This window comes from Artibeus jamaicensis, unplaced genomic scaffold (genome assembly GCF_021234435.1).
Source record: "Artibeus jamaicensis isolate MK-2021 breed Jamaican fruit bat unplaced genomic scaffold, CSHL_Jam_final contig_1085, whole genome shotgun sequence".
In the NCBI taxonomy this organism is placed as follows: Eukaryota; Metazoa; Chordata; class Mammalia; order Chiroptera; family Phyllostomidae; genus Artibeus; species Artibeus jamaicensis.
This window is the reverse complement of record NW_026521214.1, coordinates 1,012,757-1,081,216: the sequence shown is the minus strand read 5'-3', so window position 1 is coordinate 1,081,216 and position 68,460 is coordinate 1,012,757. Positions and strand designations below refer to the sequence as shown.

Below are 68,460 nucleotides of genomic sequence, written 5' to 3'. Positions count from 1 at the left end.
GCCCACAAAGGTTTGGGGGGTAGAGATCGGTGCACAGGCAGATGCCCCCCCCCCGCCCTGGGTCTCCCTGGCCTTAGATGTGAGAATCATGTCTCCCCACACCGGGCCCCTCCTCCAACCCTTCCCAGGAGGGTCCCCCGCCCACATACCCACTTCTGGGTTGACCAGCTGTTGTCTGACTTGCCAAATCCTTGGGAAGGGGACTCTCCTCGCCCCTGAGGGCTGCCCTCCCCTCAGATCAGCCCCTTGTCTTTCCCAACAGCCCCCCACTGTGCTAGGGCCAAGTTGATCCAGGCCAGGGACAGCCCAGCCAATGCTGTGGGTGTCAGCTCCAGGCACATTCCCCACAGACCCTCCAGGCCCGTAACACACTCTCCACTCCGGCAGCAGGAGAACTTGATACCCTCGTTAGGAGAAGAGACTGGAGCGGGGGCTTGGTGGTCAGGTGGCGGTGCCCACAGGTGGGATGTGGGCAGTCACGCACCAGGGGCACCTTTCCAAATACAGGGCCTGTTTGCCGCCCCCCAGTCCCACTCCCACCTGCTCCCACCTTAGTAGGGAACTAAGTGAACTGGTGTTGTGCAGCGCTGGCGTTCCCGTGACAGCCCCACGGGGTGCAGGTGTCACGGCAGTTGGGGTGGTGAGGGACAGGCAGGGGGGGGGGGGCGAGCTGGAAGTCCTCAGGAAGTAAGTGTGGGAGGCTCAGTGTGGGTGGGGGATTGGTGGGATTTTGAGGCCCAAGGAGGAAGTGATGGGGCTGGGGTACCTGCTACCCACAGGGTCCCTTCGCCCGTTGTGTAACCCCTGTGCTTGCCAGACCTCTGGTCCCTCCGCTGTGAACCTTTATCCGTGCTCATCTCCCCACAGGAAGCAAAACCCGAGAGGGGGTGGTGCAAGGCGTGGCCTCAGGTACCAGCCCCACCCCGCCCTGGCACGGCCCCGCCCCCGCACGGCCCCGCCCCCGCACAGCCCCTTTCCCTCCCCCAGGCTGAGACCCGGCTGGTTCTGGGGGGCAGGGGTGAGGTGGTGGAAGACTTGGGGAAGACCCCCAAGGCCTAGGGGGTGCCCCACCGGGAAGGCAGGCCCTGGTCACTGCAGGGGAGGGGGCGCCTATGCCTCCTTCACCCTGGCTCCCGTCCCCCTTCCCCGACCCTCTCTCTGCTCCAGTGGCTGAGAAAACCAAGGAGCAGGCATCGCACCTGGGAGGAGCCGTGTTCTCCGGGGCTGGGAACATCGCAGCGGCCACGGGCCTGGTGAAGAGGGACGAGTTCCCCACGGACCTGAAGGTGAGCGGTCCTCCCACTACACACAGGCTTGCACGCAGATGCACGCACGTGCCAAGCACGCTCACAAACCTGCCACCAGGCTCCCCGCTCCCCCAGCTGACCTGGGGCAGGAGCCACCTCCCCTCCCCTTCTGCAGGAGCCTGAGTGGCGGTGTGTGTAGACATGCTGCCGCTTGTGACCGTGACCCAGGTCTGCTGTGTACACGCATCCTGCTTGCACGGGCAACCTGGCCCACTTCTGGCCACGTCTGCCTGTTCATTCAGCTCTTTTCATTCAGCCAGTTCTCGGGCCAGAGAGGAACTCCTCTGGAGGTCACCACAAGGAATAGTTACCTGTATTCCTGAAGCTGAAGGTGAAAAGCCTGCCGGTCAGCAAGGTCATTTCAGGCAGGGCCAAGTGCTGTGAGAAAAAGACAACAGGGTATTGCGGTACATAGTCCAGGAGGAGGGGGCCACTTTAGCTAAGAGGGCTCTTCTGAGGGGGTGACATGTGAGCTGACACCCAAGGGTGGAGGAAAGCCAAGTGGGGGGACGTGTTTCAGGCCGTAGGGGTGGCTCATGCAAAGGCCCTGAGACCAGCTTGAGCCGGGTGGGCCCCAAGGCAGGGTGGGGTGTGTGTTGCTCTCTAGACAGGCCTGCTCCCTGTGGGGTGTGGCGGCGGCTCTCCCCTCGTGCACTGAGACAGATGGCCCCTCGAGGACAGACTGCAGAGCCAGGTCTGAACCCCGGCTCCTCCGCTCCCAGCCTGCGTGGCCCTGGGCCGGTCCCATCCCGTCCCTGAGCCTGAGTCTTGGCCTGTAAGGTGGAAGATGAACACGATGGGGCTCTTAGGCAAATGAAAGGTAGTACAGGTCAGAGGTTCTCAACACCTAAAATCAGAACCCGCAGGAGGCCCAGGTAAAGTGCTGCTGACTGTGGGCCCCGCCCCTGGAGTTTCGGATTCAGGAGGTCCGAGGTGGGGCCTGGGATCTGCACTTCTCCAAAGTACCCAGGCGATGCGGACCCTGCAGGCCCAGGGACCCCACCGGGGAGTAACCATGACAGAGAGCAGGGCTTGCGTGCCACAAGTACTCAGGAAGGGACAGTGGCCTCGTGACCATGTGAGGGGCCTGTGTCTGGGCTTGTGACCACAGGTGTGACCACACGTGTGCCAGCCTGACAGTGCACTCTGCGGGCCCATCTGTCCGCACAGACATCCACCCGCCTGTGGGGTGCTGCGCCTGTGCACACACAAGCACAGATTCCACCTCGACGGTGGCCGGCGCTCCTCCTTCCACAGCCGATTCAGGAGATCGGTGTGCATCCCGTGTGAGTGCGTTTGTCAGGCTGCGGGAGGAGGCGCCGGCCCACCCTTTGCCCCAGACGCTTTGCACAGTCCCTTCCTTCCCCATCAGAAGTCTGGAAGTTGGCTCAGAAGCTCTAGTTCAAGCCCTGCCTATGGTTGTACCATCTGTGTGACTTCCCAGTTCTTATCTCGGTATTTCCGGCGATTGCTCCCATTCCTTGACCTCTTGCAGGCGCAGGTGCTCTAGACATGTGACCTGGAGTACCTCACTGAGTCGTCACAACGTCCCCATGTCGGAGGCACCCCTGTCCCAGATGCAGGAACTGAGGCTCAGAGAGAAGTGCCTTGCCCAAGATCCCATCCCTGCCTGCCTGCCTGCCTGCCTGCAGAGGTGGCTGGGGAGATAAGCCCGGGTCTGGTCCCTAGTGTTCGAGTCACTTGGTGCCGACAGGGTGCCAGGCCGGGTGCTGGGGGCTGGGCCGTTGGGGAGGAGCGTTTGCACAGAACCCCCTTTTTCCAGCCGCCTTTCTCCTACCAGCCCTTCTTGACACTTCCAGCCTCCTTTCTCAAGGAAGCCCAAGGTCATAGGTTTATAACCCAAACCTTGGCCCTTTGGGGCCACCTGTCATGGGGGGACCGTGCTAGCCCATCTCCAGCATTCCTGAGTGTCCCTCCCTCCCAGCCTGCTCACACAGGTCATCAGGAAGCCTCCCTCCCTCCTACTAAGCAAAGACACCCTCTCGTTTCCCTCCCAAGGCCGCTGAGGGCAGCGGGGAAGTCACTTCCCTGATGCCAGACAGCTAGAGAATGGCCAGGCTGGCAAATGCTCTCGTGTCCCCGGCACCCGGGTCAAGACACTGAACACCAGCCCGTCGGAGGCTCCCCTTTCCACCTGCTTCCCATCCTTACCCCCAGAGCCAAGACCAGGGTGAGACAAGGGAGGTGTCGGGGGCACAGAACTCAGGGACGCACGCATTCTGGGCCTCATTCACAGGGTCCTGAGAGTGGGCGCTTTCCCCACATTTGCAGCCTCAGCCCTCCCCCCGCCACCTTCGGCCTGGCCCTGTCCCCCCTCCGTGGATAACTGCTTCCTGGCTCCATCACCGCACACACGTCGGGTGTTTTTTAGCGTCACATAAATGCTGCCCTAAAGTGCGTGCTCCTCTGTGCCCGGCCTCTCCCACTGGGCAGGAGACCCTGCCGCGCACGGCTGGTCTGCACAGTCACAGTGCAGCACCCGCAGGTGATGAAACCGCAGGGCACACGTCCTCCTGCTGTCCTCCGGCTTCCGCCTCGTCTCCCGACGAGGTGCCCCGGCTGGGGTTTTCACACTGCCTTTCTTTCCCGGGCTCTGGTCATCGCGGGGTGACTTCGAGCAAACAAACGCTTCCCCGCCTCTTGGGCCTTAGTGTACCCATCTGGCCTCTGGGGAGACTGGGCCAGGTCAGGAGCCGTAGATTCCTGTGCCCAGGGGGCCACCTAGACAGGTAATTCAAAGGAGCTGAAGCCGGTTGGATGGAGCTGGGGCAACTGGAGCGCACGGTGGTCTGGGGAAGCCGCCCCAGTGCCAGCCCTCCAGGGTCCCTCGAGTCTCATCCCCTCCCAGCAGGGTGGGACCGTGGTACTTGTTTGTGGAAGTGGGGAAGATGGTGTGCCCTCCTGCCTCCAGGTTCCCCCAGGGGTCTGGGCCCGAGCCAGCCCACCTGGCCTCGTGCCGCCCTGCCTGGGAGCCAGGTTCTTGTATGTGTCTATGTGTGCGGCCACCCCGTCCCATGTTTGTACACATACATATGCTCACCTGCAGCTGGCTGGCCGTAAGCCTGGCAGCCCCCCGCTTGTGTGCCTGCTGGTCGGCCCCAGGCTGGGCAGCAGCTGCGGGGGGGAAGGGAGAGTCTTAGCTCACACATCCAAGCAACACCACTGAGCTGTTGCTTCCAGCTTATCTTAAAATAGCAACCGCTGAAGAAACCAGGCCACACAGGACCCTGGGGGAGGGATGGGTGGCAGGCGGCGGGGGAGAGGCTCAGAGCCCCTGCCCAGCCCAGCGCTGAGTCTCCGTCTCCCTCCAGAGTAATCTCTGATGTTCCAGGGCCCCACACACAGAGCCTGATGCAAGGGGGCGGGGATAAACAGGTGACTGAATATGCTGTCTGTCTCCCCACCCCAGGCCCCATGACGGAGGGCAGGAGGCGACCAGGTGCTGGGGAGAGTGGTGTGGAGAGCCCTGCTCCGCTCCCCACCCCGCAGCTTCAATCAGGATCTGGCGGGATGTCACGCCTCGTGCATTCATCCCACTTCCAAAGTACTCCACACCGGCAATTTAATTAGAAATTCTGGCGGCACTGCCAACAAAGCCCAGCCTTCCCCTAATCAGCCAGGAGCTTCCCAGGGGAGGAATCTGGGGGATGTCCCTGGCTGCCTTCACAGTCCCTGTCCCTTCTCTGCCCACAGCCCGAGGAAGTGGCCCAGGAAGCTGCGGAGGAGCCGCTGATCGAGCCCCTGATGGAGCCAGAAGGAGAGGGCTATGAGGAGCCGCCCCAGGTGAGACGTGACAGGCTGGGCGGGGCTCCAGGCACCCCAGAGGGTTGCTGCCACCCCCAGCTGGGGTGGGGGGTCCCTGGCAGTGGAGGGTTGGGCCAGGGAGCTTCAGGTCCCCATTTTCTAGAACCCAGACCCCAGGAGGTGTCAGCATGGAGGGAGGACAGTTGGGGGGAGGCACTGGGCCCTGGGCACTCCTGCCCGGGACTGGCCAGGCCGTCCCCAGTTTCCAGGTTCCCTGCCTGCCCAGGGGGAGGGGTCTCCGGCCAGAGCCTGGCCACTTGGTTTCCAACCCCTTCCTCTTTTGCTCTTCTCCACTCCACCCCCTCTGATGCAGGAGGAGTATCAGGAGTATGAGCCAGAGGCGTAAGGGCCCAAGAGGGCCCCCCACCAGCAGCACAATCCCTTCCTGGTCCCTGCCCTGCCCCCCTCCCCCAGCCAGGGCTGTCCTTCTACCCCTTCCCCCAAACACGAGATCTTCCTTCACTCCGAGGCACCCCCTTGGAGTCCTTGTCAGTGTCTGGCCATCCATCTGTTCTGCCCACTGGAGTCCAACCCTGGGGCGTGGACGAGGCCGCTAGGAGCCTCGCCCCACCTGTGTCGTGTTGCCCCCGCCCCACCCCCTCCCTTCCAGTGTCTGCGCAGATGTAGCATGTTCTATGTGTTTTTAAACGAAGAACTGAAAGCGACGGCTCCCTACCCCACCCTGACAGCAACCCCCGGCCTCCCCAGAGCCCCCCACCCCACTCCCACAGTGACCCCAAGAACCTTTTTTTAACCAGAACCAGGAGCCAGGCTGTGTCGTGCCCCCTCCCCCAGCCGGCCCGGTCCAAGCGCGGGCGTTGTGTGTCGTGACTGTGGCGTGGAGAGTCCCCTAGCCCCGTGTGAGAGTGTTGGGGCGGGCGGACAGCCGCCCCTGCGTGTCCGTGAATAAAGTCAATCTGTCTGGAGCCCTCGCTGCTAGGGCAGGGCTGGGCGCCGGATGGGGGTGGCCGATGGGGTTCCGAGTCCCAAACTGCACCCCTCCCCTCTTTGGGGCCCAGCCCTCTGGGCCCAAGTACGAAACGGACAACCCTCCCCGTGGGATGACCTGGGACGTCAGAGGTCCCCACAGGCTGGGACAGGCAGTTGGCTGGGAGGTGGGCCGCGGCCTCCGGAGCCCCCTGCTGGGCGGTAAAGCCCCTGCTGCAGGTTCTCTGAGGAGAGCCGGGCGCGCCGCCGCTCGGGGTGGACCGGCTCTCCCTTCACCGCACACGCAGCGCGGGCGCGCGGACGGCCATGCGCGCGCGGAGAGGCGCGCACATATCGGGGTCCCTGCGCACCAGCCGAAGTGTGCGCACCCTGGCAGGAGCTCACCCGTGCACGCAAGCTGGATGATTCGTGCAGACATGTGCACACTCACTCCTCGGAAACCAGCAACGCGGGCACTGTAAGGCGCCGTTACGCGCAGACCTCTCTCCTCCCCCAGAACGTTTACACGCATACACACCTGCTCACACCTGCCTAACGCAGACGAGCCCATCCAAGGGGAGGGGAGATGGGCAGCTGCCTCAGAAGGAGCCACACGCAGCTCCGACAATCGGGGCTTTGCCCCTCCCGGAAAGGAGCCCAAAGGTTTGTGGCCCGGGCTGAGGGGGGCGAGGATCTGCAGAAACCCGGATGCCCGGGCCAGGCGCCTAGAGCAGACCGGGATCGACACTAGAGGGACCCCAGCGCCGCCTTGGTGTGGGAAACAGGCGGGGACACCACGGCGCAGCGCAGAGGCCCGCCTCCCACTGGGCGAAGGTGCTGCTCCCACTGGCCTCGCCGGCAGCGCGGCGACACTGCAGCCCCCTGTGCCGCTGAAGCTCTGTAACTTCCCAGGCTCGGAGGCCGGCCCCGCCCGGGCGGAACCCCAGCTTTGCTTTGACGCCTGACGCCCCCAACCTCGCCAACTTAAGACCGCAACCTCTTCTCTGCCTCCCCAGGGCTAGAAGGAAGCTGCACTACTCAGTCAGCCCCACGTGTTAGTGCTGCCTCTTCCCCCGAAGGGTCGGGGCAGGAAGGCGCCGCAGACCAGTCCACTCGGGGCACCCCGACCTGCAGCACCCCCAGCCCTTACCTCCGGGAGTCGGAGGCAGCTGGCGGACGTGCGGGTAGGGAGATCCCACCGGTGGGCCAGGAGCCTCTGACCCCAAGCGAGGGTGCCAGAATCTCCAGATCCCTTTCGACTGAATTAGGACGCTATTTACAAATCGTTTGTGGGGACTGCAAATTCCTGGCCCTCGGATTGCATTTGACCTATAGAGATGTTTAATTTGCTAGCACAAGGTTTAATTTTTTCCCCTTTATTCCAGTTGGCAAGAGTCCCCTTCTCTCCCTATTCACTTATTTTCATGAACTGCCTGGTCGCTAAAGAATTGGAGTTTGCCACCACCTCCTCACCAGCTACCAGCACCTGACTCCCAACTTTAGATGCTAAAGGGAGGTTCACCGTCTGCCTTGGGGTGGTGGGTATGCTCCGGGTGCCAAGCCACACACCTGCTTTTCTGAGCCTGGTTTCTGCTCAGAGGCCAGTGTTATCTTCTGCCAGGGTCACTTTAAATGTATTCTAGGCACAGGGCCAGAAAGCGTCAGCGGAAGATACCAGGCCCGTGTCAGATGGCAGACCTGACGGGGTGCGTTTGTCAGAGCAGGCACTCACGCCCCTCCCTTGTGACAGGGAGGGAGCTGTTTCCCAAGTGCCTGGCATGTCCCAGGCACCTGACACTGGTCTCCGTGAATTTCACTCAGAACTGCCCTCAAGGATTCCCTGTTATTAGCCCCAATTTACAGATGAGAGAATGGAGGCCAGAGTGGCAGTCACCTTCCCTGAGGGATGTTGCTGGGAAGTGACAAAGGCCTGGAGCCCGACCATGAAGTGCCATTTTCCAAAAGGGACTTGCTCGACAGACACAAACCACCAACGAAGGAAAAACTGGGTAGCTCAGTGGACATAACAGATGCCTTTGCTGTCTCGTGCAGACTGCCAGTGAGATCCTGCGTGTGTGTGTGCGTGTGTGGGGGTGTTGAGCTGTGAGTGCGCACTCACATACGTGATGCGGCGTGTGTGGTGGCTGGTCAACTCAGGCCTCTGAGGAGCCCAGGTTGCAGCTGACACCTGTGTGAAGAGCAGGTGGCCCGCAAGTGCTGCAGGGGCAGCCTGGCAGCAGAGGAGGCTCCCACCTCAGTGTGTGCGCAGACCCAGGGTCTGGTCAGCGCCGCTGAGCCCGGCTGGGCCTCTGGAGGTCTGTGGGCCCAGCCCCACCTCGCCTGGCCCACGCCTCCCCTGCTTTGCCTGCCCACTGTCCTCCGCCACTGCCCTCAACTTCGCCTGCCGAAATCTTCCCCCGTCTGGGCTTTCCCTTGTCCCCCAGCCAGCAGTTATTTCTCCTCGTCACCCTGGCTCAGCTGTGCACACACAGGGCCCTCCCATCCGTGTCCGCTGTCTGTGGACCTTCGGGCTGGCTAACCCGAAACCCGCCCTTTCCCCATCAAGGGCTGGGGCTGTCCCTGTCTCCGCACCATTCCCTGTCACCCTCCTGTTCCCTATGTTCCCCACCCCCCGTAACATGGCTCCCCAGCTTTCTCTGGAACTTGATTTTTGTTTTCTCCCTTCCCTATTTATAGCTCTCTCCCCTCCAGAACCATCCCTGCATCCATCCTGTTGCCTAGAAACCGGCTCTGGGCTGAGGGTGGGGGAAGGCCAGGCCAGCTGAGGTAGAGGGAAGGAGCGCTGTCACCCACTCCCCTCTCGGTGCTGCTCTCAGGCTCCCAGGAGCCCACCCCACCCTCTGCCCAGCACCCACAGATGTTTTTTGAAAGATAAAATGTGGCAAACAGCAGCCTTTTTTATTTGTGCAGCCCTTCACGGCTTCTAAAGGGCAATATGCACGCAACTCACTCATGCCTCTACCCTGCAGGAGGCCTGGACCCATTTTTCAGACGAGGAAACTGAGGTTTCAGGAAGCAAAGATCTTATACCTCAAGTTTCTCAGTAGAAATGTCATGGCTTTGGACTACTTAACCTTGGGATATTAGCCTGAAACACTGAACGGTTTTAAAAGCATCAATAAGCCCTGGATCCGTTAACTGCAGAAGGGTAAAGAGAAAAATTTTGTCACGATCTTGCCACACACCAAGCCACCAATTCTGCCTGTCACACACCCACCGTACCCTATGCCGGGCCCCTCCCGCAGCCCGAACACAGCCCTGCAATGCCCCACCGTGCCAGTGCAGTTCCCCTCACTGCGCCCGGCTGCGGCCCGAGTCCTGGCTCCCACTTGGCCTTTCTCGGATGGGATCAGGGAGCCTGAGCTTCCTGGCTCTGCTACTTCAACTGTGTGACCTTGGGCCATTCACACAACCTCTCTGAGCCTTTGTTCCCTTAGCTAATTTCCACCCCATAGGACTAGTATCTCTTACTAGATACTGATGCGAAAGTGCTTTGAAAACTGTAGGGGCCCTGGGCTCTCCAGGCGGAAGGGCCCCTTCCCCAGGAGCAGGTAGGGCCATGGCTGCAGAGCACCCACAGACCACTGGGTCGGGGGGCAGGGAGGGCACAGAGATGACTCCTGTCTCAACACCCCACCCCCTCCGGCCCCACTCCCTGTCTCCCACCCCGAAGGCCCACCTCTGCCTTCGAGACAGGCTTTCTGGGCGGAGTGGGGAGGGGGCCGCCACGGAGCCCTTGTGCCCAGATTCAGCCTGAGTCACCCATCTAAACCCCGGGGCCGCCCCCAGCCAGGCCGGGGCTGCAGCTGCTGGGGGTGCGGATGTGGGGAGGGAGGGAGGGGGGCTGTGTGAGCAGCAGGCGGCGCCCACATGTGCCCAGGCCTGGGCTCTCATGGACATCGGAGCAGTGGGGAGGGGCTGGGAGTGGTGTGCAGGAGGAGTTCAGGGCCAGGCAAGCGAGCCCACGGACATCGGCTGTCCGGGCCGACTGAGGGGGCAGGTTTTCGTGTGCGTGCGGCGCACCCATGCAGTGCTGCAGGTGCATCTGAGTAAGCGAAGAAGAGCCAACAGCGTGGGCTGGAGCTTGGCTCCCAGCGTCGCCACTCTCCGGCTGTGTGACCTTGGCAAGTTTCTCCAGCTTTCTGAGCTTCTGCTTCCTCACTCTCGGATGACTTTCCCGAAGGGGTAAATGCATTGAGATGACGGCTGACTGTAACACAGTTAGGCAGGCAGCAGTGGTCCCTCGCCATCATTGTCCCTGGGTCATGCGCTGCCTGCGTGCAGACGGGTACATGTTGGAGTGTCTGTGTGCAGGGGTGTGACCGAGCAAGCCTCAGGGGACCTGGGGTCTGGGTGAGCGTTTCTTGAAGGAGCTGGTGTGTGTGTGTGCATTTCCGAAGCAAACACAAGCACTTTCCAGAAAGTGGGGTTTATATGGCATTGCCTGCCATGTGATCCCAGCCCCCCCACACACACACCACCACCTCTGCCGCCACCCCTTCCCTAGAGGCTGTGATTTGCTGAAATTGGGTCTAGACCAGGGCTGCTGTCCAAGCAGGTCAGGAACTGTGGATGCTGATTTATTGGGACCCAGACCTTCTCAAAAGCCTTTAGCCTCAAGCGAAGCTGGAATGGGAGTAACTGGCTAGACCCCCAGGGAGGGCATGCAGGGTGTGAGAGGGGGGTCATGTGGGACAGAGTGGACAAGAACATGCTATGAACATGAGAGTGCACTGGTGCGTGTGTGTGTGCCGGGGTGGCGTGGGGGGCGGCTGCTGGCTCTGCTTCAGTGTAGCCTGCTTGTCTCCACGGTGCCTGTTGCCACACATGCCTGCTTTTCAGAAAGTCACTGGGACTGTTCATTCCGCCCCCGGCCTGGGTGCCAGCCAAGGAGCTGCAGGCACTTGTTTATCTTCTGGTGTGTGTGCGTGTGTATGGCTTCCCAGTGGCAGACCAACCGAAACGCCCGCATGTGTGCACACACACGGGTGTGGGGCACCATGTTGGTGTCGCAGAACTAGCCTGAACCCCAGGATGAGCCACAACCCAGGCCCAGGCAGATGCACTCCACATGGGGACAAAGACAACCCCTCAACAGCCCAGGGGACACACCATGGATTAAGTAACCCCCAGGCTCCAGGAAAGTGTGAGAGCCAGTTGCTCCGACCTGGGTCCTGCGCTCCACCCCAGGCCCCCAGAACTAGCCCCTGCACAGCGATTGGCCAGGCCTGAGCAACTGCCCACCCCCAAGGCTGGCAGCGGGGCAAGTCCTACCTGCCACTTGGACTGGAGCGGGGGGTGGTTCCCCAAGGGAGACAGGGGTGCTGTGGTCAGGTATGGGTGCACAGTGTCGGGCTCACCATTACCCTGGTGTCCACCGTGAGAGCTACATTGTGCATGGTGATCGGCGTGGGGGTGCTTCATTTGTTGTTTTGAGGGTATTTTCCCCTAACTCTCCTTGGAGTTCTGCGAGCTGTTACACATGATGAAGGTGAGGCTCAGAAAGACCCCAATCAAAGCCACACAGCTAGGAACTGGAAAGGCCGGGACCCAGGACCCTGCTGCTGCCTCCTAGGGCAGATTGGTGCTCTATTTGAGCTACCACTCTGCCCTAGCACTTAACTTCATTGTCTGAAAATCTTCATCTTTAAACCCGTTTTTATCCCCAAGTTCGAGTGGAACAAGAGTGGCTGGAGTGTGGCAAAGGGGAGGTTGGAAAGAGGCCCCGACAGCAGCGCAGTGAGCCAGAGCGCCTGGGAGCTAACCAGCATCTGCCAGGCTCTCAGACGTGAACACGCCAGCTCTCTCACCCTCGGCCGGGAAGTCCGAGGTGTGCCTTTATCCCACTTCCCGAGACTTCCTACAGGATTGAGCTTCACTCCCCCGCTGTGGCAGCTGGCTTAATAACCACCTTTTATTGGATGCCTCCCTAGCTCTCCTGGGTCACCGTCCCCCTCCGCTGCTGGTGTCCTTGCACCTCCCAAATAGACCACATTCCCTCCTCAATCCTCATTTAGGGGTCTGTGAGCTGCCCCAGGGCGCTGGGTCCCTTCTTGCCCTTCTACCCTACGCCTCTGGGCCCAGCCACCAGGGTCTCCCTTGCTGGCATCTCTGCTGTCCTCTCTCCTGTCCCCCTCCCATCAGGATTTAAATGCCTCCAGTCTCCTTCTAGCCCCATGTAGAGACCATCTTACCCTTTTTCTCCTTCCAAGCCCAAATTCGAGAGAGCGAGCTCTCTCCTGTAGTTCTCACTCTTGTTTACTCATCCGCTGCCCTCCGCCCCACCCCTGCCCTGGCTTCCACCCCCATCCCTCCGTGGACTGTGCTCTGATCAAATCTCCATCACTTTCTTTTCAAGTCCAGAGGACATCTTTCGGGCCATATCCTGTCTTCCTGACCTGATTGGCTCTGCCCTCCTTCTGGAACATTCTCTCCCCTTGGCTCGTGAGACACCACACTCTCCAGGGTTTCCTCTGGCTTCTCAGACACCGGTTCCCCATTTTCCAGGGCAGCCTCTTTGCCCAGCTGGCCCCTGATGTGGGTGCTGTCAGGGTGGGCCCCGGTCTTTGTCTCACCCTGTTTGCTCCACGTGCTGGCCTGAGGTGCCAATTGGCCCTCCTGACGCCCAGCACCAGTCCCCTGGTCCCTCTGCCTCATCCTCTCCAGAGCTCAGGTTTGCACTCGTGGGTGACAGCACAGCTGTCCCACAAGCCCCTGCTTTCCCCAGAGCTCGTGGGGTATCTGTCCTCCACCCACTGGGCCCCCCCGTATCCAGAACCTCAGAGAAGCAGCAGAATCCTCTCTCCCCTCACACTCACATCCGGCCCATGAGCCAGGCCTAAAGGGGCTCCAAGCCCGACCCCTCTGCCCCATCCCAGCAAATGCTGCCTCCACTCAGGCACCCTCATTGTCCCTCACCTGGACGGCTGCCACACCCTCCTTGCTCCTGTCCTGGTCAGGTTCACCCGCCCTCGCCCTTGCCCTGCCCCCCTGGGGCTCTTACCCTTTCAATTTTTTAAAAAATTTTCACCTGAGGATATATTCATTGAATTGAGAGAGAGAGAGAGAGAAACACTGACCCGAGAAACATCCTTGGCCGCCTCCTGTACGCACCCTGAGCGGGGATGGAACCCACATTTTGGTTTGGGGGACAACGCTCCAACCTATTGAACCACCCGGCCAAGGCCCAGTGGGGCCAATAATGGTTGCTGGGAAGGACTGTAGGGGAATAACACGAAAGGACGAAGGTAGAACAGGGCGTGTAAACCATGAAGCAAGCAATTTTCAGGGCCCTAAATGGCACAGTGAGCGGCTGGCGCGGACGTTGTCCATGGTGCTGAAAACGCGTCCGCCTCTTTGCGGTTTTCTCCTCTTAGGCTTGCCCGCCCGCCCGATGGCTTCTCTTCATTTGTCATCTAGATTTTTTTAACAGTTTTTTTTTTTCCAAGATCACGGTGACAGGGTTCACCAGGTAAGGAAGAAGAGGAGAAACTTCAGGAGTCAGCGCCAACAGTAGCTAGCTGTGTGAGCAGGGACGAGCATATCTCAATGTTGTTATCTGGAAAATGGGGGTGTAATCCATTAATATCACCTTCTCCTAAGCGATTGGAAATTAAGACACAGACGAAACCAGTAAACAACTGAGCACGGCGCCTGCCCCTCAGTGAGCATTCCACTAACGTTCACTGTTCCATTTTTAGTTCAGGCGGGAGGGTTTTATTGCCTCTGGGCAATTACAGAATTATTTTTTCTGCTCTGGAAAGTCAAAGGGGAGGGGACTATTTCCCTGCAGAGGAACGTCGAGGCGGAGTGGGCCGCATGTGCTGATGTCCTTGGCGATTCATACTCAACTGGAAGCCCCTGAACATCTCCTTCAGTCTCGTTCATCCTTCCAAGGCCACTGTGAGGTGATTGATGTCAGTCCCATTTCACAGGTCGGGGAACTGAGGCTCAGGGAGGCTAAGTAATTGGCTCGAGGCTACGCGGGGGAAGGAGAAGCGGACTTGCACAGACTAGATGGTGGGCGGCCACCTGGCGAAGGAGGCGGGCAGCGAGGGAATCCAAGGCGCTCCCCCCACTCCCTCCCCCCCACCGCCGGTCTCCACCACCCACCGTGTCTGCGCGGCTCGCGGGGCGTGGGCAGCGGCGAGACAAAGGGCGGGGGCGGGGCAGGGAAAGGCCGGAAGTGCGCGCGGCCGAGGGGGAGGCGGGAAATGCCCGCGCAGTGAAAACTCGAAGGTCTCCCGAGCCTGGGTCCCCGTCCAGTCGCTGAGCGTCCGCAGACAAGTGGTTTCCCCTCTCTGAGCCCCACCTTACTTCTCGGCGAGACGTGGAAAGGGCGCTCGCCGGGCTGGATTGAGTGAGATCCGAGACCGCGCGCCCCGCCCTCGGCAGGCGCGCAGCAAAAGGGCGGCCTCTCCTCCCCCGTGTGAAATGGGAACCGGGCCCAGCGGAGCGGGGACCCCGGCAGCCCAGAGTCCGAGGTGAGGGGCGTCCCTCCCTCCTTCCGCCCCGCCGCCCCGCCGGCACCGCCCCTCGCGGATCCGAGGCCCGCTTCGGCCAGCGCGCATGCCCGGGGCGGGGCGCGGGGCAGGAGCGCCGAGCCGGCGCGGGGGACCGCGGTGCAGAGTCCGCGGGTCTGCCCGCCAGCCCGGCTGGAGGCAGCCGAGGCCGCTCGGGCGGCGGCCCCGGGACCCGGAGCGCAGCGTGCGAAGGAGACAGATCAACGGCACGGCCGGGTAAGCGCCGCGCCCGCGCCGAGCCCGCACCTGCTGCCCCTCCGGGCGGGCGGCTTAGAACCCTTTCTCTTGCGCGGGCCCTTGAGCCGCTGTCCAGGGTCCTCGAAACCCCTGGGTGGCGGGGCTTAGTCCCCGCGCGCAGCCTGGGTCTGATGCGAGCCCGGGTCCGTGTGCGCGCGCGGCCGGGGGCGGTGGGTGTCCCTGTCCAGGCTCCTGGCCGAGGCGGGGCGGGGCGGGGGCGGGTCCCGCGGTGCCTGCCGAGCCCCCATGGGGGCCCCCCCACCGGCCAGCCCGCGTGAATGTAGAATCCAGGCCTGCGCCTGGCCTCCCCGCCCGCAGCCCCTTTGTTCCGCATGGTCGTTCGGGAGGGGGCGCTTCCCGCCATGGTGGGGAGGGGGTCGGATCGAGTTGATTCATTTTTTTCCCCTAGAGCAAGCAAAGGGCCCGTGTGGCTCTGTTGTCTACGAGACATTGAGCACACTCGCTGTCCCGCACTGGGGTCCACACACACTGGGGTCCCATCCCACACTGTCACTCAGCACACGAGGCCACGGGTCCACACCCATACACTGCGCCCCTCTGTCATTCCATCACACTCGTGCACCCGACTGCCTGTGCACCCTCCCAGTGCACCTAATGGGAGCCTTGCGTACACACCCAGGCAGAGCTACGCACTCACACCAGCCATCACCAGTCACAGCACACTCAACTCGACAACACTCCCTGCCCATGCCACACTGGTCGTCGCCCTGGCCTGGCCTGCCTAGCCTCCACACCTGCTTATCATGGTGCCACTCATGTATCCCGCTCTGGAGGGGGAGTACCCTGGATTAGGCTGTCCCACTGTGTCCATTCTCTCTGTCACACACTCTCTGTCTCTTAGCTTGCTGTCCACCCTTCCCCACACTCAGTCCAAGTGTGCACACACTTGTGCCCTCTTGGAAATGGATGAATGGATGGGCCAATGGTTGGGTGGGTGGGTGAGTCGGGGGGCATTTCTGGAAGAGTTTGGCTGCCACCCCTTGCTAGGTTCTCTCTCACCTCCAGCCCCAGGCAGGAAGCTCTGCGCTCTGAGGGTGCTAGGAGACAAGAAGATGAGGGGGTACGGGCAGCAGACCAGGACTGTCAGGCACAAACAGGGACACATTCACACCTGTCAAAGCCCCACGAGACTTTGTAAGTCTCGTCACTATGGAGGTGTTCTCAGGTGCCTGGCTCCATGATGGGGAGAAATCCCAGAGGGACAGGAGCTGGCCGGCCAGGTCTGCGAGCCAGGGTGAGCATCCACAGGGCTGCTCTGTGCCTGCGCCCACCTCCGGGCCTGTGCTCACACACACCTGTGCCCACCTCCAGGCCAGCACTCCCGTGAGTGAGACTCGGAGGTCAGGTGGCCACAGGTGTGCGCACCCACAGGGTCCCAGTGGCCCCCAGGGACACAAACAGACAGGCCATCCCACACACGCAGGTGGCCCACGTGCATACCAGGCTCCTTCTGAGCACAATGCAGGAGCCACATCCTGACTCCCCAGCTGGCCTGTGCTGGCACAGACATCCGAAAGCAGTCTGCACACGGCCCTGCACACCAGGTGAGCTGGCCCCCACACCTAGGGGGTCATCTGCTCCTGTGGAATGTGTATTCACACATGTGGGTGTGTGCACGGGGAACACTCTTGCTTCGTCTCCAGAATGTTCCTGGGCACTGTTGCCTGTTGGGCCCAGGACACAGGGAGAACCCTTACCCCAAAGAGCAGAAAGGGGTTTTAAAAGTCAAGCATTAGTGTCCAGGATCTCTGCTGATCTGAGCGGGAAGAACCCAGGCTTTGGGTTCAGACACAACATGCTCTGAACCACAGTCCCCGACCTCAGCTGTGTGCCCTTGGTGTCAAGTCTTTCCTCCCTCTGACCTGTGCCCTCACCTGTGCAATGAGATGGTAATGCCCCTCATGAGAATGTTGTGGAGTCCAGATGCTAAAGGAGCCAGAGAGTGCTGGGCCCAGGGCTGAGCATGCGGTGGGTGAGGGGTGGAGCCAGGCTCTAGAGGGAGGGTGCAGGTGACTGAGGGGGCACCCAGGGCCTCTTGAAGAAGTGGCTGGATGATACTGAGGCTTCCACAAGAGCCAGGCAGGGCCCAGCAGACCCGAGGGCAGTAGACCTTCAACCCTGGGCGGGGGGGGGGGGGGGGGTTCTGCTCTTCTAAGTATAACCACAGCCCCTCCCCCAGTTCACAGACTGGGAAAGACTTACCCAAAGTCACAGAGCAGGACCATGACTAAGCTCAGCCTTGTCCCCACATCTTTCTAGCCTCTGGCCAGGCTCTCGGACCTACCCCAAACCTGATCCCAAGTGGGAGAACCTTGAGCTGGGAGTCGAGAAGCGAGCCTCTTCAGGGGGGCCTTGTGGAAGAGGCGTGTGAGTGGCTGGGCTGTGCCTGCCTCTCAGGACCTCAGCCTCCTCCTCTGAAAAGTGAGAACACGCCTGTGTGGCAGGTGCACGGGGTCTGCACAGAAATACAGTAAGGGCTTGTGTGTGAGGTCACTTCCCACCTTTCTCGGTATCTAGGTCAAGGGTCAGAACTCAGGCGGCTACAGGCCAGGCGGATAACAAGCATGAGGGGCTGGCTATGAGAAAAATAGTGGTACAAACTTAGTGGCCAATGACAACTGATAGTTGGCCTCCGCATTCAAGCACTGTAGGGAGGGGTGGAGACTGTGGCTAATTGGAGAACACACCCCCAGCTAGTGCTCGGCTCCAGCGGATGGTCATCACGCAGGAAGCACACAGAGAATGCCAAATTTTAGTTTTCCAAGAGGAGCTGCAAATTGTATTTTTGCTGAAATCTTCTAATTTTTAAAAGTTAATTCCTTTGAAAAAAATGTGTTAACATTCTGGGTCAAACACATGTATTTGAGGCCCGGGTTTGCTGATTCTTGCCTCTGCTGCAGGCCTGTCCCCCCACTCCCGCCCCCTCCTTGTCCCCGCCCCTGCCCCCTCTGGGGAGCACAGCTGGGCTCTGACAGGGTGAGTGGATAAACACAGGCCTTCCACACACACAGCCCGCCCTGCAGTGCAGGGCTAGGCACACCCCTCAGCTTCAACTCTCACAGCGACCTGCGGGTGCAGGGTGTGTGAGTCCGCCAGGGCCCCCAGCCGGAAGAAAGCACTCACCTGAGGTCACACAGCTGGCGTGTGGAGAGCTGCCCTGACCTCCTGCAAGGCCACACCCAGGAGGAGGGAGCTGCTGGAGGGGCCGGTGTGGGGGCCCCCCGGGGCTGGGTCACACTCTGAGCACCCGTCCGACAGCCCCCGGCTGACTCCTTCCAGGCTGACCCCTCCCAGCTCCGTTCCTAGCTCCCCCTGCTCTACCTCCCAGGCAGCTGTTAAATTCCTTTTTCCCAGAAGAGGAAACTGAGGTTGGGAGAGGCCGGCTTGGCTGGCAGACCCAGTCCTCACCAGGACCTGGTCCCTCTCTCTCTGCCACCCACCCAGTCTCTCTGGCTTGTACAAGTGCCCTTTCCTGTAGCCCAAAGGACCAGATAGACCAGGGTCTCCAGCGAGGGGCTTGGGGCGTCCGAGCTGGCCCATGGAAGTGAGTTTTTTGACCTGCGAGGTGTGTTTTAAATTAACCAACATTTAAAGCACAGAAGAATCCAGGTTAAACAACGGCAACTGGCCCTGCAGGAGCCACGCGCACTTTCCTGCTGAGACGCCCCAGGGGGCCCCGGCCCATGCGGTGCAACAGGTTGGAACATCGTCCCATAAACCAAACGGCTGTGGGTTTGATTCTTGGTCGGGGCCCACGTCTGGGTTCGGACTTCAAGCCCTGGTCCTGCACTTACAATCCCAGGTCCGGGCGCAAACAGAAGATAGTGTGTCAGTGTTTCTCTCTCTCCCTACCCATCTCTCTAAAAGCAATGAAAAAAAGTCCTTGGGTGGGAACCAAAAAAGACACCCAGGGGTTTCCCAGCACCCTTAGGATATACTCCTGCTCCTCCCCCAAGACCTGAGTGATGGGCTCCCCCTGACTCCTCCCCTCCTAAGGCCACGCAGGCCTTTCCATGGCTCCCTCAGCCGTTACCTCCTCAGAGGGGCCTTCCTGAACCATAAGCCAGCTGCCCACTCCTTATCTTCACGACATCTATTATTATTTGAAGTTACATAATTTATTTGCTTGCTTGGGAATTGGTCTCCCCCAATCTTTCCACAACTGGAAGTCAGGGACCGTGAATTTCTTACTCACTGCTGTGTCCCCAGTACCAAGAGCATGTTTACAACATTGCATATGTGCTAGACAAGTGTTGAATTACTCAATGAATTCCTAATTAGCTAGTAGAACTCAGTGCTGAAAGGGGCCAGTGCTCTCTAGTTTGCCGCAGTCCCCACCATTCCCTCTCGCTCTTTAGTCTTTAATCACCTCACTCTGCTGTTTTTCTTATGGGAGTAAAATACTTATCAGTGCTCACATCACCACGTAGTGGCAGAAAAATGAAGACGGCCGCAGTCCATACCACTCAGATCAGATGCCTGTCCAACCCCCATGGGTCGGGGACCTTCCAGCTCATTTTCATGCTGCTGACAACCAGCTCCAACAACAGAACTCACAGCTGCTCCTGGCCATTCCCCCATAAGTGCCACAAGCACCCAGTTCACCTCCCCAAACCCAGTGCCCACTGTCCTCTGCAAAACTGCCCCTTCCCCTGTGTCCCCAATTCGGTGATGACCCCCTCCCACCCCCAGGTCCCATAAGCCCAAAGCCTGCAGACCCAGCAGTGAACAGGAGGAGCTGAGTCCCCCATCCAGGGATCTGAGGTCTAAAGGGCTAAGTGCTGGCGTGGCTCAGTGGGTTGAGCACCAGCCTGCAAACCGAAAGGTCGCTGGTTTGATTCCCAGTCAGGGCAATTGGCTGCGTTGCAGGCCAGGTCCCTGGCTCAGGGGCGTGCAAAAAGCAACCAGTAGATGTTTCTCTCCCTCTCTTTTTCCCTCTCTTCCTCTCTCTCTAAAATAAAAACAAAATTTTTTAAATAAATAAAATAGAATAAAGGGATAGGTACACAGCGACATGAGCCTGGTTCAGGGAAAACAAAGGCTGTGGGAACCCGAGGAGCCGGTGGGCAGAGAAGGCTCACAGAGGAGGAGGCAGCTACCCTGAGCCCTGACAGCGGGGTGAGAGTCGGGCAGGAGGGTGTGGGGAGGCTGCCGTGGGAAAGGTGTGAGGCCACAGGGGAGCCCAAAGGTGGTGTGTGTGTGCACGTGTGATGAATATGGGTGTGTGCATGCATGTATGTGTGCGTGAATATGGGTATGTGTGCGTGGATATGGGTGTGTGGGGGCATGAATATAGTTATGTGTGTGTGGATATGTGAGTGGATATGGGTGTGTGTGCATGAATATAGGTGTGTTTGTGTGGCTATGGGTGTGTGCATGTGTGGGTATGGGTGTGTTTGTGTGTATGTGTGCATGAATATGGGTGTGTGTTCATGGCTATGGGTGCATGTGCATGGCTATGGGTGTGTGTGGGTATGTGCGTGAATAAGTGTGCAAGCATGTGTGAGTGAATATGGGTGTGTGTGCATGTGTGCATGTGCAAGCACATGCTTTGGAGTAGAGAGCACACACTAAATGGCACAGCCAGCAGGTCAGTACGGTTTCAGGGGCTTGGAAGCACATTATGGAGTTGGACTTGACCCTAAGGGTACTAGGGAATCATTGAAGGTTTCTTTCTTGTTTTGTTTTGTAAATACGTCATAACCCAAACTGCGACTTCACAGTGGGTCATACACGACAGTCTCTTCCTCTGCCAAACCGCCGGCCTCCCCTCCCAGAGGCAATGTGGAAAGGCCGTCTCCGTAACTAGGCCACAGACATGTGCCTGTCCATCCCCAGCTCTTTCCACCTGTTCCATGGAGGGCATCTTTCCCCATCACTCTGCACATCCTGACAGCTCTGTGGGGTCCCAGTGCTTATCCCGCACCTCCCAAGCCCACTTCCCAGTTTTCTCCTCACTGCCGGCCCTGTCCTCGTGCTCCCTCCACGTACGACTGTCCCTGGAGGTGGACCTGCTGGACCAAACACTGTGTGCCCTGGAAACCCTGATAGAAATTGATAAATGTCCTTCCAAAAAGGTTACAGCCACTGTACTTCCCCAGCGAGAGCCCAGGGAAGCAGACTGCACAGAATGGCACGGCTGCACCAACATCCGAAAAGAGCTTTCAGTCACTCGTTCATGCCACACGTTTATTGGGAGCTACTAGCTTACTACCTGCCCGCCGCTGTCCCCAACCCTGAGGAGACATCGGCAAACACCACAAAGCCCCCTCCTGGAGCTGACATCCTTCGGGCACATCGTAGGCAACAAACCGACATGACATGTCATGTGGTGACAGGTTCTCGGAAGCAGATCTGAGCAGGGCGAGGGGACATGAGGCGCCAGGCGGTGCTGGGGCCAAGACCATTGTACCGGACGGGCAGAGGCGGGCCGTGCAGGGGGCGGGCGGGAGGGCACTCCAGGCAGAGGACGAGGCCGGTGTTCAAGGCTCAGCCAGGCGGCCAGTGTGGCCGAAGCAGCATAATCAAGGGATAGGTACCGGCACCAGAACATGCAGTCTCATGGGCCACTCTAAGGAGGTTACTTTTACTCTGCATGAGATGGGGAGACACCTGTGTGGTTCTGAGCACAGGAGGCACCTGGTCTACCTTGGGTCTGGTATGGTCCCTCTGGCTGCTGTGTGGAGAATGAGCTGTTTGGGGTGAACGGAAAAGCAGGGATGAATGGCCCAGATGGCAGACGGTGTGAGTTAAGCTCAGGGTGGTGGCCAGGTTCTAGACACACTGTGAAAGTAGATCCATTCTGTTTTGCTGATGGATGGGGGGTGGACCATGAGAGAAAGTCAAGGGTGACACTAGGGACTTTGGCCTGAGCACTGCGAGGTGGATTTGGGGACAAGGGCAGGAAGAGTGGGTTTGGGCTGTGGCAGCTGGCTGTGTAATGGAACAGGGGTGCTCACAGACCCAGCAGCCTGCCCGGCCCCTCTCCCTGGCTGTCCCCCAGACACCACACACTTGGATTGTCCAAAACACAACTCCCCCTTTCCCCATATCTCCCGCCCAGCACCATTGCCTGGCAACACACCCACCCCAGCCAGACTCCTGTGGTCCACCCCCACCGTCACCCCCTCCAGCCAGCTGGCTCCTGTCAGCTTCCCCTCAGAGCTCTCAGCTGCCGACCCCATTCTCTGGGACCCGTCCTGGACCCTCTCTCACCTGGGCTGCTGCAGCTGCTCCGGCCTGCGGCTGAGTGGAGAACGGGATGAGTGAAAGGCTGACTGAATGGCTGACCAGCCTCCCCGCAGGTCCGGGCCAGCCCCTCTCCTCCAGCACAGCCTCCACACCATTCCAGAGCGATCTCTGAAAAGAGATCATCGACTGTGTCCCTCCTGTGAACATGAACTATTCAAAGCTCCCCAGGGCCTGCACAGGCATATCTTGTTTGGCTGCCAGTGTTGTGGTTTTTTCTTTTTAATCTTGCATTAATTAGGATATTTTACATTAAAGAGCCGGGTTCCCCACTTCTCACCGGCACTGCCAGGATGCCTTTCTCCAGAGCAGTCTGGGCGGCAGGGCAGAGGCCCCCTGGGCAGCGCGCACGCTCCCCTTTGCTGTAGTCCTCGCCACTCCCCACCGTTTTATACCCAGCCTGCTTCCCTCGCTTCAGTTCCCCGCCTGGCCCCAACGGCATCAGACATTGTCACCCGTGGGCTAGAGGACAGAAGCATAATTTCTAGTAGCGTGTTCCATGGGCTGGGCAGCCCAGGGAGGGGGCGGGGTGACAGCAGATGAAGTCAGAAAGTCAGGCCGCGGCCAGGTGTGGTGGGCCCTGAGGACCACCTTAGGAAATTCAGGGTTCCTGGGAGCAGTGAAGCAGCGCATGGATGGGCTCATGTTTTCAGGCCAGGCTCTCTGGACAGCAGGGGACCGGATGGGGGTGGAGAATCTGGTGGGGAGGCCTGGCCCCAGGAGGAGAGTGAGAGAGAGACAGGCAGCCGGAGGAGGCCCCGCCCTCTGGGTCTGCCCGAGTCTGAGCCTGTTCTCTCTGTGTTTCAGAGCCAGACCGAAGCTTGGGGCTGCAGCTCCGTCACGCGGGCCGTTGGGCGGTGCTGAAGAGCCAGCCTGGTTCCAGGGGCTTCGAAAGGGCTCGTCCCCGAGGACCTCAGCCCTCAGCCCTCAGCCCTCAGCTGCCCGCAGGATGGGCACCAAGGGACTGGGTGCCCGGCCATGAGGGATTACCGCCCCTCTCCGCTGAAGGCCAGCGTGGTTGCACCTGGGCACAGCCCTGCTCACAGCCTTGGCATGGACTCCAGACACAGCAGCCCCAGTGGGGCCGGGGGAGGGGCCTCCTGCTCTGATGGTCCTGGCGGGAGCTTGGCCTGCCCACCCCTGACCTGCGTTCCTCCCCAGGAGGCAGCCACCGAGGAGACAGTGGGGACACATGGAGCCTCGATCTCTGGGACACCAGAAGTCACCTTCTCTGGAAAGCCAGAGCCTGTGTCCTCAGTGAAAACTGACCCCTCACCCTTGGAGGACAGAAATCCTATGTTTTCGGAGAAGATGGACTCCAAGTCTTCAGAGCAGGCAGATTCTACTTCCACAGGACAGGAAGATGCCGGGCCCTTGAGAAAGGCAGGCCCCATGTGCATGGGAAAGGCGGAGCCTGCAGTCCTGGGGAAGGGGGATCCTGTGGCTTCTGGAAGAATGGATCCTGGGGCCCCAAGACAGGAGGGTCCTGGATCCTGGGGAGGGGCAGACCCTGCGTGCTTGAGCAAGGTGGACCAAGCATCGCCGAGGAGCGGGGATCCCACACCCTCAGCCACAGTGGACTCTGCGTGCCCGAGACAGGAGGAACCCAGGGATTCGGGACAAAAGCTTCCTGGGTCCTCAGAAGAAGCGGGTGCTGCACCTGCAGGCAAGGTGGATCTTGGGTCCTTGGGAAAGAGAGACCCCGGACCCTCAGGAAAGGTGCATCCCAGGTCCTCGGAAAACACCGAGTCTGCACCTGCAGACAAGGCAGGTCCTGGGTCTGCTGGAAAGCTAACTCCAGGGTCATCAGGCAAAATCGAGCCTGCATCCCCCGGAACAGTGGCTCTGGAGCCGGCAGCGGGGGGCCGACTCCTGGAGAAGACAGGCCCTGTGCCTGCGGGAAATGTGAAAACTGCATCCCCTGCCAAAGAGGACCCTCCGCCCCTGGGAGTGATGGACGCTGCTGCCTCAGGAAAGGCAGACCCTGTGTCTGAGGGAATGACCAAAACCGGGTCTGCTGGACAGGCGGCGGCTGTGTCTTTAAGCGAGGTGGGTCCAGTCTCTCTGGGAAAGGTGGACCCCGCGTCCTCGGGAAAGCCAGAGCCCTGGTCTCCTGGGCAGGCCAAACCGATGTCTGTGGGAGGGACAGAAACTGTGTCCACGGGGAAGGGGCACCCAGGCTCCTCCAGAAAGGCGGGCCCCATCAGTGCTGTGGGAAGTATAAAAACACCGTGTTCTGGAAAAGTGAATCCTGAATCTTCAGGGAAGATAGACCCTGTGGCCTCAGTTCCAGGGGACCCCAAGCTCCTGGGAACAGTGGGACCCTCGTCCTCTGTAGAAGCCGAGGCAGCAACTGGGGGGAAAGCAGCTCTGCTGTCCTCAGAAAAGGCAGGTCCTGTGACCTCTGGGAAGCTGAGTCCCACGGGCTCAGGGAAGGCCGATCCCCCCGCCTGGGGCAAGGTGGACCCCGTGAGCCGGGGGAAGGCAGAAATCCTGCCCCCAGGAAAGGCGACAGACTCTGTGTCTTCAGGAGAGGTGGCCCCCCCAACTCTAGGGAAAACAGTCCTCGAACCCTCGGGAAAAGCAGGAGCTGTCCCAGAGGAAAAAGTGGGTCCCCTGCCTCCAGAGAAGGGGGACCCTGAGAACTCCACGAAGGTGGACCCCAGGGCCTCGGGGAACGCAGAACCCAAGTCCCAGGGCAAAGCAGTGACAAAGCCCCCTGAGCAGGAGGGTCCCAATTCAACAGGAAAAGCAGAGGCTGCGACTCATCAAGAGAAGCCCCTGGCCTTGGAGAAGGGGGATCCTGGACCCTCAGGAACAGCAGACTCTGTTGCCTCTGGGAAGGTGGAGCCTGTAGCCCTGGGGAAGTCCGACTCTGCACCACCTGGGGGAAAAGTGGAGCCCACTTCCTTGGGGAATGTGGCCCCCTTAACTCTAGATGGGGCAGAGGCCTCTCTCCCCTGGCAGTCAGATAGTAAAGCTTGCGGCTCCGCCTATTCTCCCTCGGGTGCTAGCAGCGGTGGGGACTGCGTAGAACCCGCGCCAGCGACAAGCACAGAGGCCCGCAGTCTGGGGCAGAAAGAACCCGTCGCCGCTGGGGCCCAGGGAAGCCCCGGCCCGGAGACTGAAGCGCCCCCACCTGGGCCGCGAACTCGTGACAACTTCACTAAGGCGCCGTCGTGGGATGCCAGCGCCCCGCCGCCACGCGAGGACGCGGGCACTCAGGCGGGCGCTCAGCCCTGCGTGTCAGTGGCTGTGAGCCCCATGTCTCCGCAGGAAGGTTCGGGCGGCCCGGCCTTCAGCTTCCAGCCGGCGCCGCGCGAGCCCAGCCCCGCGCCTAGGCAGCCGTCGCGCCGAGACGCGGGCCTGCAGGTGTCGATGGGGGCCGCGGAGACGCGCTCTGTGGCCACCGGGCCCATGACGCCGCAGGCCGCAGTGCCTCCCGCCCCGCCGCCCGCCTTCCCCGAGGTGCGGGTGCGGCCCGGCTCGGTGCTGGCTGCCGCAGTGGCGCCCCCGGAGGCGGCCGAGCCCGTTCGCGATGTGAGCTGGGACGAAAAGGGCATGACGTGGGAGGTGTACGGCGCCGCCATGGAGGTGGAGGTGCTGGGGATGGCCATCCAGAAACATCTGGAGCGACAGATCGAGGAGCACGGCCGCCAAGGGGCACCCGCGCCGCCGCCCGCCGCCCGCCCGGGCCCGGGCCCGGGCCGTGCAGGCTCAGTGCGCACCGCGCCCCCGGAGGGCAACGCCAAGCGCCCGCCTGGCCTGTTCCGCGCGTTGCTGCAGAGCGTGCGCCGGCCGCGGTGCTGCTCCCGGGCGGGACCCACGGCTGAGTGATATGCCTCGCTTTTGTACGCCGGGGTTTCCAACCTCAGGCTCCCTTCTTGACCCGAGGCCTCTGCGAGGTAGGGGCAGCCTCTGGGGCCTTCTCACTCCACCCTCTCCTCTTCTTTCCCCTACTACACAAATGAGCCCGCTCTACCCAACTCCCTCCTGGTCGGGAGTCCACAAGTCGAACCCTGACACCCGACTTGTCCCCTCACCACTCTCTGCTCCACTCCTTCCGGGTTACCCCTGAGGGACCTGCTCCATATCCCCCAGGCCTGAGAGCTGAGACAGGCTCCTGGGATGTCCAGGCTGCTGGCTGCCGCCGGTGGCAGCCAGGTTCCCAGAATGGGAGATTGTGCGCAAAACCTCCAAGTGTGCAAGGATTGGTGCGTGAGGCCCCAGAGTGTGCAAGGCTCTGAATGTGAGGCCCTGAGTGAGTGTGAGTGCGTGTGCTCACCACGGGCTGGCCCCCATGGCCCGGGCATCTCTTGCATGCTGGTAGTCAGTCATCCCCGATCCCCGCCTCCCCTCCCCAGGCCCAACCCAGCCCTATGTCCACCCTCACGGGACATGGTTCCAGATCAGGGGGGCGGGAGGGGTGGGGGCGGCAGCTGCAGGCGCGCCCTGGCCCTACAGTTGAAAGGAGAGATACAGAAAGGTCAGAGGGCCTCGGATAGGTCTGGGGATAACAGCCAAGGTTGCAGAAGGTCTCAGGCCTCCGGCAGCCCGGTCTTAGGCACCTGGGGCAGAATGGCAAGCTCATTGTGCAACCACAGCTGCCCATCAAAGGCCTCCCTCCCCAGCCCCCCGCTGCCCTGTGCTGTGCGCCCCACAAGTCCCTGAGGACCACGCAGAGCCTCTGTCCTCACCCCTCCAGCCTTGGTTTTTGGCTGCAAACTGTCACAATATACATTGGTAATAAAATTTTCCCCCAACACTTGTCAGCTGTGATTGGCTACCAGCAGAAGGAGGCAATCATGGTCCATCACTGTGATATATTACTATGTTCGGGGAGGGTAGGTGTAGTATAGGGGAGCAGGGTCTCTTCCAAGGTAGACCAGAGCATGGGGGCCCGTGCCGGGCTCCGAGGCATGGCCCCATCACAGGTCCGTGGTGTCCAGGCCGGCGTTGGTGAGGCCCACCTGCCTTTCAGCCAGCACCACGCTCAGGGGCTCTATCTCCGGCTCCACCGTACTGTGCAGGGGCTCCTTCTGTACGAAGAGAGGGGGGACATGAAGGCTGGGGCAAGGTGGAGTGATCTCCCCGGGCCCTAGAACCAGATGGTTCCATGGCTGGAGTCCTACCCTGCGCCTCTAGGGACCTCAGTTCCCTGGCCGTATCCCAGAGGTGCCTGTGGCCACTGGAAGTACGGATGGGCTGAAGCAAAGGGCTGGAAATGGGGCAGGGGCTCCTCTGGCCTTTGCCTCACCCATGGACACAGTGGCCTTTGCCCGGTCCTGAATAATGCCCGTCCAGCACAGGTCCTGCCACCCACCCCACCGTGGGTGCTGTGCTGGGTGCCTTCCATCCATTACCTGACCCACCCACAGGAACCCCCTGAGGGAGGAGTCCTGTGCCCCATTCTCCAGATGTGGAAAGGGAGGCCTGGACGGCTCTCACGGCCAGCCAGGGGCAGAGCAGGACTGGGGCAGCTGCTGGCTTTGCCTGCCATGGAGTCGGAATGCAGCACTGCACAGCCTCTGGTTCAGGGGGAGCCCCCAGGCTACACCCAGGGTCCTGCCCTGCTCACTGTGGGGCGCAGGCGCATACCACCCCACATGACGTGCTGCACACACACACAGTTGGTCACTGAAACCTCACAGGTGGCCCCTGCAGGGAGCCAGCCAGCCCCCAGCCTCAGCCTCCAGGCTCAGCCTCTCTACAGCAGAGACCTCCCGGGGCAGACCCCCCACACTCTTCCCTAGGGTGGGCGCTCTAAGGGCTTTTTCAGACTGGAGCTGTTCTGGTCCCTGGTGAAGAGGGGAGCATCTGAGGGGCCCCAGCTCAGGCTAAACACCCTCCTTGTGCCCCCTGGAGCCCTCGCCACAAACCCCTGCGGGGGCCGTGGGCACCATGCAGCCCAGGAAACGGAGAGGGGGCCCAGGAGACCAAACCCCTCGGTTCTAGCCTGCCTTGGCCGCCCAAGCATCCCGACCGTGGGCAAGGCAGTACCCCTCCCTGGCCTCGTTGCTTAAAAAGATAGAGTTGGGCGACCCCTCAGGTTTCTCATACCTTCCACACAAACACAGAGGTCTGGGGTGAGTCAGGGCAACAGGGATAGAAGGGAAAATGCCCCTCGCTGTGCTCCCCACTCAGCCAAAGGAAAGAGAGGGGGTCAGCCAGTTCCTAAGAAGGCCCCGTGGCCCCCTGGGCCTGCCCACTGCTACAGGCCAGTGGGTCGAGCCTCAGGCAGCATCTGGAAATGTAAGGACCCTCTGCCACAGTAGGACAGCTCAGCTCAACTCTCTCCTGGCTCCGGAGGCTCTGGGTGGCCAGGCCCCTCCCTCTCCAGACCCTCCAGAGCTCTCTGCCCTGCCCAGCCCCGTTGCTCTGCCCAGCCCCCAGCCCTCTGGGGGTCAGCTTTGACCTCACTGGGAGCCCCCCGTGCGGTCACAATACTGTTCGCTTCTGCTGTAGTCCCCCACAAGTGTGTTCACTGCAGTTTTCGCCTGAAACCGTCTTCACCCAGAATGAGCTGTTCCCCCAGAGACCCCTGCCACTTCCTGGTTGCTGGGATAGCCACCGATGCTCACATCCCGGGGCCCGTTTGGAGGCCTCCACGTGACAGCCAGGTCCCTGTGCGGCATTCTGGTATTTTGTGGCGCCCAAGAGGCTTTGCTGGGCCAGGTCCTTCAGTGTAAGGCATCAGCGAGGCCATTACGTACTGAAGGAAGGATGGGGCCTCGGAGAGCAGAGCACAGCTGAGGGCAGGATGCAGACGGCAGCAGATACCCAACCCCTCTCCCGATGCACAGAGATGGCAGATCATTAAGGTTCAGGGGACCTTAGAGCTTCTACTCCGATGACTGTTTTCAAAATGGGAAGGATCGAGAAGGTCGTTCCTTTGGGCTCTCGTGCCCCACCCCTCCAGGAGGAGGGCCCACCTCCCGCCCCGCCACAGCTCTCCCTGCGAGCTTCTCAATCCTGCCTGCACATGAGCACCCTGGAGCTTTAACAGCTCGCTCCCACTGGACGTCCTCAGCCATCGGATCCAAGTCCCTGGGCTGTGACCTGCTAAGTCTAAAGAGCTCCCCACGTGTGTCCAATCAGCAGACCCGGCTGTGTGAATTCTTGAGCTAACAGAACCAGCTAAGCTAGTGAACAAATGATGGTGCTATTGTTTATTTGTGCCTACCTGCTCTCCTTTGCTAGGTTATAGTCACCTCCAGATCTCTTGCCCCCTACCCTGCTGCTTTTCCATAAGGGACATAAAGGCAGGGACCAGATATTTCAGCCTTTGCTTTGTGCCAGCTGGTTTTGTACTCACTCTATTGCACCCTCACAACAGCCCTGTGTGGCTGGTGCTCCAATCACTATTTACAGGTGACAGAGCAGAGCGAGAGGGAGAAGCCACCCACCCAGGGTCACTGCAAACAGTAGAGGAGCAGAGATTGAATCCCATTCCAAAGCTGTAAGGCGTCCGGCGCCAGGAGCAAGGACATGCCCGAGTCAGCAGCCACTCCTTCAGCTCTGTTCTGAGCCCACCCCTTCCGAGAAGGACCCCCAGTCAGAACCCCTGGGCAAGGACTCCTCCCCCCTCTTGCCTTGATTTCCTGTTTGCTCTTTTCCAGATCCACAGAGTTGTCATCCAGGGAGTTGAGGCTGTGGGGGAGATGGTGGGGTTCAGACAGTTGGCAGGCCCAGTCCTTCCTGTCTGTGGCCAAGAACCACCACTGCCTCTACTACCTTCTCTGCCTCACCATTAGCACCACCATGATCACCACCGCCACCACCACCATCACCAGCAACAACAACACCATCACCATCATCATTATATCACCATCACCACCACCACCCACCAGCACGGCCGTGAGTTGTGCTGCTCACCTGAGATGGTCCATGTCACTGGAGGAAGACTGGGACTCGAAGCCCAGGTCCTTGGTGGAGAGGTTCAGCACGGGGTTGGCCCTGGAGGGGAGGCCCAGTCAAGTGGCCGTGGGCCTCAGCCGCCCTGGAGGGCCTCTCGCCCACCCTTGGAGCCCCACTCACCGGTCAGTGGTGTACATGTTGGTCCCAGGGATGGCTAAGGCTGCGGGCATCACCCCTGCTGCTGTTTTCCGGGCCTCCTTGGCAGCCTTTACAGCCCGAAGCTGCCTCTGGTAGCTGTGGGGAGACAGGAAGTGGGGGTTACTACTTTCCCTGGTCACCCACCATGTGCCTAGTACAGGCCCTTGGCATGTGACTTCACCATGACCCTGGCACATGAAAGTATGGGCTCCATTTTGCAGGGAGTACAGGTAACAGCGAGAGAAGGGAAAGGATTTGCCAAAGGCCCCACAGTTGACCCATGGCAAGGCCTAGATTTGGCTGCTAACTACACATGTATCGGAAAAGGGAAAAGAAACAGCATTTTCTCAGTGCACCGTACGTGCCAGGACAGCTTGCCACATGTGAGATGCATGCTGCTTCCTGGAGGGCTTTGAGGAATCTAGTGTCATGCCCATTGTGCAGATGAAGAAACTGAGGCTCGGGGAGGGGAGAGGACCTACTCGAGATGGCACAACAGGTCGCTGGGGATTCAATGCAGACACACCTGCCACAGACTAAACCCAAGCTCTTCTTCACCCTCCCCCGATTCCTGGGTGGGGGTCAGGTGGGAGAGGCGAGGCTGGGGACACGGGACGGTGGGGACAGCACCTCTTTCGGACACACACGAAAGCCATGGACATGATCACGATGACCAGCACCAAAGCTATGCCCAGTCCTATGACGACACTACGCAGCAACGTCTGTTCATCCACATCCTGTGTGTCCTTCGAGCCCTGCAGAAAGGGTGTGAGGGCAGCCCTGGGGAGGACATGCCCCGCCCCGCCCCCCCACCGTGGCCCTGCTGTTGCTCACCAGCATCACGAGCCCCAGCTGCAGCAGCTGCGTCAGCGAGTCCTGGTCCGCCCGGATCACCCTGCCCACGGAGCGTGGCTCAGGCTGGAGGCTCAGGGGCATCCCCTGGGGCCACTGGATCACCCTCCCGCCCACCCCGAGGGCATCCCACTCACACATTCAGCTGCTCAAGTGTCAGGGCTGACCCATTGGAGAAGACGAAGTAGGCATCGAGGTAGGAACGGCCTCGGGCCCTGGCAGGGGGCAGGGGCAGGGCGGAGAGTCATGGCAGCCCCGAACCACCCAGCAGGCCCTCCTGCTGCTCCTCCTCCTCACCCTCACCGCTGGGCCTGCGGGCTCTCACCGCTCCGTGGATTCTATGTCCTGAATGTCCACGATGTAGACAGTTGTCCTGGTCGCCTGGATGAGAGCCCTACAAAGGAAGGGGGCAGGTGTCACAGAGGCCCAGGGGAGGGCCCTAAACCAGGTCTGTGGCCAGGGCTCTGCCAGGGGAACTGAGAACTGTGTGACTCAAAGAGGGGCACTTCTAACTCACAGCCCATTGACCCAGCAGACGGCGCCCGTGGGCACGTGGACCAGGAAGCCCCTTCCCCGGGGGCAGGTTCACAGCTTAGCCAGCCAAGTGCCCTGAGCAATCGCACATGGCAGCCCTGTTCAGGTTTCTCTCTGCCTGCCTCACCACAGGCTTCTGGGGACGTGCAGGGAGGAAGTGTCCGGGATGTACAGGGTCCCAGACTGCCACAGATGTGATATGAGTCTGGGACAGGGACATTCCCTCCAGGTCTCATGGGGGAACCAGGCTCCCGGGCACTGTTCTTCCCCATGGCCCCTCCAAGCTCCCTGGACTTACTCCTTAATCTCATCCGTGTTGGCGCCCACAACCTCCTTGCTCGTGGAGAACTGCAGCCTCACGCGGTAACTCCGATCCACTGTGAAGAGCTGTGGGCAGAGGGCATGGGCAGAGGTGAGGCCCAGGACTCTCGGGGGCTGGCACGTGGTGCCAGGACTGGAGGCAGGGCCAGTGCTCACATTCAGGGTGGTCTCGGCTTTCAGGGCAGGATCTGCTGACGGCCTGTCCTGGGCCTGGACTGTCACTTGGTAGGTGCCTTGGAGAGTGGAATCAAGGCTGGTCACCAGTCTGTGGGAAGTAAGAGGGCACAGCTCTGCCTTGGAACCCAAGCAGGAGTCCTCTGGCATCCACTTTACACTTCCAAGGAGGGGGAACTCACTGCCTTGAGGTCCCCTTTGCGCTCCCCTCACCCCACCCAGGGGTTGCCCTCAATTACTCGATGTTGCCAATGTACACATCGGCCTCTGAAGAGGTGGAGATCCGAAAGAAGCCCTGGAAAGAGGTCGTGGCCCCGTCCTTGGTGACGAAATCCACTTGCAGGATGGAGAACAGGATGGCCCCATTGCCCCCTGAGTCATCGTCTCTGGCCTGGCAGCGAGAGCAGACACATCTGTGGGCCAGGCTGGGGACCCCTTCGCCCCCAGCAGGGACCAGACACCTGGGTGGCCTGGGACACTGTCCCTCTGCGTGGCTTCTATCAGCTGTCCACAGGCCACCCTAACAGAGCAAATGCTGCAGACAAATCCAGGTTTGGGCAAGCCCCTGCCTCTACCCCCCCACCCAGGCAGGGACCACCCAAAGCACCTTTTGTGTGTAAATCCTGCCCTGCCCCGACCATCGCCACACTCATACACAAGCGCAGGGACACTTGGCTCTCCTGAACACCTACTGTGTGCCAGGCTCCTCCCCTTGGAGCCTTCACCTTAGTGCTTACTGACGTGAGCACGCATTCCCCTAACGGACCGTGGAATAACTGGGGGAAAGGGCACAAACATTTTTATTCATTCTAGTGCCTTTTAGAGAAAAATAGAATAGAACCAGCACACAGAACCTCGAGTCCACTGATGTCACTATTCAGGATGGGGCCAAAGCTGGTGTTTACGTTTCAAAAAAAAAAATACAATGTATAGAAAATCATTCAAAGCCATGGACAGGCTCATAATATTGGAAGGCAATTGGCTGGAGAATGGAAAACTGACTGTTGAAGGCTTGTAAGAGCCTAGGGAGGGAGACTTACTGCCCACACTTCCTGGGAAGCTCCGAGAGGCACTCTGTCCTACCACGGAGCCAGCTCTCCTGGGGCAGGCCAGGTGCCCCGCCCCCTCCTCGTCCCCCCACTGACACTGCCGCCTCTGGGTCAGAGGTCACTGCCAGGGGCAGCCAGCTCCTTGCCTGGGAGGGAAACCGAGTTCCAGAGAGGCATGGAGGCTCTGCAGGTCAGTGAGAGCCCGCGGCCCAGGCCCTGGGCTGTGGGGCTGTGCGGGAGGCCTCACCGCCAGGTGTTGCCACCACCCGCATCCAGCACTGTGAAGAACTGGAAGTCTTTTTATGCTGTTACTCTGGGAATTATCTAACCACAGGGGACTTGTTTAACGTACAGCTGATTTCTCTGTCATACTCAAGAATCCTGGTGTAGTGAAAAAATCTAGCCTGCCAGTGGTGTCTGTGGTCAGGAAATTTTTATGAACACTAAATCTAACAATGAATGAAGTTAAACTGTAGGTGTTCATTTCCGTTCTTTTTTTTTTAATATGGTAAAGCCAATAAATCTCCTTTCCGGTGATAAAATACTGGGAGGGGGCGCTACTCAAGAGCCTAAGAGCCTTGGCCCTGGGTCTCCTACACCTGCTGTAACTGACAAAGGCTCGAGCCAAGGACTCACCTGGACCGACGCCACCTGCTGGTTGGGCAACACAAGCTCTGGGATGATCACTGCAAGCGTGGATAGGAAAGGGTCAGTGGGGTCAGGGCCAGCGCCCCCCTGGCCTAGTGCTGATCACAAGCTTAGCTCACCCCCCAAACCTGCCCTCAGGCTTTCTGCCACCAGAGACCCCCATAACCACCTCCCTTGAGCCGTTAGTTAGCAAGCCAGCCACCTCTCACTGTGCAGATGGGGAAACAGACCCACTGAGGGAGGGCCTGGTCCGAGGTCAGATGTGAGCTGGGGTAGAGCCGGGGAAAACGTACAAGCGCCCCCTCCTGTCAGGACCTCAAGGGAGAGAGGAATGCAGGTCTCCCCTGCTTTCCAAGGGCCCACCGGGCACCTGAGGAGGGTCCACGGGGTGGCCCAGAGGATGTCCTGGTGGTGGGGGGTGGGTAGAGCTGCTGCTTACCAAAAGTTTTACTCTCGGGCAGAAAATAGGGCACGTTGTCATTGACGTCCTCAATGGTGATGGCGAGGCTCCCTAGGAAACGAGGTTGGCTGGCTGTGGTCTCTGGGCAAAGGCCTCGCCCAGAGAGCCTGGGCCTCCGCCAGCAGCCTCCCCCCCACGCCTCCAGTGCTTAGTCCCCTCCCCTGCTCCCAACCTGGGACACCCACGCAGTCTCCTGGGGCCTTTGTGGGAGGGACTCTCCTTCCCAGACTTCAGAGAGGGTAAGCAACTTATCTGAGGTCACACAGCCAGAGCAGTGGGCCAGGATGGAGCCCGACCCAGGTCTGTCTCACCCAGCCACAACAGCATACTGACACTAGCTACAAGAGCAGCCCACTCTGTGCCTCAGTTTCCTCATCTGGAAACTGGTATAAGGGTCACCTGCTTCTTGGGTTGCATGGGAGTGAAATGAAGGCACCCGTGCCTGCTGCCTGGTATGGCTCTAGGCTGTAGTAAGGACTCAGTATCCGCTAACTACTAGTTAGTATGGTTATTTTGCACCTCGGGTCAAAGGTGAGACACACCTCACAAAATGATAGCATTAATGAGGCGCTTGCTGTGTGCCGAGCACCATGCTACATGCTTTGCATGCGGGTTCTCATTCAATCTGCAAGCCAACATGCTCCCCAGCTCCACCTGACAGATGGGGACAGCAAGGCTGCAGGAGGGGTCACCACTTTCCCAGAGGCACAGCCAGTGAGAGCTCGAGCCGGGATCTGAACCCAGACCCTGCAGGTTCCAGCCCAGGGTTCCTTCCCACAGCCCCTGTGGTCAGCTTGCCGAGCCCTCCATGCTGGCCACCTCACCATTGTCACTGTAGGCCTGGAAGCGGGGGTCAGTCGTGAGGTCATAGGCCCGCAGGACCAGCGTGACCAGGTCACAGGCTTCGTAGTCGATGGCCTCACTCTGGTTGATGAGCACAGAGCCGTTGGCCAGCACAGAGAACCAGCCGTGGCACAGGCTGCCCACGTCGGCCCCAGCCTTGGTGCAGATGACGTTCACTAGCTGCACCTCCAGCTGGGCGCTGGTGTCCACATCATGGGCCACCACCTCCGCCACCAGGCCGTGCTGCGAGCCGTTCTCCGCCACACGGATGCCCTGGAGTGAGGCCGGGTCCAAGGTGGGGGGCTCATCGTTCACGTCCTCCACACGCACGAAGACGGCTGCTGTGGCCTTGGCCCCCTGAGGGTCCGGGTTCTCGGCAGTCACGGTCAGGTTGAAGGAGGCCTGGGTCTCGTAGTCCAGGCTGACGTCAGTGGGCAGGCTGAGGTTGCCCTCTGCCTGCCCAAGCCCCAGCACTGAGCCTCGGAGCAGGAAGTTGTTGGCACCGCTCCCGGACAGGCTGAAGCTGATGCGGTTGTTGGCTTCTGTCTGGTCTGCGTCTCTGGCCTTCACTATGCCCACCAGCACGCCTATGGATGAGGAACAGAGCTTGGGGGATCCCTGGCCTGGCCCCCCCGCAGGCGTCCTTTGCTCTCACCTCCCACAGGTGCTTCAGCCCACCATGGGAGCTGTCGTACACCACACGGGCCCCCAGACCCCGTGCCCAACCTGACCCAGAGAGGACTTACCTGGGTCCCTCTCCCTCACCCAGAATGTGTAGTCGGACTGGTTGAAGATGGGCAGATTGTCATTGATGTCCTGCAGACAGGGGCGTTCTGAGTCTGGGGAGCTCAGGAGCCCCCAGGGCTCAGCCTCCTCAGAGCCAGTCTGAGAAACCAACCCTTCCTCTAGACCTAGGCCCAGACCGAGATCTTAGACAGTGCCACCCGCTTCACAGGTGAGGCAGCGGCCTCGGGGAGGGCAGAGCTAGCCCAGGTCCCACCCCTGGGGCTCCGAGGCCTGTAGCAGGACCTCCGAAGTTCACTATAAACATGCAGGGCGCCCCACCTCCTCCCCACCTCCCTGGTCGGGACTCTGAGCTGTCTTAGACCCTGTCTACAAATGCCTCCGAGTCCCCCTCTGTGCCTCTGCCGGGCCCAGCTGAGTCCCATCTCTCGGACTGACCGTGCCGGCACCAATGGCACTGTGTTTCCAGAGAGACCCTGCAGCCCGAGCTCTCCCTCGTCCCCTCTTGCCCTCCGCTGACCCCTCAATGCCAGGCACACATCCTCTGTGCTCCAGCACACGCCAGGATGGAGACCTGGCCTGCCTGGTCCCCACTGTTTTCTGTTCCCCCTCCCCTGGCCCCTCCCCTCCCACAAAGGTGTTGTCAGAGCACCTCGCCAGCGCTGCCTGCCGCTTTGCCCCTGCCACTGGGGTGTGCTGGGGGTGCCCCTGGCCTTTCCAGCCCCTCACCCCAGGCAGCCCACAGGCACCCTCTTTTGCTTTCAGCATTTTCTAAGTAACGGGAGAATGCACATCTCTAGGAACAGAGCCCCCTCGCCTGTAACTGGACACGTTTTCTCCTGGCGATTTCCCAGAAGCAGCGTGATTGGCTCCGCGCACATGGCCTCTGCCTTCTCGAGGCCTTCCCGACTGGCGGCCTGGCTGAGAGCACGGCTGCGAGTCAGACCCGGCTCCTTCTCTGCCTCACACGTGCCTTTGACCCCTCTGTGCCTCAGTGTCTTCATCTGTAGAATGGGGTTGCAGTTGGTAGTCCCCAGTTGCAGAGCCGTGGTGAGGCCTGGGTCGTGGCCGTGAAAGCCCCGTGCGCTCATGAAATGCGGGGCTGCTTCCTTCCTCATCTGTGGCTCACAACCATTTGAGGGCAGTGGACACATTCAGCTTCTGTGTCCCCATCTCCCCTGAGGTGTCACTCTGCTCTGCAGGGAGAAGCGGCCCTTCCCCACCCAATGGGCCATGGACTACCCTGCCCACTGCACGGCCCTGGCGGGCTCCATTCACATCGTGGACAGAGCAGAAATATACTTTGTCACAATACTTTTGTAGAGAAAGGTGACCTGTGGGCTGGCAGCAGCCTTAGAACCCTGCAGACGGGGTTCGAAACCCCATCCAGAGGCCCTGGGCTAAGCAACTCCACCTCTCTGTGCTTGTGTCCTGATCAGAGAAACAGTGATGACCACGCCTCCTGGCAGGGCCAGGGGTGCAGCAAGCACCGTGAATGCTGCTCTTCGCCCCTTCTCTTCGTCCTTGAATGGGGAGGGGAGGAGGGGTTCGGGAAATTCCTGGATGGGAAGTAGACCTAAGGTTCGCTGACGCCTTCTACGGGTCGGACACTCTGCAAAATACTGCCCATCCACTAATGCTGTTCATGCCATTTCCATCCCTGTTTCCGACCAGGACCTCCAGGGCACAGAGAGGTCCAGCTAGTGACCAGAACTGCGCAATCAGGGAGCCGATTCGAACCCATCGGCCTGTCTCTGGAACTCTCTTACCCACCTTACTGCAAAGAGCAAAATGTAACTCAGGCTGGGGGGCAGGGGGGCGCTGGCCACCGGCTCGGGAGTCCCCAGTACAGAGCCTGTCCTGACCTCCCAGCCCGGCCGAGCGGGCCCTTACCTCCACAGTGACAGTGACGTTGACCTCAGTGCTGAGGACGGGCACGCCGTAGTCAGCCACACGCACTGTCAGCACGATTCGACCCTCCAGGGCGGGGCTGATGGCCTCGCGGTCCAGGGGCCCCAGGTTTTGGAGGAGCCCCGTGTCCGGGTCCAGCGAGAAGTTCTGGCTGTAGGTGCTGGGCAGCAGGCTGAAGTGCAGGCGGCTGTTGTTGCTGCCCGGCTCGTCGGCATCCTGAGCCTGTGCACACCAGCGGGGCTGGGCGTCAGCCAGCAGGTGCTCCCGGCCCCCAGGCACACCCTGCAGCCCGGCCTCCCCTCCCTCGCTGGCCCCTGAGAGCAGCAACTGGGCCTGAAGCCGGTGAGAAGCGGGCCAATCTCTCAGCCTCAGTTTTCCACCTACGGGGGTCAAATCAACAGCTTGCAAGAGCTTCTGGGAGGGCCGTTCATTCAGCCCACAAGCATTTGCTGTGTGCCCACAATGTACCAGCCTTGTTTTAGGTGCCAGAGATAGAGCCGGGTCAAGACTGTTCCCTTACGGAGCTGATATTCCCATGGGGAGGGGTCATGGGGCAGTGTATCACAGACATTCAAAGTCTGCAGAGTGGAAGAGTGGAATCCTATGACACTGATTTTTCCAAGGTGACTGTGTGAGTTCCTCTGTGTGTGTGCCGGGGCCCTGAGCCCATGCTCAGCTTGCCTTTGGGCGACCCGGCACAAGAAACACCACAGGTTCTTCCCTGCCACGGGGCCTTTGCACATGTTGTCCCTGTACCCTGAATGCCCTTCACACCTCCTCTGCCTGACCCCAGGCCAGGTTGGCACCTCCCCTGGGCCTCCAGGATCCCTGCGTTACCTTCCACATAGCACAGGTGACACCCTTGGGTTACTATCCAGGGACAGAATTATGGTGGGTTCATCTCAGGACACCTGGGGTCCAGCAAAGGGCCTGGTGTATAGTAGGTGCTCAACAAATGTGGTTTTGAATCCCGAGCCGAGTTACTCTGACTTGGAACCAAGTCTGTCCCCTTCCTGCCTTCCCAGCCCCCACCTGCAGCTCTTTCATTTCAGCTTTGTCGGAATCTTGTTTATCAAATGCCTCCTGTGTTGGCAGCCAGAGCTGGTTTCTCCCAAAGCCTGACCCGCTCTGTTCAACCCGCAGCGCTCTGAACTCAGGACGGCTACTTCACCAAGTGCTTTTCGGGCCCCAGGAGCTCACAGGCCAGGCTGAGGAGCATCGAGGAGCGGGGGGTGGGGCAAGGCCCGGGTCTCAGGGCAAGGATGTCTGACCTCCAGCCCCGCACTGCCTTTACTGGCTGTGCGACAACAGAAAAGTCTCTTAGCCTCCCTGAGCCTCAGTTTTCTTCTGAGAATGGGGGCCATGACAGCGTTAGCTTCACAAGCGGATGGGAGCGAGCCCTGGAAACCACGCAGCCCCAGGGAGATGTGGAGGTAGGGGGAGCCCCATGGCCATGGGATGACCTGATCACCCGCTTCTCAGGAGACCCTGAAAGGTGACCTGGGGGAAGCTTCCCTCTAGTGTTTCTCTGGAACCAACAGTGAGCTATATCTCACCGACTCAGTGAACCCAGTCATTGATCTCATTTCCATTCTTGCCTTGGCCATTAGGAAGCTCAAAACTGAATTTTTCAGCCCATTCCTGGCAATTGTGTAGCTTTGGGTTCTAGATCTACCTTTGTGCCCCTTAACAATGCCATCCTTATTTTTTCTTTCTTTATTTCTTCCATACTTTTATCTTACTTTTGGGGATTGCATTTATTTATTTTAAGAGAAAAGGGAAGAGAGGGAGAAAGAAAGGGAGAGAAACATCTATGTGTGACAGAAACACTGATCGGCTGCCCTTTGTATGCTCCCCTGTTGGGGACCAGACCTGCAACCCAGACCTGTGCCCTGACCAGGAATCGAACCAGCAACCTTTTGCATTGTGGGATGATGCCCACCCCACTGAGCCACCCCAGTCAGGGCTGCCTTCCTCTTTAATCTAAGCTACCTCAAATCTTTTTTTGGCTTCCTCTGTGCTAGGCTTTGTGCCAAGCACTTTACATACATTGTCTCATTATTCCCCAGTGACCTTGGGAATAAGTAGTATGATTGCCTTCATTTCCCAGAGAGGAAACCGAGGCCCAGAGAGGCTGAGTGACTTTCTCAGGGCCACACAGCAAAGCCCAGATGCTGGCCCAGGGCCGACCTGACTACAGAGCCAGGCTTGGCTCCGGCCCCCCGTCCCGCCCACCAGGCCAGGCTGGCACGTACCTGGATGGTCACGGAGACATTGCTGCTCTCCTCCTGGACAAAGATGTTGTAGGAGCCAATGACCACCGGCTCGTTGTCATTGATGTCCAGCAGCTCGACCCTCAGCATGGTGGAGGACGACAGGCCCCCACCGTCGGTGGCCTGCAGTGTGAGGTAGAACACGGTCTGCTTCTCCCGGTCCAGCAGCTCGCTGTTTCTCACGGTCACCGTGCCCGAGTCCGGGTCCACCGCAAAGATATCCGCCCTGTGCAGGGAGCCCATAGGGAGCAAAGAGAGAGACAGGATACCCACTGAAGTCTGAAGTTCAACTAAGCAATGAAAAATACTGCGCCACATCCCATCAAAGAGCGGCAACCTGCTCAGGCCAAAGAAAGCACGGTTCATTGTTTGTCTGAAATCACGCTGTGCTCGGCCCGCCTGCCCCGCACCCCCGCGCCCACCCTGGGCCTTACTTACCCAGTCCCCGGGAGCAGGCTGTAGGTGATGCGGCCCCCCTCACCCGTGTCAGGGTCAGAGGCCTGTGGGCAGAGACAGATCATGGCCCACTGCTCGCAAGAGGCAGCGCTCACTGCCAGCTGCACAGCTGACGGGGCACAGGAAGCTGGTCTGCTTCCTGGCACGGAAGGACACCCCCCGACACAGATTCACGCTACACACATCCCCAAACACGCCCATACACACTCACACACTCACACTTGCTGAGACCCAGGGACATCGGATGGCACGGAGGCCCAGGCAGGGCCACGGTCCCCAGTCAGCCCTTCCCAACCCCTCACTCACCTGGATGTCGCTGGCGACCACTGTGCCGACAGCACTGTGCTCGAAGACGCTGAGGTTGTACTGGCTGTGGGCAAATGTGGGCCTGTGGTCATTGATGTCCCTGAGGTAGATGGTCACCCAGGCGACAGACCAGTTCTTACTAACAGAGTCAGTGGCCACAACCTGAGGACAGGGAAGCGGGCAGCGGCCTTGGTACCAGAGCACTTCCTGGCTCCAGCCCCCAGGGGCCCCAGGGCGCCCCGCACCTGCACCAGCATCACCGTCTTCTCCTCGTAGTCCACCAGCACCGGAGACCTCACCAGCACCTGCACGTCTGTGGAGCCCGACGCCTTCCCAGGGGAGACGCTGAAGGCCGCCTCATCGGGGCCCGTCAAGGACAGCAGGAAGGTGCCGTTGCTGCCCTGTGAGGGTGCATTGTGCAGTCTCGGGACCCTGCCCCTGCAACACGCCCAGCCCCATGCACACCTTCGCCCCAGTCCCAGGCTCAGGTTCCTGCCTTAGGGAACCCAGCCCACTGAGGTCCACAAAAGGGGGGCTCAGGAAACTGAGGCATGGGGGCCCTGGGAGACTGGGCTGGCCACGAGTCCCTGCGAACGGGGTCTCATCCGAAGACTTCTCGCCCTGGCTGGTGTGGCTCAGTGGACTGAGTACTGGCCTGTGAACCAAAAGGTTGCCAGTTCGATTCCCGGTCGGGGCACATGCCTGGGTTGTGGGCCTGGTCCCCAGTAGGGGGCATGAGAGAGGCAACCACACACTGATGTTTCTCTCCCCCTCTTCCTCCCTCTCTTCCCCTCTCTCTAATAATAAATACATACAATCTTTAAAAAAAAAAAAGAAGAAGAAGAAGACCTTCTCTAGGGTTCTGTGGGCCCCAGGTCTGCAGAGGAGGAGCCCCGACACACACACACCACTCCCACGAGGCATCGCGACGAGCCTTCCTTTTCAGGTACCACTCACCCCCGTGCACCGACCCCTGGCCACCGCCCATCCCATCCCAGCACCAGCACCACCAACACCCAGCGTCACCCCATCACTCACAGCCTCCATTCCACTGAACGACAACCACCAACACAACTCACCCGCTAGCTACCACCACCCAACGTCACTCCCCCCTCCACACTGTGTACCAGCTCAATGTCCCCAAATACAACCAATACCTCGTCATTCAGCACCATCCAAGTCGTCCACCACCCAGCATCAGCCTCCCCAAAACTTAACCCTCACTACTCAGGCCGCCCTGGGCTCCACACTGCCACATCCCCCACCCCCAATATCCAGTCCTCTCCGAGCGCCCCTCAACTTCACCAGCCCCCACCACCTCCCTCCCCTCAACACCACCAAAGGCTGCATTCCACTCAGTGTTACCAGCTGCCAGCACCAACCTCCATTCAACTTCCTTTCTGTTCACCTCCTGCTTCCCTGACACAAGACTGCCCCCAACATTCCCAAAGAGCACCCCACTTGTGATTGGCACCACCGCCACCCGCTGCGCATGGAGGACCCTCCCTCGCCCAGCCGTCTCCCACTGCCCCACTGCCGTGCCCCCTCCGTGGGGTGCACCTGCCTTGTCCGGGTCGTAGACGGCCATGGTGAGGCCGTCCACGGGGATGCGGGCGGAGGAGTGCTCGTCCACGGAGCTGGTGAAGTTGACTTGGGCTTCTTGCGGGGAGAAGGTGCAGGTCGGGAGACTGCAGTTGAAAAACTCGGGGTCGTGGTCATTGACATCTGTCACCCGTAGCGTGACCCATACGCTCGCCTTGGCTTCCTGCCCGTAGATGTTGGGGTGCACCTCTGTGGCCTGAGAGCAGGGCAGAGAGCAGAGGGCAGAGGGCAGAGAACCAGTGCTCAGAGAGAGCTGAGGTCCAAGGTCAGAGGTCAGAGGTGAGGGTGGGAGGGGGTGGTGGGCGCCTCACTCACCGTGACCTGCACCTGCACCTCCTCATCCTCCTCCAGCAGCTGCTCCCTGTCCAGGGCGCCGCTGACGCTGATCACCCCGTCTGGCTCGATGGCAAACCAGCCAGGCCTCGTGGAGTCTGGCAAGAGACGGCAGGAGCAGCCACTTGCAGAAGCTCTGACGGAGCTCCTGCCCTTCTGTACCCCATCCCCCGTGGGGGCCACCCTTGTCCCCCTTGTCCTCACTGGAGATGACGTAGGTCACGTCGTCATTGATGCCTTTGTCCCTGTCCACAGCCTCCACCTTCAGCACAGAGGTTCCCTGCAAGGAGGCGTGGTCAGTGGCTCGGACCTTCCCTGCACCTCCGCTCGGCCTAGACCTCCCACCCCAGTCCCCGGCACACCTGAGGTGCGTCCTCAGCCACAGAGGCCGAGTAAGACTCCCTGACAAACTGGGGGTCCAGGTCCGGCTCGTCGACCACAGAGATGGACAGGAAGACGGGGGAGGAGCACTGGATGATGAAGCTGTTGTTGTAAGTGCCGCCCAGGTCCTGCGGGGTGGCAGGGGAGATGGCCCCTGTGAGTGTGAGCGAGGCGGCCCCTGCCAGGTCCCCTGCTCAGCGGGCACCGCCCACTCCGACTCACACAGGCTTTCAGCTGCAGCTGGTAGAAAGCGCTCTTGTTGTTGTAGCTGAGGCTGCCGTTGAGGACGATGGAGCCATTAGACAGGATCCTGAAGAGGTCCTGGCTGTCCCCTGTGCTCGGGGTGACCTGAAGCAGGGCACAGGCAGGCCAGGCTCCCTTCGGCCCTGCCCCCGCACCTGCTCTGCCAGACCTGCGGTCCAACCTCACGGGGCGCTTCACCTCCCCGAGCCTCGGTTTCCTCAGGGAAGTGGGACCAGGGGGTCAAAAGGAGGGCCAAACAAGCTGAGGTCTGTGACAAGCAGGTAGTGGGTGCTCGCAGAGGGAGCTACAGCTAGCAAACCTGTCTTCCTGGGACCTGGGGCTGCGCCTCCACGTGTGTGACCTTGGACAACAGCCCGGACCTCTTGGGCCTCGTTTTCCTCCACCAGGTGGTGTGGCACAGACTCAGTAAAGGCCCAGACAGTGCCCGGCACCAGAGGGTGGGCAACAGGTACCGCCTTAGGCCACTGGGGCAACAAAGGGGGGGGGGCGGGGAGGCCCAGCCCTCACCGTGGGAGATGCTGCCCCCTGGTGGCCAGGGGCCGGGGAGGGGGAGGGGGGCCCCCGCTGCACTCACCCCCTCTATGTAGTACTGCACGACACCGGCAGACCCTGTGTCTTTGTCCGTGGCCAGCACCGAGAACACCAGCGAGCCGACCGGGAGGGTCTGCAAGGAGGGACTTGTCACTGAAGAGTGCCAATCCACTTCCTCCGCGCCTGAGTGCTTCACACCCCCACCCTGGGCTTCGGAGTCCCCAGTCCCCAGAGGTCCCTCAGGGGCGATGACAACATTTCCGAGGCCTGAAAACCCAAGTTCCACAGATATTCCCTTTTCCTTCCTAAATGGGCTGGGCCTCTGGAGGCCGCTGGGGGCGGGGGAGGGGAGCAGCGTCCCCCAGCCCCCCCTTCCCACGCAGCCTCCCCACCCCTCGAGCTGGCTTCTCATTTGCAGTGGTCACTCCAGAAGCAGATGGGCCCGGCCGCCGGCCCGACGCAGCCTTCAGCTGCAGGCAGCGCCTCGCAGAGCTGAGGGTTCTCCCAGGAGGCCTTGGCGCCCGAGACCTGGCCCTGCAATTCCTGCCCGCACCCTCCCCCTGTCCACAAGGCAGCAAAGAGATCCTTGGACATCATGAACCAGACTGCAGCGCCCTTCTGCTACGAACGCAGGGGTCCCCATTCCTCTCAGAATATGACCCGGGTCGCCTCCATGGACCCCGAATTGCCCACCTCTCTGACCTCACCGCCCCCTGGCTCTCCACCCTCCATCCACATGGGCTTCCCGGCTTCCCCGTTGCAGTGCCTTTGCACGTGCTGTTCCCCCGCCTGGAACACCCTCTTCTGCACCAGCCTGGAGCCAGCTTCTTCAGGCGGTGTGGTCTCTGCTCAGATGTCACTTGTTCAGAGACACGGCCCGTCCCCCGGCACCTTGTCTAAATTCACCCAGTTTTGTGAGTGCTGTGAAGCTTCACACCATTGGCAATGATGCTGCTTATCTCATGTTTCCTTGATTAGTGTCTGCTCTGGACTAGAATGTGGGCCGCTGAGGGTGGGCAACCAGGCCGGTGTTGTTCACCTGATGTCCTCAGCATGGCGGACAGCGCCTGGCATCCAGTAGGGGCTCCAGCAGAGCCTCATGTCTATGTTGTGTGGAGACCTAACCTCAGGGATCTTCAAAGCCACTTAGTAACGAAGGTTCGGAAGTGGCCTTGTTTACCGCTCAGAGATCGCTGGGAAACCTCTCCCCACCCATGAAGTTCGAGTGAGGCTGCCTTCCACTGCTACAAGGGGAAGGCCCTTGAGGCGGACCTAGCCAATCCGAGCACTCCATATCCACATGACTCAAAATGGGCCAATGAGAGTCAGCCCTGGGGTTACTGCTGGGACCATTGAGAAAGAGGCAGTCTTCCTAGAGGTTGCAAAGCTGGGGTGGCAAGGGAGCCTGGAGCTGCTGGGGACATGTTCGTCTGTCACCACGAGGGAGAACTGTCCGCCTGCCCCATGGTGGAGGCGACATGAGAAGCAGAGCTGAGCGGTGGAGAGAAATCTCCTCTTGATGGTGTGGTCTGAGTAACCTGGACCCAGCCATGCCTGAATCTAGATACACCTCTAAGTTTTTCAGATACGTAAGAAAATCAGTTCCTTTTTTTTTTTTTTTTTTTCCTTTTAAAATCGAAAGAATTCCAAAGCCGTCTGCTTGGTCCCAAATGTTGTTCTACCTATGATTCCTGAGTTACATCCCCGGGACTCAGCGCCTGCAGCTGCCCTTTCTAGCAGGTGCTTTTTCCGACCACGGGCCCCCTTCTGCCTCGGTCTGGCCCCTCCCGCTCTGGGGAGGGCCTCTAGGACGCCTGTCTCCCCCACCCCCCCACGCCCCCTGCCGCACAACAAGGAAGGCAGGTCTTACCTCACTGATGGTGGCGGAGAAATCGGTGGTCTGGAAAACAGGTGCGTTGTCATTTCTGTCCTCCACGATCACCTGAAATTCCTTCTGCACCTGTGGGGAGAAAGCCCAGTAAGCCTGGAAAGGTGGGCTCCTGAGAAATCAGGGTGAGAAGCATCAGGGCAGGACGGCAAGTGGACATGACTTCTCGGGTGGACGGTTTGGCGATGTTTGCGGCAACCTTTTATTTGCTACAATTTCAGATGCCAGAAAAATTGCAAGTCTAGTACAAAGAGCTCGCCATACCCTTCATCCAGATTTCTCTCCCTCTCTCTTCATGTTTGAGTATAGATTGTCTCTGAACCATTTGAGTGTAAATTGCAGGCATCTCTAGGTCACTTTTTTAAAAGATATTATTTCTTTTTAGAGAAAGGGAAAGGGATAGAGAAAGAGAGGGAGAGAAACATTGATAATGTGCAACAGACATCAATCAGTTGCCTCTTGCATGCCCCCAACTGGAGGCTCAGCCCACAACCCAGACATGTGCCCTGACTGGGAATCGAACCAGTGACTGTTGGGTTCACAGGCTGGCATTCAATCCACTGCGCCACACCAGCCAGGGCCATCATTAGGTCACTTTTAAAAATCTAAAATGTGCCTGTCCTATGACAAGCATATTCATTTTACCTCTGCTTGCCATCATGTAAAGCTGCGGACAATTGAAATGTCCATTGCAGCAGGTCGGCTGGAACCGAGACAGTAAAGAGACGGGGATCTGAGCTTGGGCACGGCACGAGCTCCAGCGCTGAGAGCTGAGTGCACCCGGCAGTTCAAGACAATATGTGCACCCTGGCCAGGTAGCTCAGGCTGTTAGAGCATCGTCCCAATTTGCCAAAGTTGCCGGTTCAATCCCTGGGCAGGACATATACAAGAATCAACCAGTGAATGCATCAACGAATGGAACAAAAATCTCTCTCTCTCCCCCCCCCTTTCTTTCTCTCTCTAAGATCAATAAATATAAGTTTAAAAAAAAAACAAAAAACATATGGCCCAGGCTGGTGAAGCTCAGTGGATTGAACGCGGGCCTACGAACCAAAGGATCGAGGTTTCTCAGTCAGGGCACATGCCTGGGTTGCAGGCCAGTTCCCAGCAGGGGGCGCAGGAGAGGTAACCACACACGTTTCTCTCCCTCTGTCCTTCCCTTCCCCTCTAAAGATAAATGGATAAAATCTTTTAAAAAAACACACAACACAGGCACTAGGATCCCACATGAATATCAGAAAATGCACGGAACATGACGACCTGCCTGCTGTGGGTGTGGGCGTGTGTGCACGCGCTCGGGAGAGAGGGCACGGCGGCAGTGGACACTCCGCCCGGGGGGCGGGGGGTGGGGGGCGGGCTGGCAGGGCGGCCTGAGGGTGCTGGACCTTTAATCTGCAGTTGTTGAGATGTTCACGGAGAGAACGTATTCACAAGTACCCAAGTCACTGAAACGACTTGTTTAAATGAACAGGGTTTGGGGGACGTGTTCTGAAGACAAAACCCCCAGTTCTCACAGATGCAAGACACAGTGGCCCTCACAAATGTGAGCATCAACACTGACGCATTCGGCCACAGGCGTGGACGGTGGCCGTCTCAGGGGAGTTGGGTAGGGAAGTGTCAGCCACTTGTTTTTTGTTAATACAGACATTACCAATATCATTAGCTCCAGTTATAATATAAACAATACACCTATATAAGGAAAATGCATGAATAATAAATATTAAGATCTTGGTAATACTGTGCAACCAAAAGTGGACAAGTGTAATTCTGACAACACTAGACATTTCATTCTTTCGTTTCTGTTGTACACTGGAGCCCTCTCAGCTTGTCTAAGGCAGGGGCGCCATCGGGAGCGGCCCGGTCCCGAACTCTGGTCCCTGGACACCCCTCCCCAACACGCCCCACACCCTGAGCCAACTCACTGGGTTGTTGTAACCGTCGCTCACAGAGATGCGGACTGAGAACCAGGACTGCGTCTGCAGCAGGAGGAGAGAAGGGGCCCAGTGAGCTTTGACCGGGGCAGGTGCCTGCCCCCGGGGCACTGGCTCCCAGGGTCCCCGCGTCTCCCCATCCCACCCCCTGGCCTTCCCATAGCCTGCCCTTTACCTCATAGTCCAGCGAGCTGTCCAGTTTCACTTCCCCAGTGTCTGAGATGACCTGGAAGAAGTAGGCGTTGGAGCCACTAATCCCATAGGTCAGAGGGTCGTTGTCCATGTCCTCAGCTGCCATCCAGAAGGCCTCAGCACCTGGGGACGGGACAGGGAATGCCCAGGGTCTGCAGCCTCCTCCTTCACAAATGGCCTGGCTGAGCCGCTCCACAGGCTGGCCTCAGGGGCCCGACTTCTCTGCACCCAGAAATCTGAGCCCTCCCAGCCGCAGGGCTCTGGCGTCTGCGGTCTTCACCCCAAGGCGATCTCGAGATGTCATTTTAATATACTTTCATAAAAGGGATCCACAAAGGCACCTACGCTGTGGTGGTCACGTGCGGCCGTGGGGCCCAGCCTGAGGGTCTCAGGGAGCCAGCCCACCTCCTCTGGTCCACAGCAGCCTTCCGGGACAGGCTTGGCAGCGTGCCCCAGGCTTGCTTTACTTTGACCAAACAGTCCTAGCTCCTTCGGCAGCTCCTTGGAAAGCTTGGTCACAGTCTCCCCCCATCGAGCACCCCTCCTTCAGGAAGGCCACCGAGCCAGCGTTCTGCTAAAACGATGGTGATGTCTGCACTATGACTTCTTGGGGGTAAGATGTGCCGTCAATGTAATCATGCTTTTGGTGGGAGAAGTGGCTCTGTGTTAAATGGCCGTCCCAATGCTACGGCATATCCTGACTCAGAAATGTCAAAATACACGCAGATCTGGCCCTCACACCTGAGGACGTAAGAGTGGTAGTGGACGTGTGGGAATCCTCATCTGTATACATCCGTCCGTGGGCACAGAATGATGTATCAGGGAGGAAATGCACTTCAGACAAATCAACCTGAACCTGGCTGGTGTAGCTCAGTGGACTGAGCACGGGCCTGCAAACCAAAGGATTGTGGTTCAATTCCCAGTCAGGGCACATGTCTGGGTTGCAGGCCAGTTCCCAGCAGGGAACTCACAAGAGGCAACCATACACTGATGTTTCTCTCCCTCTCTCCTTCCCTACCCCTCCAAAGATAAATAAATAAAATGCTTTTTAAAAGTTAAAAAAATCAAGTGTAACAAATCAGTCAGAGCTACAAAAATAAAATACATAGAGGAGAGGTCTTTGTATATTAAGGATGATAAATGTTTGTCACTCAACTCAACTTGACATTTAAAACACCATAAGTCTAAACTTTTTTAAAAGTCTGCCTGATGCCCTGGCCAGTGTGGCTCGGCTGGAGCATCACCCACAAAGCAAAATATCCCCTGTTAGATTCCTGGTCAGGACACATGCCTGGGATGCAGGCTTGGCCCCCAGTCCTCGCCAGTTGTGCAAGAGGCAGTCAGTCCCCCTCTCTATCTCCCTCCCTTCCTCTTTCTCTAGAATCCATTGTTTTAAAGTCTGTGTAATGGCACTAAATGCACACAGTGTTGCTGTCAGGAGCACAGGTCTGTGCAGGACGGGGCGGGAGAGAGGACCAGCAGTGCTGGCAGCGTCCTGGGTGCTGCTCCCACCGTGGCTACCTGTGAGTCCAGTGTGCTTTCCTGTGCGTGTGTTACACAGGGATAGTCCCTTAATAGAGAGAGGGAAGGGAGGGAGAGAGGGAGAAAAGCATCAATGGGAACCATCAAGTTGTCTCTCATGCGCCCCCTATTGGGGACCTGGCCCACAACCCAGGCGTGTGCCCTGACTGGGAATTGAACTGGCGACCCTTTGGTTCACAGGCTGGCACTCAACCCACTGAGCCACACCATCCAGGGCCCAAAGTTTGCCCTATGCTACTTCGCTTTTACGAAAAACCTACACTAGTACCAGTTTTGGCCAACTGAAAGAAATCCGAAGAGGGTTTTCATTTCTATAAAAATAGGTGAAAAGAAACTTCAGCCAAAAGGGAGGTGTAGGTAGATACACTTTGCTTCCTCACACAACCAAAAGGACAACAACAAATTAAAAAAAAATCTACCAAAACTTCCAGAGTTTTGAACTGTATGGGAAGTCCAAAAACCAAGGAGTTAAAGAAGAAACATCCATTCAGACGGGTAGGAGGGGACAGAGACGGTTACCAAGAGGAAAGGACACGTGACAAAGTAGCAGACCAGGCAGGTGAGGCAGTGGCTAGCAGACCAAGCCATCCTATATCCGCACACAGAAAAACTGGAACGACTGGGGAGTGAGACGGACCACACAACCCAGGATTCCAGTGGGGAAATAAAGTCTCAAAACCTCTGGCTGTAAAAAACTGTGGGGGTTGTAGCAGTGGGAGAAATGGCCTGTCTCACAGGAGAGTTCATTGGAGAGAAACAAACCCCCACCCAGGAATCACCACCCAATTTACTTTGGGTGTCAAGGAAGTGACTGGAAGCCAGCCCAGAGCACAGCAAGTGGCATTGTTCCCTCTTTGGCCCCTCCCACACACTCAGCTCCACAATTCAGCAGCGAGGTGGGTTGCCCCACCCTGACAAATACCCAGGGCCCTGCCCCTTGTCAGGTGCACCAAGGTAAAAAATACGGCCCAAATGAAAGAACAGGTCAAAACTCCAGAAAAACAACTAAGTGATGAAGACATAGCCAACCTATCAGATACACAGTTCAAAACAGTGGTAATCAAGATGCTCACAGAAATGGCTGAGTACAGATGCAAAATGAAGGAAGAAGTGAAGGCTGTACTAAGTGTATGTATTTTTTTATTTTATATAAATAAAAAAATATATACAGGGAACTAACAGTGAAGGAAGGAAACTGGGATTCAGGTCAACAATTTGGAGCAGAAGGAAGAGAATGAAGAAACAAGAATTCAAGAAAATGAAGAGAGGTTTACGAACCTCCAGGACATCTTTAAATGTTCCAATATCTGAATCATAGGGGTGACAGAAGGAGAAGAGGAAGGGCAAAAAATCGAAAACTTGTTTGAACAAATAATGAAGGAGAACTCCCCCAATCTAGCAAAGAAAATAGACTTCCAGGAAGTCTGAGAAGCTCAGAGTCCCAAAGAAGTTGGACCCAAGGAGGAACACACCAAGGCACATCATAATTATATTAGCCAAGATTAAAGATAAGGAGAGAATCTTAAAAGCAGCCAGAGAAAAGGAGACAGTTACCTACAAAGGAGTTCCCATCACACTGTCAGCTGATTTCTCAAAAGACATCTTACAGGTAAGAAGGGGCTGGAAAGAAGTATTTGAAGTCACAAAAGGCAAGGACCTACACCCAAGATTAATCTACCCTGCAAAGCTATCATTTAGAATGGAAGAGCAAATGAAGTGCTTCCTAGATAAGGTCATGTTCAAGGAGTTCATCATCGCCCAGCCTCATTATATGAAATGTTAAAGGGACTTATGTAAGAAAAAGAATATCAAAACTATGAACAGTAAAATGACAACAAACTCACAGTTATTAACAATTGAACCTAAAAAAACCAAAAACAGCCCTGGCTGGTGTAGCTCAGTGGATTGAGCTCGGGCCTGTGAACCAGAGGATCGAGGTTCAATTTTCAGTCAAGGTCGATTCCCATTGAGCACATGCCTGACATGCCTGGGTTGCAGGCCAGTTCCCGGCAGGGGACACATGAAAGGCAACCATACATTGATGTTTCTCTCCCTCTCTCCTTTCCTTCCCCTCTAAAGATAAATAAATAAAATTTTTTAAAAAGTTAAAAAAAAACAACTAAGCAAACAACTAGAACAGGATCACAGAAATGGAGATCACATGGAGGGTTATCAGTGGGGGAATTGGGAGGGGAAGAGAGGGGGAATAAGTACAAAGAATAAATAGCATAGATGGTAGGTAAAAAACAGACAGGGGGAGGGTGAGAATAGTATAGGCAATGGAGAAGCCAAAGAACTTATATATATGACCCATGGACATGAACTAAAGGAGGGGAGTGCTGGCGGGAGGGGGTTGCAGGGTAGAGGGGGGATAAAGATGAAATAAATGGAACAACTGTAATAACATAATCAATAAAATATACTTAAAAATAAAATTAGCCCTGGCAGGTGTAGCTCAGTGGATTGAGCACGGGCTGTGAACTAAAGGGTCACCAGTTCAATTCTCAATCAGGGCACATGCCTGGGTTGTGGGCCAGGTCCCCAGGGGGGGCGACGTGAGAGGCAACCGCACATTGATGTTTCTCTCCCTTTCTCCCTCCCTTCCCCTCTCTCCAAATAAATAAAAACAAACAAATAAAAATCTTTTAAAAAGAAAAAAGAAGCCCTGGTTGGTGTAGCTTGGTGGATTGAGTGCGGGCCTGTGAACCAGAGTATCACGGTTCGATTCCCAGTCAGGGCACATGCCTGGGTTGCAGGCCAGGTCCCAGCAGGGGACACATGAGAGGCAACCATACATTGATATTTCTCTCCCTCTCTCCTTCCCTTCCCCTCTTAAGATAAATAAATAAAATATTTTTAAAAAGAGAAAAGAAAATAGGTGAAAAGCAAAAATAGGGTTCAGCATCTGTTCTGCACCCTCCTTTTACAGAGGCAGCCAGAGTGGCCCGGCCCCCGAGCTCTTCCCCGGGACCCACATCAGCACCGCAGCAGCAGGCCCTGAACAGTGTCTGTGAGGCCTGTGCTCTGTCTCCATTTATTCTGCGCATCTGTCAGCACGTGCTGTCCTGAGGCATTGCAGGAGCTCTAAGAGAGTTCCTAAGGGCGTGAGCTCGTGTAAAACCAGACGTAATTAAACATTTTCATTGTGATAATAAAATAAAAACACTACATGCATTAAATCTTGGGTCTGGGAATGCTCAAAAAATATTCTGTGGAAACTAACAATAATGGCTTCTTTGCTTAATGCCCTTTCAGCGTAGGAAAGGTTTCATAGGAGCCCTCTGCATTTGAATAGTGGGAAATCTCATAGGAAAAGCTTTCACATTGCAAGAGAGCCGTAGGCTACGTCTCAGGAAGAAGAACATTGCTTTTCGTTTAGAGGGGCCATGGAATTTTAAGAGCCAAAGACCCTCAATCTGTCTGGCTGAGAGGGAGGGAGTCAACTTGCTCTGAACAATAAATGCATTAGCTTCCTGGAGGCTGCAGAGGGCAGAGTATTGGGTAGGAGCCCCAGACCAGGTGGGGGGGGGAGCAGGGAGGAGACCGGCCAGGGGGCAGGGAAACTGACCTGGGGGGGACACTGCCTGTATGACAGAGTGCCACAACCCTCTCCCTTCTCCACAAACCTTCCCTGAAGCCTGGGCTGGCCAAGGAGGAGAGGAAGAGGCCGCAGTTAAGCCACAACTTCCAAACAGAACACCCTCAAGAGCAGCCTCTGAAGCTGAGATGGGGACTCGAGCTGTTTATTTACACAGGAAAGGGTTACCCTGGAGAACAGACAGCGTGAGGGCATGTGGGTTCTCTGTGTTCGGGACATTTGTTTGCAGGAGGCGCACGGGCGTGCGTGTGTGTGTGTGTGTGTGTGTGTGTGTTTATACACGACCAAACGGCTATGAAAATATATGTAAATATCGTTACCATGTATAGGTTACTTCTCTGTTCTACAACATTCACAAATGTCCAATAGTTGACCTCAGCCGTCCGTCCGGCACACCTGTGGGATCCCAGAGTGTAATGGGTGAGACTCTCACCTCCCTCGCCCTGGCTCTCAACCTTCACTAATACAACCCTTAATAGACTTTTCTGTCCAGGGAACAACAGCCAAATGGATGTGCCCTTTGTGGTTGCGATGCCCACCCCCAACCTTTCCTCCTGGATCCACACCCAGGCTTTTGGTCTCTCATTTGGTCCCGTGGCTTCGGCTGCCTGCAATCCCAATTCTGACTCCGGTTGACTGAAAACTTTCCCTCAGTAGCCACCCTTTCTCTCAGACTAACAGAGCCCTGGATGTTGAGCAGGGCACAGGGCCAACCAGAATAAAGTCCACGTTTCTCAAGTTCCTTTGCAACTAGGTATGGCATGTGACTAGGGCGTAGCCATCGACGTGGGCGCAGAAGTCACCTCGTAAAGCCTGCACGGGTCCCGTGAGGAAGGGAGGAGCCCCCAGGTCCTTTCTCTCTGCAGTGGGGTGTGGCCAGAAACCCAGTCTGAGACGACGTGGAGGAGGCCACACCCCGGGAAGGCGGAGAAGAGAACCCCCTGGTGGAGCGCGCCTCTGACTGCGGCTCCGCACAGCACTGCCAGAGCAAACTAAACCATGACCTTGCCTACATCTCTGTTTTCGGGGGTCCGCCAGGCACGGCTGACCCTCCGCCCCCTGCATACATCCCTCCACGTTTCTGCTGGCCGCGCCCCCGCCTACCGGCTGGGAATGTGGTGCCCAGCCCCGGGCCTTCATCTGAAACACATTTCCCAAAAGTCCAGGCAGGTGCACTCCCGCGATCTAGACCACGCCCACACCTCATTATTCATGGCCCCCGCTTTGAACAACTTACTACCTCCTGTACATGCCTTCATTCCGGAAACAAGCAATAGATCCCCAGTCAAGGGAAAACCGCTCTCCCTCGCCACAGACGCCAGATGACTCGACAAAGGTGGTTAAGAGCAAAGCAAAGTTGTTAAGTTCTGAAGATGGGGTGAGGGGCGCTGCGCCTGCTTCCTGCTCTCTCTTCGCTTAAACAAAAGGTGGGTTGGAGGGACATCAGCCAGTGCGAGAGGTGTGAGAGAGAAATGGTGGGACCAGTGAATTCCTCCTCGGGGAAGCCAGTTCAGACCGCCTCTGCCCCACACAGCACGCCCTGGAGCTGCGCGTGAGGGCTTGGCACCGTCTTGGCCCAGGACAGTCACTCACCCACAGGCAGGTCCTCGGGCAGGGTTGCTTTCGTCATGTTGTTCAGGAACTTAGGGGCCACATTGGCTGCCACTGCGGGGACACCAGTTCAGATATGTGAACACCTCTGTACCTTCCAAATGGCGCACCCGCCTGGGTCTGGATTCCTCCCCAGGGCCGCCAACCAGGATGCTGGATATCTGAGGCGGGTGTTTGCTGATGAGGAAGCCCCTCCCTTCTGGAAGGTTCTGCCTAGGGACCCCAGATTAGTGCTGCTCTGGTGGGGGAGGGGAGGCACGCACCAGACATGACAAAGGCGGGAAGCAATAGGCAGGACAGCCACAGCCTCGCCATCACGTTCGGAGGGACCTGGGGAGAGAGAGATGTTGGGGAAGGGGCACCCGTCCCAGGCCTGCCCCCCCAGCAGACACCCATCGGTGTGGGTCGCGCCCAGGCCCACCCATCACCACCATTCAGCGGTCCTCCCCAGTCACCGCATCCTCCACCCGCTTGCTGGGTCCTCCAGGGTAAGGGGGCGTCAGAGGGAACCAGGGGGGAGAACAGGGTAGCTGAACCTGGTCCAGAGCCCCAGCCTGAGAATGGCCTTGAACTTGACCCCAGAGTTCAGAACCCACTGGGTAGTAGGCGCTGATCCTCGAACATTGGAAGCAAAATCTCGTTTGTCCCACAGCTGTGAGGCGGCTGCTGGGAAACCAAGGCTGGGAGAGTAAGGGGCTTCCCTGGGGCCACACAGAGAGTCGGTGACGAGACCAGGCTCTGAACACAAGTCCTTTGGACACAGAGGTCACTCTCACAGCCACCGCACTCTTCTCCCTGTTTGAAGTGCAGGAGTTCACAACCGAGGTGTCGCAGAGCGTGCTGGGCACTGCCGGCCCTTCTCTGCCCGTTGCCTCAGAGGTCAGGTGGGAAGGGTGACTCTGATGGGTGACGGGGGCGTGGGGGGAGTGAGAACAGAAGGCACCCGCTCAGCATCTGGCCTGCGGCAGGCGCGTCTGCATCCCGCAGGGCCATCTTCACTTGACCTCTGCTGCTGCCAGGGAGGTCACCTTGGAAACCGCTCTGGTCTTGCCCCACGCCCATCCCCACACCTATCCCCACGCCCCTGTCCTGAGACAAGTCAGGGATCAGGGACAGAGTGGGCTGTGCGTGGATGAAACCAAGGACTGTGCTTCCCATCGATCCCTGCTGTGGGAAGTGGCTGTGAAAACTGCTGGCCTGCCAAGGTCCCCAGAGATGACAGCTGAGGACAGCCCGCGTGCTGGACAGTAGGGCTGCACTCAGCCAGGTTGGAAAACGATGGCCCCAGCTGCTCAGGCAAAGTTAACAGGCCATCCATGCCCACCATCTGTGCCCAGCCACAGTCTCCGTGAGACGGAGCCAAGGCCGGGGCAGGTGCTGGCATCACGGAGTTGGGGTCAGGTGCGGTCACTGAGGTGGTCCTCCAGCTGGCCATGGAGGCGGGGCTGGGACATGGGCAGCAGTCCAGGGGTAGGGATGGCATTGGACGCGGCAATGGTGGGGGTGATGAGGTAAGGAGGGACACGTTGGTGATGTTTGTGGTGACAAGGGTGGGGAGGCCGATGGAGCCGACCGTGGCGATGGTGGTAGCGGAGGTGGCCATGGGGGCCGGCAGTGGAGATGCGACGAAGTTGGGTGTTGGCGCCGGTGTCCACCGCGTGAGTGAACTCCAGGGCACTTGACCGATGGCCGGCTGGCTGCAGTGAGCGCCGGCATCCTCCTGTGGTGTAACCTTGGGGCTGACCCGCCACCCCTTTTGTCCCCTGCTTTAGAGGTGCGTCAGCAGCCACAGGACAGTCAGCTACAAAGCAGGCAGCACGGTATGCAAGGTGTGCCCCTCGAGGTGACAAAGTTCGCCTCAGTGCGGCCAGGGACACAGGAGACTCCTGCCCTGGGGTCCAGCCCCGAGGGGCAGGGTGCTGACGCGTCGCTTGCTGTGGCTGGGACTTTGTCCCATACCATTCAGTCCTCAGCATGCCAAGGTCCAGGTGAGGAAGAGACAGGACTCAGTCGGCACCCGGGTCAGAACCCGAAGCCTGTGGAAGCCTGTGCTCTGGTTTCCCTCCCTGGCGCCAGACGTGCCCCCAGGCCCGCAGTACAGAGCTTCGTTGTACAATACCCGGGCCCGTGCTTCACGCAGCTCCCCACGGTTTCCCCCAACTACCCTCCTCCCCTTCCCACGGGGCCTCAACAAGCCTTGCTGGCGGCAGCATGGTGACCGTGTACATTTGCATGGGCACAGTCTCTCCCTGCGTCTCGTCCTCACCATCCCCCTGGAAGGAAAAGATGGGTGTCAACACCCCCCCACACATATGCCTGAGTCCCAGAGAAGCTAATGCTTCTGCCCAAAGCCCCAAGCCAGGGCGGGGGGCCAAGCTGGGACCCCAGCCCTCCGACCCCCAGCCCAGGGCTCTTTTCCGCCCTCCTTCTTGCTCTGCCCGCAAACCCCGCTTGTCGCAGAGACTTTAGCACACGCTCCTCTGATGCTGCCGAGGCCCAGGTTCTGTGGTCAGAGCGGTGCCCCCTGGATGTGGTCACCGGGGAAGGCACAGGCGGCGGGCCCTGGCTGCCTGAGAGCGGTCCTACCTCCCCCTGCACAGCCGCCCCCAGGCTCAGGCCTCTGCCACAGCGGCCACCGGTGGCCACCTGCAGTGCCTGCACCGTGGCCTGGCAGGCCAGGTCCTCACAGGCTCCCGTCTCTCTTCCCACACAAGCCAATCTGGGGGGCGACATCGAATGCTCCCGCCGGTCCACACCCTCTGCTGTCCTCCCTCCCGGCATCTGCCTGTGGCCCTCCTGCTGCCCCCTCGCCTTCTGCTACGTAGAGGACCCCTGTCCTCTCGGGGCAGGTTGGCCTCAGTGACCCCTTCTCTGGCCCCTAAGTCCCGGCACCCCAGCAGGGGCGGTGGACAGAGCAGGCACTATAAACAAGAAGTGAATGGTGGGGACAAAGGGGCCACGCACTGGGCATGACAAGTTCGGGCAGGCCTGTGTGGTGACCTCAGTCTCAGAGCTCAGAGTAACCACCGCGGACGGTCTGACACTGAAACTTCCTAACTACAGAGGAGTCACGGCGGGCACTCGGGTCCTGGGCGGTATCTTCCCTGACAAAGGTCAGTCCTTCATTCACCTTGACTGAGCCTCTCTGTTGTCTTTTTGCATCTGTGACCACAGACCTTCGGAATATCAGAGTGACCCCCATTTCCCAGACCCCCGGGGGCATGGACGCCCACCAGAGCACAAGACCAGGAGCCCTCGGCGTTAACTTGTTCCCAGCACAGGGCCTCCACGCGCTGCGAACGTGAACTGTCCTGTGCCCCCCGGTCCCCTGCATAAGGCAGACAGCGTCTCTCCATTTCACGCTCGCTCCGGTCCCAGAGGCCCCCACCTGGCTTTCTCCCATCTCCCTGGCCTGCCGGCTGTGGATTCCCTGTGACCCCCTCACGTCTCCCGCTTCGGTTCTGACACGTGGTAAAACCTCCGTTTTCCAGGGCCTTTCCCAGTCTGTGGAGCTCTTGCTTCCTGGCAGCCGTCGTCAGCATGGCTCAAACCGACCCACGACAGTTCCCTACTGCTCTGGTGCTTCTCATATGGACAACAGAGTGGCCCTTCACAGCACCCAGGCCAGTGTGTCCCCCAGGCCCCAGGCCTGGCAGCGAAGGACTCCTGTCGTCCTCCGGCCCCTGTCACTGCACAGGCGCATCGGCTCCTGTGTCCTCCTCTCTGCCCCCCAGTTTCCCTTCTAACAACGTAGGACTGTCTACATTCCAGAAGTCATGGCTCCCTCCCCACTTGCTCTGTCCCTACTCTCACGCAGTGCCGAGGGGGCTTGAGGGGTTGGGCCCCCTCCCAGTGAGACTCCTGAGTCCCAGTCAGGGCACACGCCTGGGTTTCGGGCCAGGCCCCCAGAGGGGGACACATGAGAGACAGCCACACATTGATGTTTCTCTCCCTCTTTCTCCTTCCCTTACCTTCTCTCTAAAAATAAATAAATATTTTTAAAAATAGATAAATAATTTAAAAAATTATTTTATTGTTGCTAGTACAGTTGTCTGCATTTACCCCTTGAAAAATAGGTAAATAATTTTTAAAGTATATTTTATTGGTTATGCTATCACAGTTCTCCCATTTTTTTTCTCCCTTTTATTCCCCTCTGCCCTGCACACACCCCCTCTCTCCAGCATCCTCCCCTGCTTTAGTTCATGTCCATGGGTCGAACATCTAAGTTCTTTGGCTTCTCCAGTTCCCATACTATTCTTACCTTCCCGCTGTCTGTCTTCTACCTACCATTTATGCTTCTGATTCCCTTTATTACCTTTTCCCCCATTCTCCCCTCTCCCCCTCCCTGCTGATAACCCTCCCTGTGATCTCCATTTCTGTGATTCTGTTCCTGTTCTAGTTTTTTGCTTAGTTTGCTTTTGTTTTTTAGGTTCAGTTGTTGATAGTTGTGAGTTTGTTGTCATTTTACTGTTCATAGTTTTTATTTCCTTTTCCTTAGATAAGTCCCTTTAACATTTCCTATGATAAGGGCTTGGTGATGATAAACTCCTTGAACTTATCTGGGAAGCAGTTTACTTGCCCTTTCATTCTAAATAATAACTTTACTGTAGAGAGTAATCTTGGATGTAGGTCCTTGCCTTTCATGACCTGGAATACTTCTTTCCAGCCCCTTCTTCCCTATAAGATTTCTTATTTATTTTTATTTTTTTATTTATCTTTAGAGGAGAAGGGAAGGAGAGGGAGAGAAAAATCAATGTATGGTTGCCTCTCATGTTGCCTGGGAACCAGCCTGCACCCCAGGCGTGTGCCCTGACTGGGAATTGAACCTCACTCAATCCACTGAGCTACACCAGCCAGGGCCCTGTAAGATTTCTTTTGAGAAATCAACTGACAGTCTTACGGGAACTCCTTTGTAGGTAACTGCCTCCTTTTCTCTTGCTGCTTTTAAGATTCTCTCCTTATCTTTAATCTTGGGTAATGTAATTATTAGGTGGCTTGGCGTGTGCTTCCTTGGGTTCAACTTCTTTGGGACTCTCTGGGCTTCCTAGACTTCCTGGAAGTCTATTTCCTTTGCCAGATTGGGGAAGTTCTCCTTCATTATGTTTTCAAATGAGTTTTCAATTTTTCACTATTCCTCTTCTTCTTCTGGCACCCCTATGATTCAGATGTTTAAATGTTTAAAGTTGTCTTGGAGGTTCCTAAGCCTCTCTTCATTTTTTTGGAATTCTTGTTTCTTCATTCTGTTCTGGGTGAATGTTTATTTCTTCCTTCTGTTCCAAATCGTTGATTGGAGTCCTGGTTTCCTTCCCATCACTGTTGGTTCCCTATATATTTTCCTTTATTCCACTTTGCATAGCCTTCACTTTTTCCTCTAATTTGCAACCATATTCAGCCAATTCCGTGAGCATCCTGATCACCAGTGTTCTGAACTGTGCATTTGATAGGTTGTCTATCTCTTCATTGCTAAGTTGTATTTTTCCTGGAGCTTTGATCTGTTCATTCATTTAGGCCATATTTCTTTGTCTTGGTGCACCTGTTCTGTAGTAAGGGGCAGAACCCTAGGTATAAGCCAGTGCAGCAGCGCTGTATGGGGGGAAGGGTTGGAGAGGGAACAGTGCCACTTGCTCGGCTTTCAGCCAGCTTCCAGTCACTTCCCCCACTTCCCACAAGCAAACTGGGCCCTTCCGGTGCTGATTCCTGGGTGGGTGGGTTTGTGTACATTTTAGGACCCTGTGGGCCTCTCTAGCAAACTCTCTGGTGAGGCTGAAAGTTTCTCCCGCTGCCACAACCCCCAGGTTTCTAGAACCAGAGGTTTTGAGGCTTTATTTCCCTGCTCTGGAACCCTGGGTTGTACTGTCTATCTCGCTCCCCATTTGTTCCCCCTGGTTTAGCTGCATGTGAACGTAGAACCGCCTGGTCCAGCAGCTGCCCATCTCACCACAAGTCCTCCCCGCCCCTCCTCCAGGTCTGGATGAGTGTTTCTTCTTTAACTCCATGGTTGTCAGACTTCCATACAGCTCAACTTTCTGGCAGTTCCGGCTGGTTTTTGTTTTTAAATTTGTCGTTGTCCTTCTTTTGGTTGTGCAAGGAGGCACAGTGCGTCTACCTACACCTCCATCTCAGCAGGAATCCCCAATAATGTCTTTAATTAAAGTGCTTGGAGAAAAGACCAGAACACACACAGAGGTGACTCCACCTCCACAGGAGGGGGCGTCCCCACAGCCCTCAACAGCCCGGGGCTCTAAGACTTTCTAGAATTGGGAGGCATGGGAGCTGGGGCCCCAGGCCTTCCCGCTCTATTTCCTAGGCCAGACTAGGGCGGTCCTGAGAGCCTCGGCCTTCCCCAGGGCTCTCAGAAGGGCTGGAGAGGAGGGGAACCTCCCCCCACACAGGCCTCCAGCAGGCAGGTGCCGCCACCATCGCCACTGACACCTGCAGCTCACGGCACACTTTCACTTCTGCTTCCTCGTGTCCCTCCCACCGTTGTTCCCCAGTTGTAGGAATGGTCATTCCAGGGTCCAAGTGGGGAAACTGAGGCTCAGAGAAGCTCAGAGAGCAATGCCCAGAGTAAGGGCAGAGGGTTAGACCCAGACTGGCTCCAAAACCAGGAGTCCCTGGGCAAGCCTCGGTCCGGGCTCTACTGGACTCCACAGAGGCGGTACCCATGCCCACAGGGCAGACACCAGCCCGGCCAGCATGGCACCAGGATGTGCACCCCAGGGCACCGGGCTCCCTGCCAGGAGCTCCTCCAGTGCCCATGGCCCAGGATGCTTCACCAGAGGACAGCTCCAGAGTCAAGCGGCCCTGGGTTCGAATTCCAGCATTCCACTTACTTGCTGTGCCGCCCTGGGCAAGCCCCAACCCTGTGTCCCTGCTGAGGAATGGGGCGAGGATAGGGCCACAGAGTGCATGTGTTAGTCAGCGCCTGTCCCCGTCAGTCAGACCTTTGTGCCAGGTGCCCGGCCCACTAGACCCTGCCTCAGGGGAGAGCTCCGGGCCTGGACGGCACACTGCCAAGCGTCCCCCTGGTGCACCGGGGCAAGGACACGTGAATGAGGCCGAGCTGGGGGCCAGCCTGCTGCAGTCCCTAGTGCTAACTGAGGCTGCCTCCGCCGGTCAACTGACCACAGGCCCAGCTCTGGCCGGCATCTCTCCACGTTCCTTCCCGCACTATTGCCCTCCCCATTCCACAGATGAGGAGCCTGAGGCCAGCAGAAGCATGGTGCCACCCACACACAGTCAGGATGAAGCTGGGGTCTGAACCCAGACAGATGGGTCGAGGCCCAGGCACAGCCACTGTGATGTCAACCCCTCAAGCTTCCTGTGAAGGGGCCCAGGCAGGTTCACTCATTTTCCTAGGGGGCCGGCCTTCCCCCATCTTGTGAGGGATTCTCAGTGGGTCCAAATGGCCCAAGGCCTTGGGAGAGGAGAAAGGGAACCCCCCCAAGTGCTGGGAAGAGGTCCCACACTGCTGGGGACACTGAGGCCTGGTGGCCAGGCTGGGACCTACTGCAGGCCACCTGTCCCAAGGCCTGTGCTCTCTCCTTCCTCCCAGTGCCCTCACCCACCTGCACTGAGACCCACAAAGCTTGGCTCTAATGACCCCCAGGTCCCCACATCTGCCAGGAAACCCCATGCCCTGCCGCGGCGAAGCTGAGTGGTCCCTACCTGTGCCCCAGAGGGGCTGTGGAAGTGACGGATGTCCACCGGCAGGCAGGAGTGGCCACCCCTGGGGCCTCCGGTGCAGCTCAGAGACTTAGTCACCGTCCCCTCCTCCCCCAGCAATCATTAACCCTGACGGGGCCTCACCTCCAGGGATGGGGAAGGCTCCTCGGGGCGCGGCCACAGCTGGGGAGCAGGCAGGAGGGCGGGCGGAACCTGGGCCACGGTGCAGTGCCACAGCAGAGGGGGCTGCAGAGCCCACACTCGGGGCAGCCCGGGGGCAGGTGGGAGGAGGGGAGGGTGACAGTCCTGGCCCTCGGTCCCCTCCTCAGGGTGAGAGTCCTCAGTGGCAGGGGACCTGTTCAGAAGGTGGCAGCAGGTGAGGTGAGGAGGGGGCACTTGTAAAATGGTAGTGTAACAATCCAGCTTCGGCAGAGGAGCGAGGCCCTGACCTGGGCATTGCCGCTGTTGTGCCCTGCTGAGGGGGTACCACTCCAGATGCGGGCCCAGCATGGAGCAGGGAGCCTGCCCCCACCATTGGCCGGGGCCCCCAGGACACTGAACGTGGGGCTCCTGGGGCACAGGCCCACTGTCCTGCCTCAACCCTGGGTGACCCTCTTCTCTGAAGCAGGGGCCACGCCTGACACGCCCTCAGTGGACATGGATGCCAGGCACCAGTTTTAATAGGGATGTTTGTTCCCCAACCTCCCAAATTTAAAAGAGATGGTCAGACCTGGGTGCCTGTGTGGCACCATTCACAGCAGCTGAAATGGGGAAGCAGCCGTGTGTCCATCGACAGGCAATGGGTTAACAAAATGTGGTCCATACACACAATGGAATATCACTCAACCTTAAAAAGGCAGAAAATTCTGCCCTGGCCAGGTGACTCGGTTGGTCAGAGCACCATCCTGTACACTGAAAAGTCGTGGGTTCGACCCCTGGTTGGGGCATGTACAGGGAGCAACTGAACAATGTTTCTCTCTCACAATGGTGTGTGTGTGTGTGTGTCAAATCAATATGTGCTACAATATGGATAAACTCTGAGGACATGATGCTAAGTGAACTAAGCTGGTCACAAAGAGTACTGTGAGTCCACTTATACGAGGCATCAACGGTGGTCAAATCCACGGAGACAGGAAGTAGAACGGCGGTTCCCGGGGCTGCGGGGAGGGGCCTGGAGGGTTACTGTTTCACGGGCGGAGTTTCAGTTTTGCAAGCTGGAATGAGTGGTGAAGAGGACGGTGGGGATGGCTGCACAGGAGTGTGAAAGTGCTTGACACCACTGAGCTGTATCTGGGAGATGGCTTTAAGATAGGAAATTTTATGTTATGTGGACCTTACCACAATAAAAACAAAAACTGTTTAAATGCTACAAGCTTAAAGAGGTGAAGAAACCTGAATGAACAGAAAACAAGTGAGAAAAGTGAGGAGAATCTAGGCCTGAATAGAGTCCACAAAATATTCAAATATTTGCCTTTAAGTTTTGGGTAATTGTCAGACCATGAATCGAATTCCAAGCCTCCTGGCAGGCAAGGTAAAAAGGGAAACAGGGCCCGTTATGTCTAGCATTCATCCGTTTGAAAAGGAGGAGAATGTGAGACAGAGAACGGGCCAGGCTCTGGGAGCTACGGTGCAATTCCAAGTGCAACTGCCTCGCTGCCCACCCCCTGCTCTCCCTCCCAGTCCCAGGGCTGGTGGCTGGGGCAGACGACTCTGAGTCACTGCTCCGGCCCCCAGAGGGGTTTGTCCTCGCCTATCCAGACCTTTGGACGGCATCTGAATGAGCCAGGTGTGGTCAGGTGGTGCCTTGCTCATGTCAGGGGTACGTGCCTGCGTGCCACAAGGCACCTGAGAAGCTAGGGCCCAGGTCCAGGGTCGGCTTCAGGAGCAGTGGGTGCCCAGGCAAAAGCTAAGTGGGGGGGCTAAGAGGCCAGGGTATAGATGCAGGTGACCTGGGCCCTATTTCCCTCCCCACCCCTTGCCAGCTCATAGCCTTGGGCAAGGCAGCTCATCTCCCTGAGCCTCAGTGTTCTCATCTGTAGAATGGGCATAACAGCAGAGCCCAGCTCAGTTAATGAAGATTATCCAGGTAATGCAGTCAGCGCAGGGCGAGTGCCAGGGAGACGAGCACGTGAGGACGCCAGTCAGGTGCACGCCAGCCTTGACTCGCAGCCACCATCTCAGGTGTGTGGTTCTTACTGTTTTTAATTATAGTTTATTGATTATGCTATTACAGTTCTCCCAATTTCCCCCCCTTTGCGTCCCTCCACCCAGCACCCCCCAATCCCTCAGGCAATCTCCCCACCATTGTCCATGTCTGTGGGTCATGCGTGTAACTTCCTTCACTACTCCATTTCCTGTTCTGCACCTCACATCCCCATGGCTAATCTGGAACAATCTATTTGTACTTCTTAATCCCCTCACCTCTTCACCTGTTCTCCTCAACCTCCCTCCCATTTGGAAACCATCAAAACGCTCTCTGTATTCATGAGTCTGTCTCTGTACTTGTTTGCTTACTTTGGTTTTTAGATTCAATTGTTGATAGATACAGCCCTGGCTGGTGTAGCTCAGTGGATTGAGTGCTGGCCTGCAAACCAAAAGGTCCCCAGTTCGATTCCCTGTCAGGGCACATGCCCGGGTTGCAGGATGTGTCCCCAATTGGGGGTGAACCAGAGGCAACAAATCAACGTTTCTCTTACACATCAGTGTTTCTCTTCCACTATTTCTCCCTCCCTTCTCCTCTCTCTGAAAATAAAGAAATAAAATCTTAAAAATAAATTGTTGATAGATATGTGTTATTACCATTTTTTATAGTTTTGAGCTTCTTTTTCTTAAATAAGCCCCTTTAACATTTCATTCAGTAATGGTTTGGTGATGATGAACTCCTTCAGTTTTTTCTTATCTGGGAAGCACTTTCTCTGCCCTTTGATTCTAAAATGATAGCTTTGCTGGGAAGAGAATCTTGGCTGTAGTTCCTGCTTTTCATGACTTTGAATATTTCTTGCTAATCCCTTCTACCCTTCAAAGTTTCTATTGAGAAATCAGCTGACAGTCTTCTGGGAACTCCCCTGTAGGTAACTAAGTTCTTTTCTCTTGCTGCTTTTAAAATTCTTTCTCTTTAACCTTTGGCATTTTAATTATATGTAGAGTGGGCCTCTTTGTAGCCACCTTGTTTGGGACTCTGTGCTTCCTGTGCCTGCATATGTCTATTTCCTTCACCAAATTAGGAAAGTTTTCTTTCATTATTTTTTAAAACAGATTTCCAATTTCTTGTTCTCTCTCTTCTCCTTCTGGCACCCTTATGATGTGAATGTTGGAATGCTTGAAGTTCTTCAGAGGCTCCTTACACTACCCTTGTTTTTTCAAAAAAATTTTTTCTTGTTCTGATTGGTTGTTTTTTGCTTCCCTGTGTCCCAGATCATTGATCTGATTCTGATTCTCAGCTTCATCCACTCTACCATTGTTTCCCTGTAAATTGTTCTTTATTTTACCTAGTGTATCCTTCATTTCTGACTGCATCTTTTTGTGCTGCTGAAGTCCTCACTAAGTTCCTTGAGCATCCTTATAACCAGTGTTTTGAACTCTGCATCTGATAGATTGCTTCTCTCCATTTTGTTTAGTTCTTTTTCTGGAGTTTTGACCTGTTCTTTCATTTGAGCCATGTTTCTTTGTCTCCTCATTTTGGCAGCCTCCCTGGGTTTGTTTCTATGTCTTAGGTAGAGCTGCTTTGACTCCCTATCTTCGTAGTGTGGCCTAATGCAGTAGGTGTCTTGTAGGATCCAGTGGCACAGCCTCCCCTATCATCCAAGCTGGGTACTCACAGTGCACCCTTTGTGTGGTCTGAGTACTCCCTCTTCTTGTAGTTGAGCCTTGGTTGCTGTTGGCAGGTCAATGGGAGGGATTTACCCAGGCCAGTCAGCTGTGAGGACTGGCTGTGACCACTGACCACCAACCTCCACCCACTATGGAGGATCAGCTGTGCAGGGGCAGGTGGTGGTGCCCCGATGTGGGCTGTAGCCGTTCACTGGATGCACAGAATCTGGGGATTCCTGGGTGGTGCAGGCCAAGGTTGGCCCCCACCTGTGTTTTGCCCGGGCCTGCCAGGGTCCAGCCTCAGCAGGTCTCAGGGTCCCTGAAGGATGGAGGGCGCAGGCGACGAATGAAGATGGATGGATGCCAGTTGGATGCCGGAGAACAGCCAGCCTCTGTGGGTCTGAGTGAACTCGCAGAGTTTGATTTAAGTTTTATTTTTATAGAGATTGTAACATAACATTAAAGGAACAGGTGCATGGCATGGTCAATTAAGTAGAAAAGATTAATGCAGAAGTAACTAGAAAAAGTACAGGAAATTCCATAGATCAAGTTATGTTAAACAAAGGTTATTTTGACCAGGAGAGTCATTAATTAGACAGTTAGAACTAGCTGTATGTACAGAGCTTTAGGTGTCTCATTATTTATTAAAGTTCTTATAATTAGGCATGGGGCAATTATTTCTATGTGCTTAGTTTGTAATAGTTAATTAGCTTGTCCTGCTTCTTTTATCTGTCTAATTCTACTTGATATATAGTTTTTGTCTAAGGTAGAGGAGGGGCTGTTATTCCATCAACTTGTAGACGTTCAGGGGCTACCCCATCAGGGAGGACTTTTGCTCTATGGCCAAGCAATCATTTTGTTCAACCTCATTGGAATTCTGCGGATCTTTGGACCTGAAATGCAGGTGTCTAAAAATCCCACCAACTATTAATCACACAGACAGACGTGCAGGGAGAGACAGACAGGAAGTCCAGCCACAGCCGCCTGTGCTGTGCACATGCATCTCGTCCGTCCCGACTGAGTCAGGGGACGGCTGCTGCTCGGCTCCCGACAGGGGCCTGCCCTGCCTGAGCTATAAGCAATCTGAGATGCTGCTACGTGTGCTGGGCTTGGAGATTCCCAGATGAAGCCAAGCTGTGAATCTAGGCTGGCTGCTGCTAGTGCCAGGCCTGAGGCCACTTAGCAAGAGGTGTGGGGGTTGGGGGCTCAGTGAGGCCAGGTGTTGCTTGTTTGATGGGATTTTGGAAGTTGTGAAGCATGAGCCCAGACCAGCCATTCATCTGGGAAAGTCAAGTTAACAGTTTGGGTGGGCCTGAAAGTTGGGTGGGACGGAGTCTCAGGGTATGGCCAGGGCGGGGCAAACAGTGAGTCAGGTTGATGAACTCTCAGGTATGGCACTGCCTGCTGGCTCTGTAGGTGGAGGGTTTAGAAAAGGGACAATGGCCTCTGCCCACCTTTCTTCCTGGGAGAAAGCTTCCCCCCAGCTCTTGCCTTGACGCCAGACACATCCAGTTCCTCCCTGTGCCACTCCTGCCCGTCAAGCTGCTACCCTGGTGCTAGATCTCCGAGGGAGTGAATCTGAGCAAGCCCACGCATGAAGTTCCTTATGACAAACTGGGGCTCTAGAAGTTTCTTCCACCAACTCAACCCCCGCTGATTTTTGCAGCCAGGAGTTGTGGGGACTTATCTTTCTGGCCCCAGGACCTGGGGCTGTGGGGGCTCGTGGAGGCCTGAGAGCATTTGCTCCTGAGATATCCCTCATGGATTTGTATCCAGCACACATGGGTGAGAGACCAGCCAGTTCTGAGTCAGTGCCTCTCCTACCAGTCTGGATAGATGTGGTTTCTGTATTTTTTAAAAGATGTTATTTACTTACTTTTAGACAGAAGTAAAGGGAAGGAGAAAGAGAGGGAGAGAAACATCAGTGTATGGTTGCTCCTCACACGCCCCCTTCTGGGGACCCGGCCCATAACCCAAGCATGTGCCTGGACTGGGGATCAGATCAGTGACCCTTTGGTTCACATGCTTGCGCTCAACTTACTGAGCCACACCAGCCAGGGCTGAATACAGATTTTAGATACAGATTATGCAATGGCAGTTGCCAGGGGCTTGAGTTTGGGGGAAGTGGGGAGATGTTGGTCAGAGGGTACAAACTTCCAGTTGTAAGATGAGTAAGTTCAGCCCTGACCGGAGTGGCTCACAGGGTGGGGCATCATCACACAAAGCAAAAGGTCGCTGGTTTGTTTCCTGGTCTGGGCACATGGCTGGGCTGTGGGTTCAGTCCCAGTTGGGGCATGTGTGAGAGGTAACTGATCAATGTTTCTCTCTGATGTCAATGTTTCTCTCCCTCTCTTTCTCCCTTCCTTCCCCTCTAAAAA

The 68,460-nt window shown here is 57.6% G+C and overlaps 3 protein-coding genes across 4 annotated transcripts in view; 2 read left to right on the top strand and 1 right to left on the bottom strand.

Annotated features, from left to right (window-relative positions):
• The window catches only part of SNCB (synuclein beta), an 8,692-nt gene extending 2,639 nt beyond the window's left edge, over positions 1–6,053 (top strand). The window contains exons 3-6 of one of the 2 annotated variants that reach the window (XM_037164038.2): positions 868–909; positions 1,168–1,286; positions 5,022–5,111; positions 5,446–6,053. In XM_037164038.2, coding sequence (XP_037019933.1) covers positions 868–909; positions 1,168–1,286; positions 5,022–5,111; positions 5,446–5,478 — 284 coding nt within the window. In that variant the 3' untranslated portion in view covers positions 5,479–6,053. The remainder of the gene's footprint in view (positions 1–867; positions 910–1,167; positions 1,287–5,021; positions 5,112–5,445) is intronic. The other variant, XM_037164039.2, reaches the window with a different exon arrangement.
• Positions 6,054–14,648: 8,595 nt separating this feature from the next.
• On the top strand, positions 14,649–25,945 carry GPRIN1 (G protein regulated inducer of neurite outgrowth 1). Its single transcript, XM_037164074.2, is given in 3 exon segments — positions 14,649–14,818; positions 22,916–23,021; positions 23,024–25,945. Coding segments are annotated over 3 exon segments (3,198 nt in total).
• Positions 25,946–26,922: 977 nt separating this feature from the next.
• On the bottom strand, positions 26,923–62,367 carry CDHR2 (cadherin related family member 2). Its single transcript, XM_037164086.2, has 32 exons — positions 62,276–62,367; positions 54,871–54,937; positions 54,590–54,661; positions 47,840–47,979; positions 47,656–47,709; positions 45,716–45,805; positions 43,889–43,978; positions 43,273–43,398; positions 43,032–43,178; positions 42,874–42,949; positions 42,652–42,767; positions 42,299–42,532; positions 40,980–41,135; positions 40,735–40,896; positions 40,411–40,472; positions 39,955–40,198; positions 37,682–37,921; positions 35,791–35,860; positions 35,026–35,631; positions 34,181–34,252; positions 33,730–33,779; positions 32,284–32,435; positions 32,027–32,135; positions 31,848–31,936; positions 31,341–31,409; positions 31,153–31,230; positions 30,998–31,058; positions 30,794–30,918; positions 30,146–30,259; positions 29,984–30,064; positions 29,701–29,758; positions 26,923–27,147 (listed from the first exon to the last, which is right to left on the bottom strand). The coding sequence occupies exons 2-32, from the start codon at positions 54,920–54,922 to the stop codon at positions 27,037–27,039; spliced, it is 3,906 nt and encodes a 1,301-aa protein (XP_037019981.2). The 5' UTR covers positions 54,923–54,937; positions 62,276–62,367; the 3' UTR covers positions 26,923–27,036.
• Between the last annotated feature and the right edge of the window lie 6,093 nt (positions 62,368–68,460).

Coding starts and splice junctions, on each gene's coding strand:
- CDHR2 (XM_037164086.2), bottom strand. CDS start 54,922: ATGGCGAGGCTGTGGCTGTCCTGCCTATTGCTTCCCGCCTTTGTCATG. Junction 43,979..45,715: donor TCTCCGCCACCATCAGTGAG/GTAAGACCTGCC, acceptor CCCTCCTTGCAG/ACCCTCCCGGTCGGCTCGCT. Junction 31,937..32,026: donor AAGCCGAGACCACCCTGAAT/GTGAGCACTGGC, acceptor CTCTGCCCACAG/CTCTTCACAGTGGATCGGAG.